Source organism: Balaenoptera physalus, assembly GCF_965194825.1.
Source record: "Balaenoptera physalus genome assembly, chromosome: 7".
Taxonomy (NCBI): domain Eukaryota; kingdom Metazoa; phylum Chordata; class Mammalia; order Artiodactyla; family Balaenopteridae; genus Balaenoptera; species Balaenoptera physalus.
Window position 1 is genome coordinate 46682198 of NC_138886.1, and position 72089 is coordinate 46754286.

Below are 72089 nucleotides of genomic sequence, written 5' to 3' on the forward strand. Positions count from 1 at the left end.
AGGAAAATAGTGTTGGTTTCAAAGGAAATAAAAAATGTGAGGAGAGAGGAGGAAATTATTTGAGAACGACTTTTTTGTTTTTTAATGTTTCTGCCTGGGTAAATACATTAACTGGAGGATCAAATGACAAAATAAAAACTCAAGTAAATATCATTATTATGTAAGAAATCAATTCTTGTGATATGGGGATCAGAAGGGTGGAAATCTGTAGATTTTAATAGCCTGTTACCTGCATGTGTACACTGCAACAGAAGAATTGTGTTTGGGCTTTCATAATGTGAATCAAGAGACACCCTCATGGCTGAGTTATCTAATGAAATAGAGAAGTTATCGTTGGCAACATTAGGGTAACAAGGAGGTGACAGACATGAAACTAGACAAGAGTTCATTCCGTTCTCTTTAAACCTGCCTTTTTCCAGTTCCTCAAACAAACAAGGTGTGTGCTAGCTTGTGGTTAGAATTCGGATAATTTTTCTTCTTTTATCCTACCTCAACTAGAGCTAAGACCAAAGAAGGCAAATACTTTCACCATTTCCATGTAATGGAAAGCAGCTTTTTCCCTTGAGATTTTGCCCTTTGAAGAATCCCAGCTTAAGCCAGGGGTCCTACCTCCTCCTCAGCTCCGGTCCCAAGCTTCGTTTCCTGTCCCAAGGGCACATCTAGTACTCACTCACCGCCTCTTCATGGCTTTCTTTTCATTTCAGGTCTCTGCTTTCCCACCAAGCTTTTAAAAAGTGATAAATTGTATTGAAATTTTTCAATGTGCTTTACCAAAAAAGATTTTTCTGAATATCAAATCAGCTATCTTGACCCCGTTTTCTATTAAATACATTTGAGTCAATTTTTTGCCCACATCACTACACCAAAACTAATGTTAAAAGATAATTTTCAGAAAAAGGTAAAAATCATGATTTTAATATAGATGAAAAATGAACGTGTGTTAAAGAAATTCTTTTATTCTTATGAATAGAACCAGGCCCATGCTATAACCGGTTCAAAGGAAAACTCAAAAGAGTACAAATTCATATGGACTGAAGGAATATTGAAATGAATTGCAAATGGAGACAAAACTGTGGTTTTTCCAAGCCAATCCAGTCACCACCAAACTGGATAGAAAATGTTCATTAAATACTATCAGGCAAGTCAGAATTTACTATCAGTTACCCACATTTACAAAGAGTTGCAAAATAGCTCAAAGGCAATGAACTGGGCTGCAATCTGATAACCCAGAAGGGCTGTCAAACAAAGCACAGTTTCTATTGAAACACAAAATTTTTATCTACACTGATCTTGTCAAGGTCATTAATGACCTCTACGCTGAAAAATTTAACGTCATTTCTCAGTAATCATTTTGCTCTAGCTCTTAACAGCTTTTGACATAACTAATGACTCCTTCCTTTTTGAAAAAACTGTTTTTGCTGTCCCCTTTGTCTGTTCCTCTGGGTTATTTTCATAAACTCTTCTCCATCTGTACTCCTTGCCTAGGTGATTTCATCCAGTTCTGGGGGTTTAAATACCAACTATATACTTAAAATTCCTAATATTATATCTTCAATCTTAACTTCTTCTGGGAAGTCCGGACACACTTTTTAAAAATTCACATTTACTGTCACGTTGCCATCTTAAAACTGTGTTATACAAAATTCTACTTCCATTTCTTTCAATCTGTCTTTTTTTTAACACATACACACACACACACACACACACACATGCACACACACACACACTGATCCTCACGCAGTTCTAGTTACTCAAGCCAAGTGCATAGAGTCATCCTGGATATCTTCCATTTGTCTCTCCAGGTTCATTCTCCACCCTTCCACACCCTGATTCATGACACTGAAAGCTGACCTGTAGGAGCTAAATCAAGGTTCTCCCTTGTCCTTTGTTTTGCAATTGGTTTTAGTCAATGGGAACCTTTGCTCCTGTGGAGGGAGGGAAGGAAGTGAGGTCAAAGTACTGATTCCTTCATCTATATCCTCATAGGGCAGTTTTGAGTTGGGTGTTTTCCTTAAGGCAAGTCTGTTAAAATTCCACTTAACACAGGTTTTTATATTCATTCTTCAGGGCATTGCACTATTCCTTGTGTTCTTCTATACCCTGTTCACATCTTTCTAAATAATTCCTTTATTAAACACATCGCTAGTTATCTTAATTAAATGTGCCATATCTTTTCTGATAGAACATTGATACAAGCCCTCTGTTTCACATCCAGCAAATTCTCTTCATCTATTTTCAAAATGTATCAAGTTTGACCATGTCTCACTTAGCGTTCCCTGTCCAAGCACCGTCATCTCTCTTCTGTGTTACTGTAATAGCCGCTTCACTGAAAGCCCAGAAGAGGGTGCTATAGAAAACGTGTAACTTTTCTATGTAAGAAAAGTTATAAGAAAATGTATAATTTTGAAACATAAAATTTATTTTTTCTACACTAATCTTGTCAAGGTCATTAATGACCTCCACAGTGAAAAATTTAATGTCATTTCTTAGCAACCATCTTGCAGGTGTGTAGTAGCTCTTTACACTTGCCCTTCTACAGTCTATTCTCATACACAAACAGAGCAATCTTCTAGAACAAATATCATATCCCTTATGATCAAGCCCCCCTCCACGTGTTTTCTGTATCTCCTGGATCCTCATTCTACTCCAGCCATTTAGGTGTTCTTGCTACTTTTTAAATATGCTTAGCATACTCGTGTCTCAGAGTCTCTTAACTTGTCCGAAATGTGCTTGGCTTAGATATCCATTTAGTACTTATTCACTACAACTCTCTGCATAAAGGTCACCTTATCAAAGGGAACTTTCTACACTATCATATGAAAGGGCATCCTCACCCCTCTCCACCTGCATTCTCTGTCCTTACTCTACTTCACATTAGTTCACAGTACTTACCACCACTTGACATAATTTATATTTTGCTCATAGGTTTATTTGCTCTGTCCTTTTTGGAATCTAAGTTCCATGAGAGCAAGATCTTTGTTTTCCGGTGATGTTTATGCTGTGTCTAGAAAAGTGCCTGGATTATAGTCACACCCACTTAAACATATGTGGAGTGAAATGAAAGAATGAATAAGTGAATTATCAACTGATACAAAAATTACGTTTTGAAATCCTGAGTGATAAGTGGTCATTCCAAATCCTATTTGAGCCTCAACTATTTTTCAACAGGAAGCAAAGGAGTTCCCTAAATATAATCTCAGACATGATCAAATATTTGAAAGCTGTTGATTGGCCTCAGTATGACTGTAAAGCTGAAACACAAACAAAATCAGAGTTGTGCAACGGGTTGTAAGGAAGCCAATAATGAAGAAACCAGCTTGCTGGATAAACAGGTGGGCACAAAAGAAACTTCAGAACATCATAGCGGGTTCAAGCTCTATTTTCTTCGAGTAAAAGAACATAATTATGCTACTTACAATTAACGTTTGTTTTTTAATTAATAAAAATGCCTTGAATAAAATAATGATTGTCAAATGAAGTTCTAAACTATCCATTAGAAAGGAAATATTAATGTATCAAATTTATATTGTACAGGCAATAGAAGATAAGTGTCCTTCATCATCCTTTCACACAACTGATTTGCTTTATTTTTACAGTTTTGCGTTTGTAACCCCTCATACTTTTTGTTGTATCAGTATCTCTTAAAACTGGGCTCTAATGAAGCAATCTCAGTTTCATTCTACACATCTTTGCTAACATTTCAACACCTCTCTTAAGTTCAGCTCTACTACCATTAAATTATTTTTTTCCATGACAGTAGTAGAGTGTAACTTGGCAGTTTTCTGAAGATTCCCAGCAACAAAATCATCTGGAAGAGTCAAGTTCAAACGTCTATACATACCTTATTTGATAAGCAAAGAAAAATAAGACCTACTTAAACTTGCTTAAATCAAATTGAAATAGGGGAAGCTTATTGGCTTGAGTAATTGAAAAGGACAGATGATAATGGTTTCAGATACGGCTTGTTCCAGAAATTCAAATAATAGCTCTAGTACCTACTATGTCTCCACCTCTAGATTCTATTTTCCTTCATGTTGAGTTGTTTCCCAGGTTTCTCATGACACGATGTTTTTCATTTTGAGTATCTCCTTCTAGCAGCTCCTGAAAAAGTCCCAGGATTAACTCTGACTGGACACTTTATGAGACTCAATAACTTTTTCTCAGTCCTAACAATAATGTTTGAAACTAAAGTGAAAAATAATATACATGTATAATATGGACAAAACAATAAAATTCTTAGACCTAAGTATAGCAAGAATAGTTTAAGACATAAAAATTAAAATTTGAAATGCAAATGAAGGACATAAAACAACCAGAATAAGAACTGTCATAGAAATGTTGGTACTTCTAAAATTAATACATAAATTTTGCACAACTCAAAATATAATCTCAATGAGCTTTTCTACGGAACTATATAAAATAATTCTGGAATGTGTAATGCAAAAATAAATCTCTAAAAGTAGCCAAGAAATTTATGAATACTGAATAAGAACAATTAAGTCAAAGTGAGAGAATTTCAGTTACTAAGATAACTATAAAGTCACTGTAATCAAAAGCGTATAATATTGGCACATAAATATATAAATATATTAGTCAGATATGGTCGAGCGTCCACAGAAGGATAAGTCTATATGTGGTTTTTATCTAACTTAGTGAGAAAGAGTGGCTAATTTAATAAATGCTGCTGATATGATTGATAACCCAGAAGGAAACAGAACTGGATGCCTACCTTTTTTTGTTTTTTGTTTTTTTAAAATATTTATTTATTTATTTTTGGCTGTGTTGGGTCTTCGTTTCTGTGCGAGGGCTTTCTCTAGTTGCGGCAAGCGGGGGCCACTCTTCATCGCGGTGCGCGGGCCTCTCACTATCGCGGCCTCTCTTGTTGCGGAGCACAGGCTCCAGACGCACAGGCTCAGTAGTTGTGGCTCACGGGCCTAGTTGCTCCGCAGCATGTGGGATCTTCCCAGACCAGGGCTCGAACCCATGTGCCCTGCATTGGCAGGCGGATTCTCAACCACTGCGCCACCAGGGAAGCCCCCTTTTTTTTTTTAAAGAAAAATATTGGAAGGAATGGTAGGAGGCTATTTGTATAAATTTGGGGTGGAGAAGGCTTTCCTAAGTATGATAGGAATTTCAAAAACCATAAAGAAAAAACTAGATATATTTGGCTATTTAAAATCACTTATGTTTTCATGGCAAAAGTTACCATAAACAAAATGAAGAGGAAATTGAAAGTTAGGTCTGTAAATTAAGTATGGAAAAGGTTCTATTTTTCTTAGAAACTAGTTACTGAAGGATCATTGCATATAAAATCCATGTGGAATTCATAAGATCACCTAACTGTACATACAACAGAAAGAAATTTCAAACTTTCTCAAACTATTGACAGAATTTCACAGTCAAAACTTAAGTTTTATTGCCCAGAAATACCTTTCTAATCAAGGGAGACTTCTAGAAAAATATGAAAAATTACTCCAAGTCTTTATTTTAAAATAAGTAAATAATAGGCAGGATGGCATTAGTTGGATAATAGAGTGAAACAGAGCAAAACAAACACAAGGACAATGGAAAACAATACAATCTCAAAATGTTCTCTTAGGGATTTTCTTTTCTTGTCAGAGAGACAAAATTTGGAAGGGTCAACAGACTTACATTTCTGACCAAAAAGGAATTCTAGGAATGTGAGTTGATAGAACGTCCTGTTTTTTTAGTACCGACTCTTTCAGCGAAAAGTAGAATTCTGAAAAATATAAAAGGCATATGCTACAAAATAAACAGATATAAATAACCACTTCTAGATTACCCTGAAATTATAAACTAAACATAGCCATTATAATAACTGAGATACATTTTAAAGGCAGAAATTGTTTTGATTAACAGGGGAAATCCTGTAAAATCTCTTCCCAAAGAAATTGGAAAAAAGTCTTGGCAAAAACTGCTTTCTCAGGAGGCCCTGGTAACCGTGAGCTAAGATCATTTGTGTTTGAGGGAGGGGGGCAGTGGCAGGGGGTTGGATGATCATTCACTTTTGAAGGACTTCAGTGGATGAATGCACTCAATCTGTCCTAGATTCATTTCATTAAGAGAGAATGAACTAGCTAACATTGCCAAAATCAAGTTCACGTAAGGTAACAGGCCAGGGATTTATCTGACCATCTGTCTCTTAAATAAGGGTATGTTTGCCATCACTGTGGCTAAAACAAAAATACAGAAAATAAGACAGAAAATATCAACTGTTGAAAAGGATGTGGAACAACCAGAGAACTTTTTCATCTTGCTGGTGGGAGTATAAATTGGTACAACCATGCTGAAAAATTAGTTGGAATTTCTCAATTAAACAAACAAATGTTTTATGACTCAGCAATTCCAGTCCTATATTTATACGGGCCAACAAAAAAGTTTACATGTATTCACCAAAAACTGTGCACGGGAATGTTCATAGCAGCACTCTTCATAACGACCCATAATAGAAATTACCCAAGTGGCTTCTATCAATAAAATACATTCATAAATTGTGGTATAGTCACCTAATGGAACAATCTATAGCAATGAACAATGAGAATGAATGAAATACAACTACACACAACTTGATTAATCTTTCAAATAGAACATGGATGAATCTTGCAAGTACAATGTGGTACAAAAGAAGTCAAGCACAAAAGGGCACATTTGTTTCATTCCCTTAATGTACAGGTCAAAAACAGACAAACCGAACTAGGGCATTGGAAGTCAGGATAAGGGTTATCCTTGAGGCACAGAGATTGGAGGCTAAGGAGGAATGAAAGGCTGGGGGGCTGTGGAATGCTGGTGGTGTTCAGTTTGTAAAAATCCACCAAGCTTTAAACTTACATTTTGTGCACTTTTCTGTATGGATATCTTAATTAAAATTTCCTCATCAAACTTGCATTTGTTGTATAGAGCAAGAAGCAGTGGGGAGGAGAAGTGAGTAACGTAACTTTCTTTAAATGGGGGAAATTGTGTTTAAAAATCTTAACTAAAAAGCAAACAGCAGCTTTCCATATAGAGAGTAATTGCGTTCGAATCTATCTTGCCCAATAGTCTGGGGAAAACACCACCTTTGATTCTTATTTCAAAACCCAAAGCTATTATTGCTCCTGCTCCAAAGAACAGTTTTCACATACTTGGCTTCATTTCCCAATTTTCTGAAATATGTAGAGTAAGAATATTGTTAACCAAAGAGATACCATCTTGTAAATCACTTCACTGCCCATAGCAATTTTAACTTTGGAAAGCCTTTTCACACAATACTACTCCCTGGCCCACAGAGGCCCAATGAGGTGCATTGTCAATAAATACTTGAATGGGAGTGATTCCTCTGAATACATGTTGAAGGCCTTTATGTTCCAGACACTAAGCTAAGCAAGCACTGCTAAGATAGTAGGTGAAGTTCTGCCCTCCAGCTGTGTTAAACTCTCTTCCCAAGGTGCTGAATTTCTAAACTGCTCTGTTCTCACCTACTGTGTGATGGTAAAACCTGTTGGCAATTCTAAATAGAGAGATGAAAGTCAAAATGCCAGGCAGAATAGTGAGAGGCATGGTGAAACCCAGTGAGGACCAGTGAGTATGGAATGCTAGGAAATAGTATAAAATAGGCCAAGCTGGCACAAAGGAATCAAAGAATGAAGACTCCTTAGAAGAGTGACCAGCTGTGCAAAGAGGTAAGTTGGCAGAACCATACGAAGCTCCTTGATCAAAAAAGGGCATTCACCCTGTCAAGGACTCTTCACAAAAAGAGAAAGTTGCAAAGAAATTTTCAAACACACATCCCCATTGAATGCATGAAGAGGGAACGAGAAAGCTTGAATTTTTATGACCAGTCTTAGAAAGAACAATTAAAATATGTATATTTAACTATATCATTGTATATATATATATATATATATATAATATATATATATATACACACCTATATGCTATCTATGCACATACACACACACACACACACACTTATCATCATTCACTTCTATCTTAAAGAGCTTCTGAAGTTAGAGATCATATTTTAGTCATCTTTTATTATGCCTGGCATCTAAAGAGCCTGGCTTAAAGTAGGCACCTAAAAACACACACATTAAAAACTAAATAAAGTTAGTTTATTTAGTTATGTAGGTGTGTAGAGCTTCTTAATTGATCAATGAATGATCCCAGACTTTTGAGGTTTTATACTAACTGTGTGTCTCTTTCTTTATTCTCAGTTGCCAGCTTTTATTTTAATTTAATTAATGCAAAACTTCTATAACCTGGTGTTTTAATTCACAGTTCATGCATCTAGTCTGAAGATTCATCCCCCTCTCTAGACCAAACCCATGAATTTTGTGATAGGTACTTGCTACCCTGAAACCTTTCTTCACCCTTATGTGAATTCACAGAAGTAGAGGAAATTTATAATCTCAAATAAATGCAATACTATATTTAGAGCATAAGCTAAAATAGAAAAAAAATCATATTTTTGTTGGCATTCTATTTACATGTCACATCTTACACTTTCCGTGTGTATATATACACAAAATAATTAATAGTTACATGCAATATTTCACATTAGCTTTTTTAAATATATCATCTCTCCATGCCAATAAATAAAATTCCACAATAATTCAGTAGCTAGAAATATTAACTGTTTGCATGCATGTTTCACACATTATTTAGTTTTAAATTTTAGTTTGGAATCAGAAATGAACAGGTCCAGGAGGCAGAAAATCAGTAAAGACAGTTGAACTTAATTCCACCATCAATCAACTAAATAGTAAGGGACATCTTGTAGACTTCTTCATCCCACAACAGCAGAATGCACATTCTTCTCAAGCTTATATGGAATATTCACAAAGATAGACCACATTCTGGGTCGTATTAGAGGAAAATTTAGAACACTGAATGCATATATTAGAAAAGAAAAAAGGATCTAAAATCAATAAACTAAGTTTCCACCTTAGAAAACTAGAAAAATAGGAGCAAAGTAAATCCAAAGTAAGCCAAAGAAAAGAAATGTAAATTAGAGGAGAAATTAATGGAATTGAATACAAGAAATTACTAGAGAGAAAATAAATGACACCAAAAGTTGGTTCTTTGAAAAGATCAATAAAATTGATAAACCTCTAGCTAAGCTAACTAAAAAGAGAAAGAAAGAGAGAGAGAGAAAGAAAGCACAAAATACAAAGCCTATGGTAATCTGGGGGCTGGGAAGGTAGCAGATCAGGGAATTGCTCTTGTCCACAGGGAGCAAAGAGAGCAGGGAACTGGTGCAGGATGAGGTGCTAGGAACAATCTAGTCTTAGGCTTAAGCAGTAGGGCACAGGACATAATTTTGTGTGTATGTTTATGTCATTCCTTCCAATAGTCCCAAACCTCAAGTAAGCTTTCTTTAGAATTACTCCTGACTCTCAGTTACGCCATTGAAAAATAAGTAAACTCCAACACCCATCTTTGGGTGTAAACATTTCAGGGAGAAAGCAGTGACCCCTTCTCTCCATCAGAGTGTGCAGGAGAAGTGACAGATGCCATTAGACAACAAATGTGTCTGGTGAAGTTAGTGAATGGTCAGCTGCCTATCTATATGCATGTGTGTTGACAAGATGAAGATGTCGGAGCTGGAGAAACACTGACTTTCTGGAGCACATTTGAGATGTTACTTTTGGAAAGTTTCCTAAGTGCTAGGACACACTTTGACAGTGGTCCTGTGGGGATGGGGGGAGGCTAGTAATATCCAGCTGGGATCTGATGTCATAAAAATGTGAGTTAAAAAAAAAAAAAAAGAACTAAGGGTGTATTTGATGAGATCTGGACCTTATAGCTTAAACAGGTGTGAGAGCACTGAACAGATTTTTAGACTGAGGCAGCAGGTAGAAATTAAAATAGGAGCAGAGATGCCAGAAATACTATCCATACTAGAAAATCTCGGATACTTCCTTTTGCTCCTCTGTTAGATTCATTCATTTAATCATTAATTCATTCCCGCATTCACTGAACAACTATTTATCGATTGTCTGCTATGTGCCTGAAACAGTGCTGGATACTGGAGGTACAATGGAAGCCAAGCAGACTTGGCCCTGCATTTGTGGAGCTTGCAGGGAGTTGGGAAGATCAGTATGAAGGTAATGAATGAAGTCAGGTATTGAGGCAGGGATGGAGGATTGATCAGGAGTGCATCAAATGACTATAGCCCAGTGCAGTACCCTTAGAAATAAATGTCAATATAAAGTCTGGAAAAGATAAAACTATATTTAGTAAATGCATTTTAAGACATCAGAAAGACTTTAATTAAGATCCATTCAAATGAGCATTTTGGAACTTGGTTATCACACTTAGCTGGAAAATTCATTCATGCAACATGCTTCCATCCACAGGGGTAGAGATAAAGGCAACAGTATTGCCTGTATGTGTGTAGTTTATGGTTGATGGGGCTTGATAGTGATGTTGAATTAAGGTAAACTATTCTCTGTAAATAACTTGAAGGATAGAAAAGACCTATAAACTTTTATAATTTTTATTTATTTTGGCTCTCCTACTGCTAAAAATGTGTATCATAGGGAATCAGTTGCCTGCATCCTGCTTTTTATTCTTATCTGAAGGGGAAGCCAACGGTTCATTCCTCACAGGGCATTTGTTTTTTATAGCCTTGTAAGCTGTAAAACACCTCCCTTTAGCTATTTCTGATTTAAGGTGTACATAGTACGGTGACTTTTTTGTTGTTTAAAGTATGAATCTTGGATTTTGTGGGGACGTCCTGTGTGAATCTGAAACATCAAATCATGTATCCACACACTTGGAAGCCTGGAAGGATCTGTAGATTTTACAGCCTAATTAATAATTATTTGGAGAGTAAAATCCCCAAAGACCCCTTCTACCTCTCAAAAATGGTTCTGATTTCTTACCCTGTCATGTGGGTTGATAGCACATCTGAATTATAGGTTTAACTGGGAAGGAATTAGAGAATTTCAATGTGGGAATATATAAATGTCTTAATAAATTTTGGTGCAAGTTTTCTTCTTTGAAAAACACTTGGGACCAGACACATTCTGTGCTCACTTGCATCATGCAGGGGATAGTTTCTAGTCTGACCTTCATCTTCATGGTGTCACCAAAAGCCCCAAGGGGCTGTAGCTACAAGGAGGGCACAGTGTGGTAAGCATCTATATGTACCTTTGTATAGCAGGCTATCTAACATCTATTACGCTATCTTTTTACTTCATGTATAATGGCTTTAAGGACCTCACTCGTCTTGGATTACCACTGATGCATATATCCATATATTATCAATTGCTGTATCGTCATAATGAATTCTGTGTGTAGTCTCCAGATGATTATTTGGAGTGTTTATGTTAATATAAGTTATTTCAATGTAAAATGTTGGTACAGTGTTGCTTCTAATTATATTTCATAAAATAAATTATTTCCAGATAAGTAAATACATATAATTAAAAATAGCTTTTCTATTTTGCTTTTAAATGTTCTTTTCCCTGTCTTATTCTTATCCATGTTTCTAAAATTACATAAACTGCAAACTTATGAATTATACAAAAAGCCCAACAGTACACTAATTATGCCTTAGGAGCAGAGTTAAAGTGAAAATTAGCATTTTACAATACAATGTGTTAAAATAAATGTATAGAATCTTATTTGCTTACTGTTTTAAAAAAAAAAAAACAAGAGATTTAGAAAAACACAATTCCTTAAAGAAAATACCAGATAAACAGATAACAAGATTCCTATAGTGTTCCTGTCATCCCCATTATTAGTACATATACAGAAGATTTGATAGTTTTTTACAGAAAAAAATGTAAGGATAGTTTCAGTTTGACACACTGTCATGTGGATAATGCAAATAATTTCAAAAGCTTTTACAAAAAAGGACAGGCAATCCAATTTGTTTATTCCCAAGGATAATGCTGAATTTATTTGTACTTGGAAAGAAAGACGAAGTCCTGACTTTAATCCTCAATGTCTGCCAGTTGTTTAACTTCTTGGCTTCCATTGCAACATCCTGGTCAAGATGGTCATCATCCAGATGGTCTTAGGTCATTAGCCCTAAGTGCTCTCTCCATCTGAATTAGACTCCAGACATGCTCTCAACTCCCGCCTGGATTTCAAACCCTTTATAATGCAACTCCCCTTAAAGCTTCAATCTGAAATTCTTAGTTTTTCACTGTCCATTTTATGTCCCTTATATGCCTTAGCTCATTAACAAGTCCAATTAAAGAAGCACATACTTAGTGCTGGGTACGATACTGAAAAAATTTTTTAATTGCTGTCTTTTTTTTTCTCATAACATGTTATTATGGGCTGAATTGTATCTCCCCCACTCTAAACTCATATGTTGAAATCCCAAACCCCAGTACCTCAGAATGTAACTGTATTTGGAGATAAGGTCTTTAAAGAGGTATTGGGTTGGCCAAAAAGTTCATTTGGGTTTTCTAGTAACATCTTATGGAAAAACCCAAACGAACTTTTTGGCCAACCCAATAGTTAAGCTAAAATGAGGCTGTTAGGATGAGGCTTTAATCGAATATAACTGTTGTCCTTACAACAAAAAGGAGAGACACAGGGATGGGTGGCCATTGAGAAAAGGCCATGTGAGGACAGCCCACCTACAAACCCAGGAAAGAGCCTTCAGGAGGAACCAACCCTGCTGACACCTTGATCTTAGACTTCCAGCCTCCAGAACCATGAGAAAACAAATTTCTGTTGTTAAAGCCACTCAGGCTGTGGTATTTTGTTATGGCAGCCCTTGCAAACTAATACACATGTATATCTAGTAGGTATCAAAAGGAATTGGTAACATTGTAAAAAACACCAATTTGCTCTGAAGTTAAATTCATAATCCAGAAAACATAAGAGCAGATATAAAAATGGATTTTGAAGGAAACCACCCCCCCCTTCAAGTCCCTTTCCCTGCCTCTCTAAATCTAACTCAGTCCACCGAAGGAAACCACCCCCCCCTTCAAGTCCCTTTCCCTGCCTCTCTAAATCTAACTCAGTCCACCTATTATCACCATGAACGTTCTCTGCTGTTCTGGGTGACTCTAGCTCCCTCCTCTGGACCTCTTGAATACCTAGTTTCTAGTCCAGTGGAAAGAAATATATTTAAAATCAGAACCTTGTTCTTATTCTGAACCCAATATTTAAAACAAATATCAGTACACCTGTCTATTGTAGCTGGCGTTAAGGGAAGGAAGATAGCACTCCTTTGCCTGCTCACTCCATCCAGCAGTCCTCGTTCCCTTCTTCCATATTCACAGTGACACAGTGACACCTGGGACACCATCACATGAGACATGGGTTTAAAACCCCATACACTCAAAAATCAGCTCCTACATTAGGATGGCATACAATGAACTGAACAGCACAGCATAGGGATATGAATTTTAAATTTCTTGCTAAATGAATTTGAAGCCCATAATTTTTCTGAATTAAACAAGAAACCCTCCACCCAGTCTGCAAATCTATGAACAGGAGCTACCTGTGGAGCGGGGTTCTACTTGAAGTTGGTATGGTTTTGGCTTCATGACTAACCCATACGTGGGTGTCAGGTCAAGCTCGGCTCCTGGGCACTTCTCCAGCTTGAGCTGCTGCAGAACTGTGGTGATGAAAATGAATATCTCATTTCGTGCAACATCTTCTCCGAGACACTTTCGGATTCCCATTCCAAAAGTCAACACTTTCTCAACAAACTTCTATTCCGTTCCATGTTTTCACTTAGAAATCTCTCAGGTCTGAATAAATTGGGATTATCCCAAATAGTTCTGTATAAAATAGACAAAAATAAAAAATTTTAAAGGAATCATTTTATCACCTTTACCTTTGTTGCCAACTTCTCCATAACAATTTTGTTTTGCATAAAGTGTTTTGTTCAAGTTCAGAACATCCTTTATAAATTATATATATATGTATATAGTTATGGAGCTATGTAATTATATAATTATTACAGATATATATGTCATTCTTTCCTTTAATATGTTGACAGGTTTAGTTATCATAAAAATTTAATACAGTTATTTTTCACTAAAATGACTTCTGGTTCATTAAATAGTGAATAAAATACATGAAATGTATTTAATTTTTTTATTATCTTAAATGAATAATTCCACAAAATTCTCCTTAGAATATTCCAAAATTGTGGTATAAATAAAAGGTAATAAATATTCAGTCTCCTTTGCTTTAAGTAAAATAAGCAGGAATGATGACACTGAGACACACCTCTCACTCAGGTGCTCTCTCACTATGTTTAGGAAATAGCCTTCACACATCATCACAAGGAGGAGCCAGGTCTCCTGAAAGCAGCCCTGATTGGGGGGGTTGCCCACAGTTCCCAAACTGCTGTGCATTTGGTTCTCTCTTCTCCCTCCACCTTTTTTTTGTTACAGGCACCACATCTGGCTCGTCTATGACAACTAATGTTTGTGAGTTGTCTACATCTTAAGCCATACATCAGGGACTCACTTGACTTCATAAAGAACTGGGTCTCTTTGCCTATAGATGTCACCCTCTGTCTAGGAGAAAAATTTGTTTTCTCTCTGCACCAGAGGTCACGGACCTGGGGACTTACAAGTCATACTCAGTCCTCCAAGAAACTTCGTTTTGCTCTCATAATCTTTTAAAAATAGTTAATTGTTGCTAACATTTAAAAATCAGAAGATTCCACATGAAAATCTACATTTTCACTTTCTTTTTTTTATAACTGAAAGAGCTGATAACAGTGGGACAATGCCCTGCTCACCAACAGTTTACTGGGTTGAATTAGATGCAGCGGATGACCTCTTGCCACTGCTTCAACAAAGTACAATTCTTTCATTTTTGGTATTTTCCACTGCTCAGTGGGTGCTTGAGTTTGTGACCTTTCAGATTCAACATGAATAATTTTCCCATAATATCAAGTCTTGAATTACATACTCATTTACTTAAACAAGTGCCTCCATGCAAATAGTATTTCTTTACTAGCACCTGTGTTAACTCAGTTTGTTTGATCATTACTCAATATTCAATATAATCACAAGTTCTTAGGATACTAGAACACTTGGGATACTTGGGGTTGTACCAACTGAAAATAAATGCCATTCAATTTACACTGACTGTATTTCTTCTTATAATGGGTTTAAAAATGCTTAGGTTTATCCAATATGATCACTGGGTGGAGAATGGATCTATCAATCTCTCTGACAATAAGTGTTCCAGTGGGACGGTCTATGCAGTGTATTCTACCATTTTGCTAGTTACAGAGATTGTGAAGGTGCTGTTAGGTACACAGGATAATCACCTCCCTCCCTAAGAGCCTGGAGCCTAAGCCATCGGTCAGATGAGATGTTGGGTGAAGACGGAGAAGCTGTACAGAGTACTGTACGTACAACCGGCTGAGCGTATAAGAATGCCATCTTGGGAATTCCTTGGTGGTCCAGTGGTTAGGACTTGGCGCTTTCACTGCTGAGGCCCAGGTTTGATCCCTGGTTGGGAACTAAGATCCCGCAAGCCGCGCGGTAGCCAAAGCGGGGGAAAAGAAAAGATTGCAATCTTTACCAGTTTACTGGCGACATCAAGCCCTCACCACATGGAGCATATAATTTCCATTAAACAAGATTTACATATTAAACAGGATTTACACTGGATGTGAGTCCTGCTTCTCTTACCTGCTGAATATGTGATCTTAAGTAATTTGTTCAATCTGGCTGAAAGTTTCTTCATCAGTAAAATTGGGGTCATGCTAGCACCACTATATAGGATTACTGTTGAGGTCAGAGGAGATACATCTGAGCTTTTTGTGCCCAGCACGCAGTGGGAGTCTATAAAGATTAACTGTTCTCATCATTATGCCCACCAGTGCCATCACCACTCATCACCCTCACTTTTCACTGCCTGAGGTACCTTAGGTTCAGACTGCCCTTCTGTAGTTGATATGGGCAAGCCTCTAGTTGCATTTTATTCACAAATATTTACTGAGTGCCTACTATGTGCCAGGCACTGATCTAGGTACTGGGGTTGAGGAAAAAGCAAACAAACAAAAAGGGAGAGAAGAAAAATATCCCTGCTTGGTGGCTTACACTCCAGTGGGGGGTTTCAGGCTGCTTTTCAAGTATCGGCTGGTCATACACATGCAGAGGGTGAGCCCACGAAGTCCTTGGCTCACACCTCCCCCAGTGAGCCCACTTTTGAAATTCGATTTACCTTGAATGAATCTGTATTAAGATTTCCTCCTTCCTATTATCTGTGAGGAAAGAAAACTGAATTTCTTTCCAACTTCTTTCAAGAGAAACAGAGGGAATGAAGTTTGGTTAAGAAGAATGTAAATTTTTCCCAGATTAATAAATAGCAAACAAACAACCAAGCAAATGTTATCTCAGGAAATAATTTTGGTGGCTTACTCATCATGATTTACTTGATACATGTTAATAAAGGTGCAGTTTTTCCTGGGAATGAAATAACCATTCAGAGTAGTATCTGATGTAGTACCGTAGGAAAGAGAAAGGCAGCATTACAACGCATCCTGTAAATTCAAATAACCCATCCTTAAGCTGCCTCTCATGATGCATGGACTATTTTTTGTTAATGTTATTTTTTACTGCAATAATGATGTGACATCTTTATAAATCTCCCTTTGTTCATTAATTGATATATCTTCTACCTATTGTCAAATCACTAATTTATTCTTTTTCTTGTATTTGTTAAACATATTGAGCACCTAATATATTGAAGGCATTGCTATGAGCTAAAATCTCTAGAAAATTATCTCAATATTTCTATGACAGAGTTGGTCATAAGTAGACACATCCGATTATAACCGGAAACTATTAAGGACATTATAAAGCATTTTCTTTGTACCCCATGTGTTTTTGGCTTCTATTAGTAGATTAGAAAAACAAAACATAACATCATTTAGTACTTGATGGGAGGAACTAGGAATTGGAATGGAATTGGAACTAGGAAATCTGAACTCTAGATACTGTTCTCAGTGAGATGTTGGGCAAATCTCATATCTACTCTATGGTTTCATTTCCCAGCTGTGAAATGATATTGGTTGTATTGGATGGTCCCTAAGTTGCCTCTAGAACAAGTATTCTATTTTTCTAGTCCCATACTCAGACTTCATTATGTATACTGTACATCTTTCCCCTTTATACCTCTGTAATTATGCACAGTTTAGATGAAGTCATGTTATGTTTCCATATGGCACTCCCTAACCTCTGAGATGGCCCTCACACTCACTTCTCCCCAGAGAAGCAGTGACATTTCAATGTGATGAGTTTGAGAACAGTCACTGGACACGTTTGTCGTAGCCACTTCTGGGTTCTCTCTTCTGATTAGCCAACCTATAGAGAAGCTAATACATCTCAGCTATAGTTATTAATGGGCTGAGCTGAGGAGCAGGTGTCGTACTGCCAGAGGAGACTCTGCTGTTGTCCAACTTTGCCAGAGTCCGAGTGGAGAAGTATGTCTAATTCAGGTAAAAAGTATGCGTAAGCCTCCTTGGTCTAGCTCTAAGCCAAACTGTGCAAACTAGCTCTGAGCATTAAAAAAGTTAATATTTGAAACTCTCTCTGACCTACTTTCATCTTGCAGCTGGTACTGAACTTCGGCAAATAATATGGGTATTATTCATCGGGTGCCCTCAAAACCCAACAAAGGAGAAGGTCAAAAAAGGGATGGAGCCATTTGTTGGAAGGATTACCGGCTCCTAGGTATAGCCACTTGGCTTTCTCAGTACATTCCTGCCCACACTCCCTCTGTGGATTCAGCTGCTCAAATTCTACTCTGCATAAAAACCACATGATCCCACTCTATGGAAACCTAGCATGTAAAATTTGATTTCACTAATATTAAACTATGAGTGACTATATATTCTAAAGAAGGACTCAATATATAAATTCATTCATTGTAGGGTCTCTCTCTCTCTAAATATATACTTCTGAAACTGCATATATAAAAATGCCTTACCACGTAACTTTTAAAGAGCATACACGCGATAAATATTTATTAGGGTACTGTTTGGTCTTTTGTGTATGTGTGTACATACGTTATATATAATAGCAAAACTTTTGCCCCTTTTGCCTAAGATTCTTCCATTTATCTTTTAAAAATTCATTTCATTTTAACCCATTTTCTGCTCTTTAAGCCCTTGTCCTTTTAAAAGGAAAATGGTAAACATCCAAGTGGAGAACAGATTAATCCCAAACAACATATTAATATATAAGATGCCTTTTATGTTTGTGCCAAAATTCTTGGTTTATATCACACTACTCTCATTGGCCGATGCCTCTGATCTTTTTAGTTGATATATTAGTTTATTTCTTCACTTCTAATAATATAATGAATACCTATTTCCTAAAATATATTTCTCCCTATTAGTGAGGCTCTCAGATGTATTTTCAGGATCCCAAAGATTATGATCACTTTCATTTCATCCCAAATCATGCCTGTAACTTCGCAGGTCTCTCTGTTCCTGATTTCTTAGTAAAGCTTGTAGGTCGTACTCTTTTATGAAGCACTCAGTCACCCTACGGAAGCCTTTGGGACAGAAGAGCTGCATATTTAAATGTAGGATGCTTTTTATAAACTTAAGTTAAAGATGAAGTCTACTTCAACCAGAAAGGGGATCTGAAGGAAAGGGATCACAGTGAATAGATAGCATCATGTGTGAATATGGAGAGCAAACGAGAGAGGCAAAATACAGGGTACTGAGTGGCTCACTGTCTGGGCTTGACACTGCTCAGCTAGTGGTCTGGCCCTTGGAGATACCTGGGCTGAGGCACTGCATTCTGCTCTGCCGATTACCACATGGCGTGAGAGACATTCCCCCTCCTTCACTATATAAAGATGGGAAGAGAAAAAGCATGGATAATTTAATTTTTTATTTTAATTGTGTGGAATGGAAACAGTTCAAACTACCTGAACTTTGGTTGTTCACAAACATATTTAATAAAGCCTATCTACTTAGTCTGTACTTGCATGCATTTGGGATCTGGAGAGTCTGACATAAGGTTCAGTAAACTTTCAAATATCTATAAATGTAGACTCTGTTTAATCTGTTTGTGGCAACTAGCTTCCTCGGTCTACTGTTCAGCAAAATTCTTAGCTACTGAAAATGAAGCCATATCACATTAGCAGGCGGCTAACGCTACTCGTAAGGGGAAGTTAAGTGAGTTTGTACAACGCTTAATAGCCAAACATATATTATGGTTGGACTATCAATTGTTCCAAATTTCCATATCCTTCTCTCCCCTTAATTTTTAAATATAAGATGAAAGTTAATGGCATCATAGTTTAGTTATAAAAAATATTCACAAAATTTGCCTTGCTCTATGTTAAAATTTCATTAAAGGTTTCAAAAGAAAATAAAAGGATTTAAAATAATATTAAAATAACATTAACATACTATAGATTTTAAAGCACTTGAAGTATTCAGTCTAATGCCTGAGGTTCCTCACTCCTCCCCACACCACCTGCGGGATAGTTGTTGTCCCAAAGGAGCAGCATATCCTTACCAAAGAAGAATAGTAAAAGGAAGAAAGGAGGCACGTCTGAATATTTCATTTATGAAAGCTTCTGTGTAGGGTAAAATTTTTCCTGTCTTCAAACCTGGTTGATTTCATCCCAATGTTTCCATCTGGGTAAAAAAAGGTTTTTTAAAAAATTTAATTTAAAAATGAAAATATATTCTTATAAGAATTATACTTTTCATCTGAAAGCGTGTTACCAATTTCTTCTTGAATTTTGGCTTGAATTTCTGGAGAGCGTATCAAATAAAGAAAGCTCCAATATAGACATGTTGATATTGTTTCAAACTCTGAAAGAAAAAAGAGAGAAAAAGTGTCTTGGAAAAAAGTATTAGCAAAATTGGATCCTCAGTTTACTTTGTATTTGAATACTAAGAATCCAGGGAAAATAATCGAAATATGACTACCAATTAATAATACAATTATTATACATTAAGGTTTATTTCAAAGTATAGGCTTAACCTCTTACTCATTAGAGCAGCCACTACCAATAAGCAGAAAACAGCAAATGTTGATGAGAAGGTGGAAAAATTGGAACTCTAATGCATTGCTGGTAGAAATGTAAAATGGTGCAGTCACTATGGAAAACAATATAAAGGGTCCTCAAAATACTTAAAAAATAATTACCAAGTGATCCATTAATTCAAAAGAGCTGAAAGCATGGATTTAAAAAATATATGTACCACCATGTTCATGGTAGCATTATTCACAATAGCCAAGAGTTGGAAACAACCCACATGTACATCGATGGATGAATGGATAAACAAAATGTGGTGTATGCGTGCAATGGAATATTATGCAGCCTTAAAAAGAAGGAGATCCTGTCACTTCCTACAATATGGATGAACCTCAAGGACATTATGCTATATGAAACAAACCAGTCACAAAAGGGAAAATACTGTCTGATTTCATTCATATAAGGTATCTAAAGTAGTCAAAATCGTAAAAACATAAATTAGAAAGGTAGTTGTCTAGGGCTGGGAGTACAGAGGTGGGCAAATTGGGGTTCAATGGGCATAGAGTTATAGTTTTGCAAGATGAAAAAGTTCTAAAGATCTGTTATACAACAATGTGAATATACACAACACTACTGAATTGTACATGTGAAAATGTTTAATGTAGTAAATTTAATGTTATGTGTTTGCAACCACAAGAAAAAATAAAATAAAAAAGTTTTAAATATATAGGTATTATCTATAAGGCAAATGAAAACACTGGATATATTTCACTACAAAATAAACCATTGTTATAATAATAATGGCTATGATCTATGTATAATAATAATTAATATCATAAATCATACATAGCTATTGAATGCTTTTTCTGTTCTATGCTCATTTTATTGAAGAGAAAACTGTGTGTGCCTCAAGGACATTATGGACCTTGCTCAAGGTGACAACTCAGAAGAGACAGAGTCAGGACTTAAACGTGGACTTATCTGGCTTCAAGGCCATAAGTTTGTATAAGTGCATAATGGAAGGTTGAGTACATTCAATTTTTTTAAATACTGATTTTTAGTGTACTTGCTTTGTTTTAAAATTCATCCTTTAAACAAGGTATCTTCATTTTTGATATTATCTATACCTTGGTAAGATGTTTTTCATTATTGAAAATAAAAGCCAGAAACTCTATGTAAAACTTCATCTTTTTCTCAAGGATGACTTTACATCAAAGGATGTGATCAGTTCTTGAAAACCTAACACTCAGAAATACCACATTAAACAGATTTTTTAGGCTGTTTTAATTATAAATTCAACTCAGTGATGACCTAATGCCAAAATTAATAACGTTATTTGTGTTTTCTACTAAATCTTATAATCTAGTAGCAAAAATTAGTGTTTAAATCAATATATCTTATTTCTAGGTTTTCAAGATGATGATGAAAATGTCAACAATGATGACTACTCCAAATATTGATCACTTGATTGCATGGTTATTTGAAATGGGGGCTGTAATTAGTCTCGCTTTAGAGATGAGAAACATGCAGCACAGAGATGGTTAAATATTTTACCAGGACCACACAAGAGACAAAGCTAGTACCCTAATTCAAGTCTGTGGTTCCACAGCATTGGGACTTAAGGATTTGTTTGTTCTCTAAACAACTTGCATCACAACATGTGCAAGAAATGCACCCAAATGTAGCTTCAGAACAAAGTAAAATCCTTCCCAATCATCCCTTCTCAAGACTTGGTTTTACATTTTTTGAATAGGGCAATCTCTTACAGTGAGCCGGTAAATTCAACAGTTCTCATGCCACAAAATTTCTAACATGACTTCACAGTGCAAGGAATTATCCTAAAAGTGAGTTGTCCAAATGCAGTTGCCAACAATGGTGTTTGTAGTAATGTGCAGTACGGTGTGAGAATATGGACTTCTATTCAGAATATATTGACTCTATTCACTATCAAAAGAGAAACAAAACAAGCCATGAATGCTGCACGAAAGACACTGATTTTGCACATTGTAGAGCCATGGACAATATATCCAAGACCTAGGACTTTTATTAGGTGACCCAGAAATTCTGCTTCTTAACATAAGACTATAATGAAAAAGGAGGAAAAACTGATGCACAAAGATGGTAATTAGCATTGGCGAGATGTTCAATATCTGCATTACTGAGACAGCAGACTGGTAAAATGTAGGGGGTACTGGCCATGGAGTACTATGCAACCATTAGAAGCAGTAAATTAGGAATACACCTGACAACCGTGATTGAACCTTAAAAGTATAGGGCTTCATGAAAAAAGTTAGAAATAAGTTGAGATGTAAATAACAATGGTAATTTACATATATTAAAATTCATGATAATATTAGAATACATGCTAATACATGAAAATATAAAGCCCATTTTATAAGAATACATGAAACAAAAAAACAGCACTTAAACAGATTAAGAGTAAATGTCAATGGGTTGGGAAAGGGACTGAGAGAGGGATGTAGGGATCAAAGTCGTAAATGGCCGATATCAAAAGAGGGAAAGACTCTACAATGTAAACAGTAGAAAACAGAAAATTGCAATTAATCTTGATTCACCTTAAATATTGATAAATACTTTCATATACCAGCTCCAAAGAGGTCATTCACAGTGCTTATGATTTCATCGTCATTTAAGGTGGCTGTTTTGGTAGCAGCATATTTGTTGTGGCATGTATTAATCAGAGCATCAGTGATATCTTGGCTTTAGTCCTGAGGATATAAACCTTAACATGATTAGTCATCCCTACCTACATTCTACAGCATATATGACTCTCATGCAAGAAAAGCCATATTACCATGTACTTGAAATGAACCCAATTAACTTAGGAATATAAAGAATATAGGTAGATCATTTTAAACCTTGCAACCAGTTTTGCTTGTTAATGCTCAATCTTAAGGCAATGCTCAATCTTAAAAGAATGTAGACTAGAAAACCAAGGTACCAAACTCAAATTTCTTCTTGAAAGTTTTTTTTCAATCAATAAAGAGTATACCTATGTCTGGAAGCACACTTAGAAAAATCAGAGGTTAACTTATTACAGAGAAATTGCTAAGCAATAAATACAATAAGAGGTTTTCAAACCTACTGTAAGGATTTTACTATAATCACCATGAAGAGGAAGTGGGGCTAGAGTAGGTTAGGGAATAGGAAGATAAATTTATGAATTTCACAAACTCTTTTACTTATTGTATCTGATCTAGAATTCCCTGCTGGTACCCTGAAACACATTGTTTTCTGCCTCTTCCTTCTAATCGGAGGGGACTTAAGTCCTCACATCTCTTCATTTGCTCAATTACTCACATTTTCATGTTTTGTTTTTTTCCCCGATGCCCTCCTCTCAGCAAATTGGTCCCCAAGAACTAGGATTCTTTCTAGTACATACATACTTCAAGAGAGAAATTTACTCTTTTGTGGACCATCAAATTGGGCCAAAAACATATCAATGGCCTCATAAGAAGGTTCGCTTCTGTCACGTGGATAACATTTCTACATGTGTTATGATCTCAAAGTTCATTTCTTCATAGGAAAGAAACTCAAGTAGGATATGAGTGTAAATTGGAAGGTTCCTATAGAATATTCTTTATAATTATTCAAAACACTTTCTGAAAAAAATATGCTGATAATTTTAAGACCCGATAGTTTCAGATGAAAAATTAGAGAAGCAAAATTATTGGGTCATTTCTTCAGGAAGCTCACCTACATGTTAATCATCATTTATCAGCCAATTACAGATTCATAATTCAAGTATGTGCCTTATCAGCACACTAGGGAAATTTCTGAGGTCTCAAAAAATTCAAAGCTCTTCTTATGGTCCCTACATGAGAACTAAGTAATACTGCCCTATAATCGCTCTGATTGGACCTCACATTTACCAATAGTTTGGGTAAGGTTCATTATGGAAAAATTACAGTGAAAGAACCAAGGTAGTACATAAAGTTGTCTGAGTTCTTAATGCATCTCACCCTCTTTTTTTTTTTTTTTTCACTTCTCACCAAATCCTCAGTCCTGGCATGAATTTAAACCCTTACCTTATCATATGTTGTAAGATGATCTTGTACATGTAGAGCAATAAACTGATTCAGGGCCTGATAAAACTCCCGGGGAGAATTTATAATTCGCAGTGGAAGGTAGCAGAAACACAGTATGAAATTGGCAGGATTAGCAGCGCTGGAGGCCTTGAGTAAGTCATCATTCTCTTTAACTATTCTAAGAAACTCCTCATCACTGTGGTCACATCTCTTGCCAAAACAAAGGGCACAGACAATGTTGGCCACCGCACACGAAATAGCACCTCTGGGGTCAAAGCTGCCATTCTTGGAAGTCAACTCTGCAGAGACTTTTACCAGCTCAGAAACTTCCTCAGTGACATGTTTCTCAAGTAAGCAAGAGCAGGTGGAGGAGTTTGTTTCTGCTTTAGAAAATGTTGTAAAGCATTGGAAGCAGTTTTCTTATGAAGCTTCCAGCTCTCTCCATAATTGACCGAAAACGTAAGACTCTTTCCTTCTGCCAGGAAAGAAAATGTATGCATGTTAGGTCGGCCTGCAAAATGCTCTCCATCTTTGAGTAGTACTTGTTTCACCATTTCCATCCCATTCACCACAAGGACAGGCACCATGCCAAGTCTGATGAGAAAGACATTTCCGTATTTCTTCCTCATCTCCACGAATGTAAGGTAAGGATGGTCTCCAAGCTGAAGAAGATTTCCTATGATGGGGAAGGACCATGGGCCAGGAGGAGACACCCGCTTTCTCCCTTTGCTCCTTAGCGCTCTTACAAAAACAAAAACCATCCCCCAAATTATGAGAGAAGTGGTCACCTCTCCAGGGGTGATTGCCATGCCGAATATCATTTTCAGGAATAAAACACCTAAAATAGAAATATGTAACCCTTATTTCTGCCATTCTAAGCATAGACTAAGAGTAGTCTTTCTCCATGTAAACATTTAGAAGAAAAGTACAGACCCTTTGTATTTAGTTAACAGCTATTATTAAACAATGCACCAAGAGGGTAAAATTAAATTCTTGTAAAATGCACTGTACCTTTATCTCAATTCTATTATTTTCATGATTCTAACCACCAGACCAAATGCTTTCATGTCAGTTGTTGACACCATAGACAGAAGAAGAGGACAACTCAACGTAGAAAGCAGCCTGGGGGGTGGGAAAGGGATTGAGGCTATGGAAGCTGAGTTCACACTCATTAGCTGGGGGGTTCATCCTGTCACTTAATCTAAGTGCATGCCAGCTGTCTCATCTAAGTGTCCTACCTAACAGAATTAATCATACACTCTTTCAGCAAATATTTATTGAACACCCCAATGTTAGGCACTAAAAATACAAAACAAAATTTCATAGACTAATCAGGAAACTAGATAAACAAAAATAAGATTACAAAGTGAAAAGTGTATAGAGAACTGTGAATAGAGTGGTCTGTCATTGTTTGAGGATGAAATGAAATCATTATTAAAAAGTACTTGGTGAATTACAAGCCATTTAGTGGATATCTAGTTGGCTGACTGCCTAGTCTGTTCTTGAACTTCTCGGCCTGCTTGTAAAAGTGACTTTCTGAAGCAGTTCTACTGTTTTGAAACCTGCCCACATAGTCATGGATGATTGGTCCAAGGATAAGCCCTTGACCCAAGATGAACCTTCCTTAGGAATATGGAATTAGGGCTGTGAAAGTCCATCTTCTCATTGGGCAGCTAAATCTATAAGATATAAATCTGAAAATATGATTCGGGGACCTTTCACCTACCAGGAGGACCTAAGAAACTGTGAAAGCACGTCTGAAAAATAAATAAAGTAGAAAGGAAAAGAAACAGACAGAGAGAGACCTCATGACCTTGCATTCACTGTTTCTAGTACTTTCATGAGATCTTGTCCTCGGATTGAATTCTTTCCTGCCTAAACTAGCTAAAATTGGTTTCTGTTACTTGAAACCAAGAGAGTCCTACCCACCCCTGCAAAATAATGTTTAATACACATGAAGAATATTTTTGTTAGCTATTACATTTTATAGTAACTATAGAGAGAATACAAAACTTTTTCTCCCTTGAAAGAATACAACTAAATTTCACACTTCTTTAATTACTTCCTGAGACAAGTTAACATTGGTGGGCAGGATACTCATTTGCCAGTGTAAATATCCAGTTCTTTTTGAGTTTTTGAGTAGGCCAACACTTGATTTCATATATATATATATATACACATACATACTGGGAAGCATTCTTACAAGAAGCAATGAATTAATTTGTTTTCCAGTTCAGAAGAAAATGATAGGGTGGTAAAAAGCACTACACTTATGTTCTACTTTTAAAAAGCACCAAGGATCAAAGAAATGTGTATCTTATTGCCCCTACTCTGAATATGCAAGAAAACCCTTGTCACCTATTTTAGTTGATTGTTTCACCTTTCCAAGTTCACAGATAAAATGTGGCTAATTACACCAACTTGGTTGGCACTGTTTTCTAAGGAATTAACTTTGGAGTTAAAAGTGAAAGATCAACTTGTTTTTATAGGGGGAAAATTGTGCATTTAAACTAAAAAGAAAAACTGAGTCCCTAATCAATGCAACAGCTACAATTTTCAAAACTTCCCTTTTCTCTCACTTCAGGAAGAAAACAGTGAGAAAGTCATTGCACTGCGGCTTTGCATCATATTGATTTTGCGAAACCTCTCTTGCTTCTATGACAATTTATTGCTCTCTTACCAGGTGCCAGATCCAGAACTAAGCACTAAACCCACACTTTCAAAGCTCATACCTCTATGAGGTAATGTACCATCCTGTTACGGGGAGGCTTTGTGAGATAAAGTCATTTTCCTCATTTATTTCCCATGGTTTTTGAGCTTAATAATGAATCACCAATTACTTCTAGCACTTGCCTTTTCATAAAATTCCATTTCTCTTGGGCATTCACCAAACTTCCAATTTGACAAATGCACATTGACAATTATCAGAGGCGTTTCCAAAGCAGACAACTAAATAGATGAGGAGTGGGTGTGGCTAGAAGTAGGTGTGGTTTGACTCCCACAAAGATGACTGGGTTTCCCCGCCTACCTCTTTCCCTATTTAGTTGTGGGAACTCTATTAAATTATAGTGTCTTTTGGCCTCAGTTTTCTCATCTGTAAAATGGTCCCTCCAGACTAGTAGACTTTGAAGGCCAGCTCCAGCCTTCAGTAATCAAAGTTAGAAGGAAAAAGTGGGCAGAAGCCTGAGTGTGATGTCCAGGGTTAATTGCCTGGCTATATTGTGTTGCCAGAGTTTCCAGAGCAGTTAGCAGTTCCACAAATGTAAGTAACTGTGTGATCACCCTGGATTCTTTTTCAACTTGGACCCTTCTAGTCTGTAATTAAATTCTCTTTGGCAGTTTACCAGACCCAGGCACATTGCCAACTTTCCCAGCAACTTTCTTGGAAAGCTCTGAAGGCAAATTCTGTTCCTGTTGTTTTGGAGTGAACTAGGGCTGAAACAGGGCATACAGCTCCCTAAGGTGGGCTGCTGCGTCATCAGAAATTCAAGGTGAACCCTTAAGAGAAGAACCAGGTGAAAAAAGCACAAGTAGATTGAAGGCTTTTGTTTTGGTTCTCAAACCTAGACACACACATCAGACCTCCCTTGGAAGCTGTGAAACCATTGCAATACCCACGTCCCAAACGGACCAGTTATCCAAATCTCTAGGGGTGGATGCATGTTAAAAAGCTCCTCAATATGACTAAGGGCCATTCCAAGTTGAGGACCTTTTTGGGGAGAAAACAACCTGCTATGAGATCAACAAATCCATTCAGCCAAATTACAATGAAGCTTGGAAGGCTCACCCGTGCCCAGAAATCTTGCAGTCAGTGCGAGGAATCTGGCGGAGGGATCTAACGGCAGAGAAGGTTTTCTAGAAAGTTGCGTGCATCCTAGGAAACAGGAACAGTGTGGTCACAGCAGCAGCAGGCCTGGGGAAAGGCTGGGAGAGAACATTCTGGGAATAGAGAATGAGGGGTGGAATTTGGACCTGTGTGGGGAGGAGTTTGGAGCTGGATTAGGGTATTTGAGAGCTAGAAAGAGGAATGGAGAGGCCTCTGCAGCCAGAATTGGGCCCTGGAAGCTGGGAAATTCCAGCGTGAGTGGAGCGAGAGGGACCACATCTGGAGCTAGGCGTGCGAAGAAGACTGTAGGATGGAAATTGATCTTGGAAAAAAGCAGGGCAGGAAAGGGAGGATGCAAAGATTAATCCTTTTAAAATTGCTGGTGACAAGCAGAATTAGGGTCGAAAGATATGTAGCAAGGAAGCAAAGAGCAAGAAGGAAAAAGCCGATGGTGCAGAGAGTTATTGCTTTGCTGCGAATTTCAGGAAACCAGGGACATGCGCGCAGCCCTCTGGGCAGCCAAGCACAGCGGCGGGAAGATGGACGAAATAAAAAATCCAGGAAACTCAGGTTACCTTTGTCAGGGGGCTTTGGTAGCTTCTCGGGAGTCTTCATCAACTGGACAGATTTGTATTTCCACAACTAGAGCAGTTAACTTCTGAGTATGATATTCATAGCTTTGATTTGAGACAATATTCTTACCTGCGTCAAGGCACTTTTGTTTGACCTGTGTAAACACCAATTTTTCTACCTCTACAGCGTGTGAAGTCTAGTTTTCTACCTGTTATTAGGGAAATGACGGGTGGTTTGGTGACATCATCCTTTCAAGATGTCTAAGTTATTACATAATAAACTTTTCTTTAAAGCTTTGGAGTTTTTGGCTCCATAATTATTCTAGGTTTAAAGTCAGCTTTTAATGAGACTGTCCAAGAAGGATCACTGGTAGCTGGTACTTGGGAAGGAAAGGAAGCCCCCAAAGAGAGTGTTAAACCTCATATATTTCCTCAGGAGTAACCTTCAGGCCATGAACTACTGTGCCATATTCACAAAACATCGTGGATTTCTCAATATCAAAACTCTTGAAATCATATGGCAAAAAAAATCTGACTCCAAACCATAGGGAATTTCTGACCCAGGGGCAGAATTTTCCTAACCAGCATTTAGATATACCATACTTGGCTACCGAAAAAAAATTTTTTTTTTATTACTAATGTTTTTCTTTAAGTATTACCTTCTTAATACAACTAACTCCACATTGGATTAATGTATAGACATTACATAGCCATATCAAGTTCCTCGTGCATGTACCCGTGTTATAGACAATTGATGATAATTGCTTGGCAATGTGTTATTTAAAAGCTTTGTTAGGAGAAGATAATGAGAATTGCCTTGCATTCCCATTGGTTAAGAGGAAAATCCGTTCCAAAATATTAATTGTGACAGCTAATGTTTATCGTGTGCTTACAAGGAATAAGCATTTGAAAGTACTTTACATATTATTTCAGTTATTTCTTATATCCAACTTCTAAAAGAACTGCTATTTTTTGCCTGTTTATCCCTGATAAATTTTGAGGCACCGAGAAATTAGAAAAATTGCTCAGGCTAACAGAGTGTAAGTGGTGTAAAAAAAGGTTTGAATCCAAGTAATATAACTCTAGTACTGTGCCCATAGCCTCTGATTATAACACCTTCTACTGGAGAATTCTTCAGCTTAAACTTGAAGCTTCTACTGTAACAAGAGCAATCCTTACTGATGTGATTTCATAATACAGGAAATGTATTATGTTGTAAGATGTGGGTTCCACCCAGGTATTAAATGGCTGGGGATGGTATATTAGTTTCCAAGGGATGTTGTAACAAATCATCACAAACTTGGTGGGTTACAAAGGATTAATAGCTAGACGATACAAAGAACTCCTACAACTCAGCAACAGAAATATATTAGCTCACAATCTGGAGGCCAGAAGTCTGAAGTCAAGGTGTTAGGAGGACCCTTCTCTTTCTAAAAGCTGGAGGGGAATTTTACTTTGTCTCTTCCAGCTTCTGGTGGCTCCAGGTGTTCCTGGACTGTAGATGTGTCACTCAATCTCTGTCTCAGTCTTCACATGGCCTCTCCTCTTCTCCCAGTCTCTCCTCTGTGTGACTTTTATTAAGGTGCTGTCATTGGATTTAGGGCTCAATCAAGAGCCCTCTTGGAGACATGTGCCTAGGGTATTAGTCATTCAGATGTCCTCTAAAATGTATTCCAAGTTGGCTGTCTAAGTCTGGGATCAGGAGCTCAGGAGTCCATGAATCATTTCATTGGCCTGCCATCCTGTTGGTGAAATAGGTAATACTTGGTCTGTGGCATATTCTGCACTGTGCTAAATCTTTACACAGTCTCAATTTTTATAAAGCACAAGCATTTTCTTTCAAGTACTGTTTAATGGTTTTCATTCTGATAAATTTCACACATGGAACCTCAACAGACCCTAAATACCAAAAACAATCTTGAAAAATAAGAACAAGGTTGGAGGTCTCAAACTTTCTGATTTCAAAACTTACTATAAAGTTACAGTAATCAAAAGAGTGTGGTACTGGCATAAAGATAGACACATAGATCAATGGAATAGAATAGAGAGCCCAGAAATAAATCCTCACATATATGTGAACTCAAATGTTTTTCTACAAGAGTGCCAAGACCATTAATGGGGAAAGGACAGTCTTTTTAGCAAATTGTGTGAAAACCAGATATCCAAATGCAAAAGAATAAAGTTGGACCCTTAACTTTATACCATATACAAAATTAACTCAAAATAATAAATATATGACAGTAAAAATTAGCTTTACAGATAAAACTATAAAACTTTCAGAAGAAAACTTGGGAAAAAGGTTCATGACATTGGATTTTGCAATAATTTTCTGGATGTGTTACCAAAAGCTTAGGAAAAAACAACAAAATATATCATTTGTACTTCATCAAAATTAAAAACTTGTGCATCAAAAGACACTATCAACATAGTAAATAGTGAAAAGGCAACCTATAGAATGATAGAAAGTATTTGCAAATCATATAGCTGACAAAGGATTAATAGCTAGGCGATACAAAGAACTCCTACAACTCAGCAATAACAATCCAAGAGAAAAACATGGACAAAGGACTTGAATAGACATTTCTTCAAAGAAGATATACAATGGTCAAAAAACACATGAAAATGCTCAACAACACTAATCATCAGGGGAATGAAAATCAAATCCACCATGAGATATCACTTCCCACCCATTAGGATGACTATTATATTTTTAGAAACAAAATGAAATGAAACAAAAATTTCAAGAAGTAACAGGCGTGATCAAGTTTATGGAGAAATTGGAAATTTTGTGCATTCCTGGTGGGAACATAAAATGGTGCTAGCAGTTGTGGAAAACAGTATGGTGGTTCCCCCCCAAATTAACATTTAATTATCACATGATTGGAAAATATTCTATCTTTGATCAAGTTTTAATTAGGCTTCTTGGAGTCCTCTTTTTGACTAGGCCTTATCCTGGACCCTGTAGTCCAGTTGTAGCAAGAACCCTGCTAAGTCAGTTTAGAGGGAATCTCTCACCCTCGATATCTATTCAAGTTCTTCTTCCCCATATGTGATAACTGATCCCGCTGGTCATCCAGCCTTCAGCAACAATACCGTTAGATCAGTTTTGCATGAATGCCCCTACTCTTGATGTTTCCTCTTAGTTATTTTCCATCCACTGGTCCCCTCAATCTGCTCATTGGCTATAAATCCCTAGCTTTCCTTGCTTTATTCAGAGTTGAGCCCAATCTCTCCCCCCTATAGTAATGGTCTTGACAACTATCACAATAGTCCTGAATAAAGTCTCCCTTACTGGCTTAACAAGTGTCAGAATAATTTTTTCATTATCATGATCCAGAAATTCACATCTGGGTATATACCAGAAATAACCAGTGGGAACTCAAATAGATATTTGTACACTCATGTTCATAGCAACATTATTCACTATAACCTAAAGTTGGAAGTGCTCAATTGTCCACTGATGGATAAATGGACAAACCAAATATGGTATATACATACAATGAAACATTATTCAACCTTACAAAGAAAAAAATTCTAACACATGTTACAACATGGATGAACCTTGAAGACATTAGGCAAAGTGAAAGAAAACGGTCACAAAAGGATAAATATCATATGATTCCACTTATACAAGGTGCCAAGAGTAATCAAATTCATAGAGTCAAAAAGTCAGATTGGTGATTGCCAGGGGCTGGGAGAAGGAGGGAGTGGAGGAGGCATTGCTTAATGGGTACACAGTTCCAGTTGGGGAAGATGAAAATGTTCTGGAGAGGACTGGTGGTGATGGTTGCATAACAATGTAAATGTACTTAATACCACTGAACTGTATGTTTACAAATGGTTAAAATTTTATGTTATATATATATTTTTACCACAATTTAAAAAAAGAAAATGACAAATTCTTAAGTGAACAAACTATAATTCTCAATATACTGAGCTTCTTTTTCAGTTCATAGTATTATAATACAATTCCAAATTATGTGTTCCTCATTCAGCTGATGTCATTGTATAACTTAAAGAACATGTGGTCAAACTTTTCTTCCAAGCATCTCCTCCTGTTGCGTTTTAAATTTTAATTAATTAATTTTAATTTAATCAATTTAATTAATGTTTAATCCTTTATTCATGTATCATTACTAAACTTTTCAGAGCTGAGTAAGCTGGGACTCTTTTTTTTACCTTTATTTTAAAATTGTAGTGTTTGAATATTTGAAATTTTCTTAAATAAATATAAAAGCCACTCCTTCTTTATAAAAATAATTGTAAAGAGTACTTGACCCCCAGGAATAATGACTATGATTGCAATAATAGGTTTGACTTTGACTTGAGAGTACAGAGAATCCATTCAGAGGGCTGGAAACACACTCAAGAAGATAACCAGTTCATCAGTTCTAAGGACTCAGCCATTCCAGGAAGATGGCCCTTTATTATTTTATTCACTTTTCTATGGCCCTTATTAGAAAGAGTCTATTCTATTTCTTAATAATACTATTTCAGAATCAAATCATACTTATGCTCTTTATAAAATTCATTCCCTCTTATTCTTCCTACTTAGGAAAAAATAGTCTGTTCCTGTAATGCAAGTCTCTGTAAAAGAAATGTGCTCATATCAGTTAGGAAAACAGTGCTATTTTAAAGAGGAAGTCAGGTTACTTAATTTGTGATTTCCCCAGCATATTAATGTTTTAAACTATGCAGGGGAAGCTATCTCTCAGTTAAAGGGAATCATTATCAATATATGAAGACCTAAGGGGTGGGGGGGGGCTTAAATTCTGAAAAAGCCATCCTCAGTGGCTGCTTTTGTGGCTATGATTTCCACATATTTAGCTATCTGATGAAACTAAGAGTGCAGATGAAGAATCTCCAAAAACAGTTGCTCTGTAATTTAAAAACCAAAACGTGATTGATTGAGAAGTCTATATCCTAAGCAACCTAAATGTCCATCAACAGAGGAATGGATAAAGAAGATGTGGTACATATATACAATGGAATATTACTCAGCCATAGGAACAAAATTGTGCCATTTGCAGAGACGTGGATAGATGTAAAGACTGTCACACAGAGTGAAGTAAGTCAGAAAGAGAAAAACAAATAACGTATAACATTGCTTACATGTGGAATCTAGAAAAATGATACAGATGAACTTATTTGCAAAGCAGAAATAGAGACACAGGCATAGGGAACAAACTTGGTATTACCAAGGAGGGAAATGGGGGTGGGATGAATTGGGAAATTAGGATTGACATATATACACTACTATGTATAAAATAGATAACTAATGAGAACCTACTATATAGCACAGGGAACTCTATTCAGTGCTCTGGTGTGACTTAAATGGGAAGGAAATACAAAAAAGAGTGGATATATGTATACATATAGGTGATTCACTTTGCTGTACAGCACAAACTAACACAACATTGTAAAGCAACTATACTCCAATAAAAACTTTAAAAAAAGAAGTCTATATCCTAGGTCATTTTTTAAAAATTTTGATGAAACTGCTTTCTTTTAAAAATCAAGACCCTCACACCAGAGGGCAGACAGCGGAAGAAAGAAGAACTACAATACTGCACCCTGTGGAATGAAAACCACAATCACAGAAAGATAGACAAAATGAAAAGGCAGAGGACTATGTCCCAGATGAAGGAAAAGATAAAACCAAGAAAAACAACTAAATGAAGGGGAGATAGGCAATCTCCCAGAAAAGGAACTCAGAATAATGAGAGTGAAGATGATCAAGGACCTTGGGGAAAAAAAGGAGGCAAGGATCAAGAAGATGCAGGAAATGTTTAACAAAGACCTAGACGAATTAAAGAACAAACAAACAGAGATGAACAATACAATAACTGAAATGAAAAATACACTAGAAGGAATCAACAGCAGAATAAATGAGGCAGAAGAACAGATAAGTGACCTGGAAGACAGAATGGTGGAAATCACTGCCAAGGAACAGAATAAAGAAAAAAAGAATGAAAGGAAATGAAGACAGCCTAAGAGCCCTCTGGGACAACATTAAATGCACCAACGTTTGCATTATAGGGGTCCCAGAAGGAGAAGAGAGAAAGAAAGGACCCAAGAAAATATTTGAAGAGATTATAGTCGAAAACTTCTCTAACATGGGAAAGGCAATAGCCACCTAAGTCCAGGAAGCGCACAGCATCCCAAGCATGATAAACCCAAGGAGAAACACACCGAGACACATAGTAATCAAATTGACAAAAATTAAAGACAAAGAAAAATTACTAAAAGCAACAAGGGAAAAATGACAAATAACATACAAGGGAACTCCCATAAGGTTAACAGCTGATTTCTCAGCAGAAACTCTGCAAGCCAGAAGGGAGTGGCATGATATATTTAAAGTGATGAAAGGGAAGAACCTACAACCAAGGATACTCTACCCAGCAAGGATCTCATTCAGATTTGACAGAGAAATCAAAAGCTTTACAGACAAGCAAAAGCTAAGAGAATTCAGCACCACCAAATCAGCTCTAAAACAAATGCTAAAAGAACTTCTTTAAGTGGGAAACACAAGAGAAGAAAAGGACCTACAAAAACAAACCCAAAACAATTAAGAAAATGATAATAGGAACGTACATATTGATAATTACCTTAAAGGTGAATGGGTTAAATGCTCCAACCAAAAGACACAGACTGGCTGAATGGATACAAAAATAAGACCCATATATACGCTGTCTACAATGACCCACTTCAGACCTAGGGACACATACAGACTGAAAGTGAGGGGATGGAAAAAGATATTCCATGCAAATGGAAATCAAAAGAAAGCTGGAGTAGCAATACTGATATCAGATAAAATAGACTTTAAAATAAAAATGTTACAAGGGACAAGGGAGGACACTACATAATGTTCAAAGAATCAATCCAAGAAGAAGATATAACAATTATAAATATATATGCACCCAACATAGGAGCATCTCAATATGTAAGGCAAATGCTAACAGCTATAAAAGGGGAAGTCAACAGTAACACAATAATAATGGGGGGACTTTACCACCTCACTTACACAGATCATCCACACAGAAAATTAATAAGGAAACACAAGCTTTAAATGACACAATAGACCAGATAGATTTAATTGATATTTATAGGACATTCCATCTGAAAACAGCAGATTACACTTTCTTCTGAAGTGCACATGGAACATTCCCCAGGACAGATCATATCTTGGGTCACAAACCAAGCCTTGGTAAATTTAAGAAAATTGAAATCACATCAAGCACCTTTTCTGACCACAATGCTATGAGACTAGATATCAATTACAGGAAAAAAACTGTAAAAAATACAAACACATGGAGGTTAACCAATATGCTACTAAATAACCAAGAGATCACTGAAGAAAGCAAAGAGGAAATCAAAAAATACCTAGAGACAAATGACAATGAAAGCACGATGTCCCAAAACCTATGGGATGCAGCAAGAGCAGTTCTAAGAGGGAAGTTTATAGCAATACAATCCTACCTCAAGAAACAAGAAACATCTCAAATAAACAACCTAACCTCACACCTAAAGCAGTTAGAGAAAGAAGAACAAAAAGAACCCCAAAGTTAGCAGAAGGAAAGAAATCATAAAGATCAGATCAGAAATAAATGAAAAAGGACTGAAGGAAACAATAGCAAAGATCAATAAAACTAAAAGCTGGTTCTCTGAGAAGATAAACAAAATTGATAAACCATTAGCCAGACTCATCAAGAAAAAGAGGGAGAGGACTCAAATCAATAAAAGTAGAAATGAAAAAGGAGAAGTTACAACAGACACCGCAGAAATACAAAGTATCCTAAGAGACTACTACAAGCAACTCTATGCCAATAAAATGGACAATCTGGGCGAAATGGACAAATTCTTTGAAAAGCACAACCTTCCGAGACTGAACCAGGAAGAACTAGAAAATATAAACAGACCAATCACAAGCACTGAAATTGGAACTGTGATTAAAAATATTCCAGCAAACAAAAGCCCAGGACCAGATGGCTTCACAGGCAAATTCTATCAAACATTTAGAGAAGAGCTAACACCAATCTTTCACAAACTCTTCCAAAATATAGCAGAGGGAGGAACACTCCCAAACTCATTCTATGAGGACACCATCACGCTGATAGAAAAACCAAAGATGTCACAAAAAAAGAAAACTACAGGTCAATATCACTGATGAATATAGATGCAAAAATCTTCAACAAAATACTAGCAAACAGAATCCAACAGCACATTAAAAGGATCATACAGTATGATCAAGTGGGGTTTATCCCAGGACTGCAAGAATTCTTCAATATACGCAAATCAGTCAATGTGGTACACCATATTAACAAACTGAAGGATAAAAACCATATGATCAACTCAATAGATGCAGAAAAAGGTTTTGACAAAATTCAACATCCATTTGTCATAAAAACTCTTCAGAAAGTAGGCACAGAGGGAAGCTACCTCAACATAATAAAGGCCATATATGACAAACCCATAGCCGACATTGTTCTCAATGGTGAAAAACTGAAAGCATTTCCTCTAAGATCAGGAACAAGACAAGGTTGCCCACTCTAACCACTATTATACAACATAGTTCTGGAAGTTTTAGCCACAGCAATCAGAGAAGAAAAAGAAATAAAAGGAATCCAAATCAGAAAAGAAGAAGTAAAAGTGTCACTGTTTGCAGATGACATGATACTATACATAGAGAATCCTAAACATGTTACCAGAAAACTACTAGAGCTAATCAATGAATTTGGTAAAATAGCAGAATACAAAATTAATGCACAGAAATCTCTTGCATTCCTACACACTAATGATGAAAAATCTGAAAGAGAAATTAAGGAAACACTCCCATTTACCATTGCAAGAAAAAGAAAAAAATACCTAGGAATAAGCCTACCTAAGGAGACAAAAAACCTGTATGCAGAAAACTATAAGACACTGATGAAAGAAATTAAAGATGATACCAACAGATGGAGAGATAAACCATGTTCTTGGATTGGAAGAATCAACATTGTGAAAATGACTATACTACCCGAAGCAATCTACAGATTCAATGCAATGCCTATCAAATTACCAATGGCATTTTTTACGGAACTAGAACAAAAAATCTTAAAATTTGTATGGAGACACAAAAGACCCTGAATAGCCAAAGCAGTCTTGAGGGAAAAAAACAGAGCTGGAGGCATCAGACTCCCTGACTTCAGACTATACTACAAAGCTACAGTAATCGAGACAATATGGTACTGGCACAAAAGCAGAAATATAGATCAATGGAACAGGATGGAAAACCCAGAGATAAACCCACACACATATGGTCACCTTATCTTTGATAAAGTAGGCAGGAATATACAATGGAGAAAAGACAGCCTCTTCAATAAGTGGTGCTGGGAAAACCGGATAGCTACATGTAAAAGAATGAAATTAGAACACTCCCTAACACCATACACAAAAATCAACTCAAAATGGATTAAAGACCTAAATGTAAGGCCAGACACTATCAAACTCTTAGAGGAAAACATACGCAGAACACTCTATGACATAAATCACAGCAAGATCCTTTTTGACCCACCTCCTAGAGTAACGGAAATAAAAACAAAAATAAACAAATGGGACCTAAGGAAACTTAAAAGCTTTTGCATAGCAAGGGAAACTATAAACAAGACGAAAAGACAACCCTCAGAATGGGAGAAAATATTTGCAAATGAATCAACAGACAAAGGAATAATCTCCAAAATATACAAGCAGCTCATGTAGCTCAATATCAAAAAAACAAACAACGCAATCAAAAAATGGGCAGAACACCTAAGTAGACGTTACTCCAAAGAAGATACACAGACTGCCAACAAACACATGAAAGGATGCTCAACATCACTAATCATTAGAGAAATGTAAATCAAAACTACAATGAGGTATCGCCTCACACTGGTTAGAATGGGCATCATCAGAAAATCTACAAACCATAAACGCTGGAGAAGGTGTGGAGAATAGAGAACCCTCTTGCACTGTTGGTGGGAATGTAAATTGATACAGCCACTATGGAGAAGAGTATGGAGGTTCCTTAAGAAACTAAAAATAGAATTACCATAGGACCCAGCAATCCTACTATTTGGCATATACCCAGAGAAAACCATAATTCAAAAAGACACATGCACCCCGATGTTCATTGCAGCACTATTTACAATAACTAGGTCATGGAAGCAACCTAAATGTCCATCGACAGATGAATGGATAAAGAAGAAGTGGTATATATATACAATGGAATATTACTCAGCCATAAAAAGGAACAAAATTAGGTCATTTGTAGAGACACGGATGGTCCTAGAGACTGTCATACAGAGTGAAGTAAGTCAGAAAGAGAAAAACTAATACAGCATGCTCACACTTATATGGGGAATCTAGAAAAATGGTACAGATGAACTGGTTTGCAAGGCAGAAATAGAGACACAGATGTAGAGAACAAATGTATGTACACCAAGCAGGGAAAGCAGGGGGTGGGGGGTGGAATGAATTAGGAGATTGGGGTTGACATATATACACTAATATGTATAAAATAGATAATTAATAAGAACTTGCTGTATAGCACAGGGAACTCCACTTTGCTGCACAGTAGAAACTAACACAATATTGTAAAACAGTTATACCCCAATTTAAAAAACAAAAAAAACATTGATTTATTTATTTGCCTGTTTAGCTTCTAAAAGATATTTAGCAAAAAAAAAAAAAAAAAAAAAAAAAAAATCAAGACCCTCTTCAATTCACCTGCCTGAGGAGAAATCCTGAGCTGAGACTAAAGGCTACAAGGGGTGGAATTGCCAAAGGATATTTAACAGTGTTGAAATTTTATTAGCATTTTAATTATTTTTGTTTGTGCTCTGGTTACAAATAAGAATTTTGAGTGATCCACTTTAAACCCTGTTTTTCCAATAACCCCTGTTGGGGTACCTAAAAGCTTTTGCACAGCAAAGGAAACCATAAACAAGACAAAAAGACAATCCTCGGAATGGGAGAAAATAGTTGCAAACGAAGCAATGACAAAGGATTAATCTCCAAAATATACAAGTAGCTCATGCAGCTCAATATCAGAAAAACAAACAACCCAATCCAAAAATAGGCAGAAGACCTAAATAGACATTTCTCCAAAGAAGATACACAGACTGCCATCAAACACATGAAAGGATGCTCAACATCACTAATCATTAGAGAAATGCAAATCAAAACTACAATGAGGTATCACCTCACGCCAGTCAGAATGGCCATCATCAAAAAATCTACAAACAATAAATGCTGCAGAGGGTGTGGAGAAAAGGGAACCCTCTTGCACTGTTGGCGGGAATGTAAATTGATACAGCCACTATGGAGAAGAGTATGGAGGTTCCTCAAAAAACTAAAAATAGAACTACCGTACGACCCAGCAATCCCGCTACTGGGCATATACCCTGAGAAAACCATAATTCAAAAAGAGTCATGTACCACAATGTTCATTGCAGCTCTATTGATAATAGCCAGGACATGGAAGCAACCTAAGTGTCCATCGACAGATGAATGGATAAAGAAGATGTGGCACATATATACAATGGAATATTAGTCAGCCATTAAAAGAAATGAAATTGAGTTATTTGTAGTGAGGTGGATGGACCTAGAGAATGTCATACAGAGTGAAGTAAGTCAGAAAGAGAAAAACAAATACCGTATGCTAACACATATATATGGAATCTAAAAAAAAAAAAATGGTTCTGAAGAACCTAGGGGCAGGACAGGAATAAAGACGCAGACAAAAAGAATGGACTTGAGGACACAGGGAGGGGGAAGGGTAAGCTAGGATGAAGTGAGAGAGTGGCATGGACATATATACACTACCAAATGTAAAATATATAGCTAGTGGGAAGCAGCTGCATAGCACAGGGAGATCAGCTCGGTGCTTTGTGACCACCTAGAGGGGTGGGATAGGGAGGGTGTGAGGGAGATGCAAGAGGGAGGGGATATGGGGATATATGTATATGCATAGCTGATTCACTTTGTTATACAGCAGAAACTAACACACCATTGTAAAGCAATTATACTCCAATAAACATGTTAAAAAAAAAAAAGAAATCCTGGTATTTCTGGAACAGGTATATTGTGTTGTAGCAAAAACATCGAACACCTATCATTTTTTTGAGGATTATTTGGAGTTTTGCACAAATTGTCTCATTTAATCCTTAATAAGAGCTTTTTGAATTTGGTATAATTACGCCCATTTAACTGTGGTTCAGTGGTATTTTTTTCAAGGATAGTACAAAGAACTCCCATATAGTCTTCAAACAGTCTCCTGAAATAGTAACACTTATTACATTATCTATCATTCTCTTTTTCTCTTCAATAACTACAGTAAGGATAAAACCAGGAAATTAACATTAATACACTAATATTATCATATTCAAATTGCCTGATAATGTTCTTTATAGCAGAAGAAAATATATTGTCTGTAGTTGCCATGTTGTTATAAGCTCCTTCAACATAGAGTCATTCCACAGTTTTCCTTTCTCTTTCACGACTTTAACACTTTAGAAGAGTGCGGTCTAGTCTTTGCTAGAATGTTGTTAAATGTAACTTTGTCTGATGTTTCCTTATGACTATGTTCAAATTATGCATTTGTGCCTGAAAGGTCCAATGGTCACTTGTAGCGCAATTAAAGTTACACAGCTAATTAAATTTGAGGCCAGGATTTGAATTTGAGTGAGAATCCAAAAAAAATCCAAAAGCTACATTCTCAACCTCCATTCATAACATCATGAATAGTTACAGAATTTCTCATACAATCTCTTTAACAAAGGATAATGACCTCTATAAATATCACAAAGATTTACTCTTCCATCTGCCATATTATAAAATGTGAAGGCAGGAAAATCAAATGGTATCATGGTAGAGAACCTATTACAGGAAGTACATGTTTATTACCTACTACTTGGGGAATGCTATTCAAAAATTTGGATTAATATAAAACTTTACTGTATTCTGTATGTCTTGGATTATCAATTTTATGGTTCCTTTCTTTACTTGCTTATTTGGCTTCTGTCTTCTTTTCTTATCCTAAAAAATTGTTACATGATAGAAAATGTCAGTGTAATTCTATAGTACTTCAATATACACTAGTCATTTTCTAAAAAACATAGTATAAACATTATAAATAAACTGCACCACATTCCAGAAATTCAACTTCTAAAAGCTTTGTACACAGGTAATGATTTCTATATAATATCCTGCTCTTTTAATTATTTCAATATCCAACAAGTTAGAAAAGTCGATAAAAAAATAGTAGCATGAGTCAATATTAATAAATAAACTTCCATATTTCCAAAACGCTATACATCTTGGGCTAATTTTTCTAATGTCATTACTATGTTGTAAATTTAAGCAATACTCAATTATCACTAACATTTTGGTCATAAGTATCTTTAAAAGCAAACAAGTTCTACAAATAAAAATTTAAATTTCCTGGCTACCCTTTATTTTAAAATTTCAGTTTGTAGACTCTTTCAAAATCACGATTAACTTGATTTCTACTAGTAAAAGTAAAAAGTCCCTGAAAACAAACATAGTTTCTCAATATAAATTGGTATTACATCTAAAAAAACAAATAATTAAATGGTTTACTTCTATTAACTTAATAGTACTATGTCTCAGATATCACCATACACTTTCAGAACCAAAGTCCTAGAAAATCCATGGCCCATTGAGAAGTAATGACTGATACACAAGGACAAGTGTCTATTTTATTTAACCCAGTGTTTTCAAGGATGTGGGTTTAGCTTATTTGTAGGTCATGATCAGTGTTCTTAAAAAAACAAAATAAAACAATGGAGAATTTCTCAATATGTCATATGGTAAATGTAAATATTAATATGTGAAACTTTTGTTTTAGTATGTGTATATGTGTGCATCTTTTATAGTGTGTGGAAAGGAAAAATAGTTTCTTTACTGTGACACAACCAAAGAAAGCTTGGAAGCCACTGGTTTAATCAGAATTCAAATCAACTCATTTTTCACTGTTATTCCTATAGGTAACAAATGTGATGTATTTCATTCTTTATTAATTTTCTTTTCTCTTGCCTGTACTAGATATTTCTAGGGCCTTTTTCACAGCCCCTACCTACGCTCCCCCAGCAATTCACACAGATAAACACTTCACCTAGAAATGTTCCTCCCCTTCCACTCCAGCTTTCTCATAAAAATTAAAGCAGTTTCAGCCAGCACACCAGGTAGATACATACTGTAGATGTTAAGAGTTCTCTTCTTCCCGTTGGTAATAATCTTTAGTCTCTTAACTGATGAAATTTGCCTCAACAAAATGTCAATTTTTCTAATTTGCTCACCCTTATATACTGAGTTCCTACCCCATGGTATGGGCTCTGTAAGTATTTATTAAATAAATAACTGAATGAGTTATTTCTTAAATAAATAACTGAATGAGTTATTTCTTAAATAAATAACTGAATGAGTTATTTATTTAACTCATACAGACCTATGTGCGAGAGTGATCCTATCTACCAGTACCCAGTGGCCTTTCTAAAACACCCCTCCCTACCAGACTGTTTAATCTGATTCTCACAGGACCAAAGCATCCTCCCCGAGATTGCACAATTTAAGGGGTAAGGGAGATAGAGGACTCTCTTCTTTTTTTTTTGTCTTTATCCTTATTATTTTTCTTAACATCTTTATTGGAGTATAATTGCTTTACAATGGTGTGTTAGTTTCTGCTGTATAACAAAGTGAATCAGCTATACATATATATACATCCTCATATCTCCTGCCTCTTGCGTCTCCCTCCCACCCTCCCTATCCCACCCCTCTAGGTGGACGCAAAGCACAGAGCTGATCTCCCTGTGCTATGCGGCTGCTTCCCACTAGCTATCTATTTTACATTTGGTAGTATATATAAATCCATGCCACTCTCGCACTTCGTCCCAACTTACCCTTCCCCCACCCCGCGTCCTCAAGTCCATTCTCTACGTCTGCGGAGGACTCTCTTCTTGATTGAGATTATAATAGGGCTGGCTGCAGATTAAATCCAGCCAGTTTGGGAGTCTGGGATTAGCAGATGCAAACTATTATATATAGAATGGATAAACGACAAGGTTCTACTGTATAGCACAAGGAACTATATTCAATGTCCTGTGATAAACCATAATGGAAAAGAATATGAAAAAGAATATGTGTAACTGATCACTTTGCTGTACAGCAGAAATTAACATAACATTGTAAATCAACTATACTTTAATAAAATAAATTAAAAAATAAATCCAGTCAGCAAAAATGGTTTATTTGGCCCACACATTTTAATCAATGTCCTATATTTAGATGCTAGAAATTCTCACATAAAAACTCAGCCTGTCTTGAAAGATCATAAGATCTGACGACGCCAGGTCTACAGTCGGCTGGAGCTGGGGTAGCTGATTCATTTTGATGAGTCATGTGTATACATCTTTTCTTCAGGTTTGCCTCCCTTAACAAGACTGTGAGTTGCCCAGAATCCTCCTATCATGTTTTTTTTAGTCAGGGCTCAATATGTAGCATGAAGGCATAAACTAGGAGTGGGTCACAGTGCTTAAGGTCAGTTTTGAAGATGGCTTATATAACTATAAGGTTCAGTTCTCTCCTCTCCTCCTCATAGCATCTAGAGTTCGTCCCACAGAAATCTCATGGTTCAGCTCTCCTTTCTGCCATAAAGCTAAATCTGCAAGCCTGGCCTGCTTCTTGGATTCTAATCAGAAATCACTAACTGTCCCTCTCAGACTGTGTCACAAGCTTACTCTGTTATCCAGCCAAAAGATACTTTCCAACCGATGGCCCTGATTTGTTTTAACGCTACCATCATCCTCGCATGCACATAACCTTGAAGCCTCAGCAATTTTAACTTCTTTTTTCCTCCCTCGCCAGTCACATTCAGCGAGTTATCAAATCTAGTTTACTCAATCTTCAAAATATTGAATCTCTTTTTTTTCTCTTCTCTTTCTTCTGTTCAAGGTCAAGTTTCATCATCTTGATAAACACTTAATTGCTCTCCTTACCTCAAGCCTTTTGCCTTTCAATGTAGATTTATTTATAATATCAATGAATATTTAGCCAGTGTCCACTGCTGTCTGAGGAGTTAGGGATACAGCAGTAAACAAAAGTGACAGAGTTGCGGCTTTCATGGATTTGTAATCAGTGAGGGATACAGCAAACAAACAAACACGTATATAATCATATAATGTCAAATAGTAATACATTACAGGAAAAAATAGCTCATATGAGGATAGGGAATAATGGATTAGAGAGGTACAACTTTAAAAAAATAATTGTAATTCTTTTAATGTTTAAATTCATATGCAATTAAAGAACACTTATTGCATATAGTTTCCCATATTAAACTTCCTGAAACATGTCACATTATGCCACTTCTCTATGCAAATACATTTAACAGTTATTTATCTATAAAACAAGTGGGATATAGTCCAAAGTGGTTAGCTCAGAATTACTTAATCAGGCCCCAAGTATTCTTTCTTGCCTTTAGTGGATAAACACAAAACTTGGTTAACTTCCTGGCTTTATGCTTTGCTACTTGATTGGCTTATTACCATCCTAAGCCTCTCTGAAGCACCCCTACCCTTCAGGTCCCAGTGCAAAAAAGCCCCTCTCCCTTCTCCCTGCTCTAGGTCACCCAGTATGACAGCAATCCACCACTTCGTAATGAGCTGTCTCCTTGTGTTTATACTTTATATTCCCAGGTGGATGGCGTACTTTTGAAAGATGACTGTATTATATTACTTTACACTCTTCTTAGTACTTTACAAAGTGGTTGGCAAACAAACACATGTTTGTTAAGTAAGTGTCGACCAACCAAGTACACGAGTTGACCACAGTCAGCATCTGCGGCTCCAAGTGGGCACAGCCTCACATCATCTGCCCTTGGTGACATGAAGCCTACACCTGAGACAGAACCATCACTTGAAGTTTCCATTTGAATATGCCTTTTATTTTCCCCTTAAAAGCAGTATATCACTGTAATCCAAACAGATCTTACATCATTTTGTGTCTAGAATGAAAGGCCTTGCTTTATCAGGGTGTTAGCTCTCTACACTGGCCACAAGGGGGAGCAGCAGTTCTTTTCCAGGGACCAGAATGACTCCACACTTTTCATTCTTCTACAGTAGCAACCCCAATATTCTGCTTTTGCCCATACTTGGTCCCATACATTTTTCTCTTTTTGCTTTTTCTCCTGAAGGTATTTCTCACAACCGAAAGGAAACTTCTTCTTCACCTTAAGAAATTTTATTTTAGTTGGCTTGATTCCATTTCTCTAGCAATTAAGAGTTTAATCCCCATTTGGATTCTTAATTCCTTACTTTCATAGAACTTCTCAGCACTTCTGGAAAATAGTTACTGTTGGAAACAACAATTCAAGGGCAAATGAGAAATTATCTTTCAATCAATATCTGACATGGATGACAGGTAGCATGTATTTTTGTCCCTCAGCTTACCTAAAGTATCGAGTGCAAATAGGTGTTTAATATTGACAAATAGGAAAAGCTCTTAAAGCGTCTTAAAACTGGATGTTCCAATACTCGACACATACACAATTCTAGAGTTAGCAGGAATATTAGAAATAAACTGGATCCAAATCTCATTACAAATAAGGACTTTAAATCATAGAAAAATCAAATGTTGAGCTGAACTAGTTCAAGGGCTCATTCCATGAAGCTCCGTTGTCTCTCTTTTGATCATAATGTAAAACCTGGTCTATAGTTTAAACATAGAGATGAAATAGTTCTTTTACAAATCTGACAATATCATGCTAAGGATCATTACAAAAATGTTGCTTTGGGTTCTGAGTACTACAAAACACCTTACATCCACACATAGTCTAAGTGTTACCTTGCAGTTGTTAAAGTTACTCAAGTAGATCTGTTGGTACTGGTTTGAGGTTCCAGTTGAGTGAGGAAACCAAGATAAATAATAATAATAACAATAATAATATTATGTGGTGTGATTTCTATTTTTATAAAGAAAACTATATATGTAAATGCATGGATAAAATTCTGTAAGTGTATACAGTCAAAATTGTTAACCCTGATACTTACTCTAGGGAGAGAGAAGGGAGCAGGTAAATGCCTTTCAGGGAGGCTTTCATTTTACACTGCATTTATTTCCATAATATTAGAGTTTTTGCAACAAGCATGCATAACTTCTGAGTTTATGAGCATTTAAAAGGCAAAAATTAAAAATATAAAAGGAAACACTGCATTAACATTATTATGAGAAGAAAATTTTACTTTTATGAAAGGCCATTGAATTTGATTAAAAAACAAAGACATCCTTTATTTTCCCACTGAAAACATAGTCAGTGATTAACCAGCATAATAATAAGAGCTCAAAATTCAGTCCTAATGGCGGCTCCATACTGAGTTACGACTAACAAAGAATGGACTTGTTTTGCAGGACTGATTAAAAAATTCTTAGGAGCTACTTCCTAGTACATCAACTACATTAAATCTCCTATTCACCACAGTGAATGTCTTGAAGGGGTAAAAACATCTAGGCTTTATTAGTGCTCAAAGTTCAGGGTCAGAATTTTTTCACCCTCCACTAATACTTGACCAGTGAGAATGGCCAACCCCTGGAAAGCTACTTCCAGGCAGCCCTCTATAGACGTCTTACTAGTGTCTCCTTATGTCCACTAATCCCCTGTCCGCTTTGTTTACTAAAATACAATTATGTTAATGAGTTTCTTTTATTTAAATTTAGCTCCATAGTTTCTCCTTTCCTAAAATTAGAACATAACAACATAAATTTTGAACCTCTAATATGTCTCTTGTCCTCTATATGATTTTGGAATCTTTTATTAAAAGGAAACGTGTATCCATGCCCCTCCCCGAGTCCTCACATTGCCATAATGGAAATGGTTCTCAGTCTCAACTCTCTGACTTAGAAGAGTATTAGAACAAATACTTCTAGCTCCTCTCTCTATCTGGCCATTTCTCTTTTGGATGAAGAAGTAGCTTATCAGAGTGGTGACTTCAGTTAGAATGTGGCCTTCATCTGTGCCATGTTTCTCTACTGGCTGAGATAATTGGTGTTGAAGGCCTTGTCCATGAATGACCCCACCTCTTGTCTACTGTTCTTTTCCTCTTGTTGTGTTCTGTTCTCAAGTGGCACATACTTTCCTCCTCCAGCTCTTTTGTGTCCGTTTGGTACCTTCCTGTAGGGCATGTCCGCCATTCTCTAGATTGAGGAGATCAAATCCCAGTGAGAGGAAGCCCTACAATGCACTCAAGTTCAATATTTTCAGAATCTGATTCTGGACTTTGATCCCCACTTATCTCCTTGGGTTAGTTCCAAATTGTTTATAAACATAGGGGAAGATTTGTATGCAACTCGTACTCTTCCCTGAGCTCCAGAACTGTATATCCACCTGTCTAATGTGTATCTTCTCTTGGGCATCTCAGAGTGACCTCAAAATTGACACACCTAAACTTAACTCATAATCTTCTCACTTGTGTAAAAATAAATTAACAAAATGCTCGTTCTCTTTTGAGCATCCCCTAGCTCAGCAAATGCCATTATCTTCTCTCTAGTTGTACAAGCCAGAAGCCAGAAGTCTTCCCTGATTTCTCTTCTCCATTTCACATGTTTCACATATCCAATTCATCACATTTCCCTCCATCTCCACCACCTCCTCCCTATTCTTAAACAACCTCATCTCTCACCTGAACTACCACCATTGCCTCATAATTTGTCTACCCACATGTCCTCTGGGCTCTGTTCATTGAACTCACCATGTTACAGCCTGAGGCATTTCTTCCACGCCATTGATGGCATTCTATTTCTCTTCCAATAAAGACAAAACTCCTGGCAAAACCTGTAACAGGGGTCGGCAAACTTTTTCCTCTAAGGGACTATATAATAAATATCTTAGGTTTTCCTGGCCATACAGTCTCTGTTGCAACTTTTCAACACTGTTATTATAATGAAAAATGGCCACAAACAATAAACAAATAGGGGGCTGTGGTCCAATAAAACTTCACATATAATCAAGCAACAGGCTGGGTTTGACACACAGGCTCTAATTTGCCAGTCCTTGTCCTAAAATATTCTGCATATTGCACCCCTAATTACCTCTCTAATCTCTCATACAGAATATCCTACTGTTATTGCCATTCCAGTGCTTATTTCATGCTTTTATACTTAACATATTCTTTCCCACCACAAGGCTTTCACCGATGTCCTTCTCTCTGCCTGGGTTGTTCTCCCATCACCTCTTCACCTGGTTAGCTCTTACTCATTCTTCAGATCTTGGCCCAAAGAAGCCACCTGTGGCCTCCCCGTCGTAAAGTCTCTCAGAGCCTCCTAGATCCTTCCTCCAGAGCACTTGTCATGAGCAATTCTTATTTCTGCAATTACCTGAGTAATGTTTGTTATCTCAATGTCAGATAACTTCCACTCCCTACCACCAACTGTGAGATCCAGAAAGGCAGGGATAGTATTTTCCTCTTGTTTATCATTGCATCCCCAGGCCCCGGTGTCCAGCACATAGTTAGCGCTCAGTAAATTCTTGCTGGTGGACTAAATAAGTGAATGGAGGCATGGATGAATTATTTCCATTCTCACCACCACTAGCCTCCAACATCCCACGGTGACCTGTGTCTATTTTCTCAAGTCCTCTCTTCATAAATTGTCACTAGCAATGTCTCTCTCTCTCCCTCTTTCCATATCAATCTCCCTTTTTTCTGCACACTTGGAAGAATTTCTATTGCTGTTAATTTACCTCTCTGTCCTTTACATATATCTGTCTTTTCTGGTGAGTGTTCTTCTAGCTTTCCTTTGGCCCCCAAATGCTCATGCCACAGATTTGCCAAATTTCTCCAGCCAAAAATCTCCCAGAACACATTTGTAGTATAACAAAGTTGCTTTTATTCACTTGTTATAATGAGGAAGAACATGCCCTTTGAGAAACCTTGGGGGCATCTCAGTGAAAGGGTGTAAGAAACGACTTAGAGATTTGGACATACGTTTGGTGATCTTAGGAAGAGTTCAAGGAAGCAGGCCTTTTGCTCTGGATTGATTGCTGCTATCAAGAATTAAAGATAATTCTTTGGGCATCTTAAAAATTATTTTCTAGGCAGTAGAGAGGAATGGTGTACAGCTAAAACTGTAACTGGTCAAAAGGCAATAGTTACTCATAGTAGCCAGATTAGGGTAACATCTGGTATTTTTTATCACTTGGGTAATGTCCTTGTTTTTGTCTAAGACATAATTACAGGAGGTTCTTGTTTTTGCCTTGATCCAACAAAATCACAGTGTGGCCTTGTCTGGTTTTGGCATTCTCTGAAATTATTTCTATTCAATAAGAGAATACCATGGTTTAGCTGTGAGTGGCAGGCCAGCTCCTAGCAGCACAAGGCCTTCTTGTAGTGCCAGGGAGTTCCTGGCTTTCAGAAGCTGCTGATCTTTCTCGGAGTGAGTCCTCTGATGGAGGAGTGGGTATACATGAAGGGTGTCCACACATACCAGGGCTCTCTATGCCTCATTCTGTGCCTGGTCGTCTGTGCAGGCAGGCTGACCTCGGCTAGCATGGAGTAGAATTTCAAGACTGAATACTTCTGTTTATCATTTTTCATTGTGTCCTAGTTGAAGAGCCACATTAAGTTATGAAGTTAGACAAATAAAATTCCTCACTTAATGAAAAATGCATGGAATCCTTTGGCCTGTGCTCACTATGATAATCACAGATAAGAATTTGAAAGTACAACAGCTCTCAATTATCTCTCTCCAATACACCATTTTAAAAAAATCTCTTGAGTAATTTTGCAAAGATTGTCCATATGATACCAACTGAGAAGACAAACAACTGAATTTTGGAAAAGAGCCAACCCACTAGCATTAATTATTGACTACAGCCATTGGCCCTGGGTATGACATGTGAAAAGGATTTATGAAAAGAAGCCAAGTGTAAGGTGCAGCCTGAGGACTGTGATAAGGAAGGATCTGCATCCTGTATACAGAGTTTGAGGTTTCATATTAATATTAGATGGTTCAGTGAAACAACAGTTGCATAAGCTTGCATTGGCTGATAGGAGTAGAAAACCTGATTCACCCAAATCCCTCTGAGATCAGCGAAGCACAAATTATGAAAGTTTCTGGAAGTCTCTGTTCAGTACGTATTTCTGGGAGAAGAGTTTTGATCGTATCTGAGGTTATGCAAAGGCAGTTATCGAGGCTGAACAGAAGCAAAACACCAAGTCATTGGTTGGACATACAACTTCTTGGCTGGGGGAGGTGGTGTTGAATTTGAAATAACTTTGTAAATTTCAAGAACCACACACATATGATAAATTCATATTAGTATCATATTAATTATCATGCAATTATATTAAATAATCTACAGATATGTAAATATTGGCATGTGTGTGATTACCTGTAAAAGAGAACATTGAAAATGTGGGTCCTGATAGACTGCTTATGATCTATCAGCTAATTTCCTGATAGACCATAAGCAGTCATGTTCTTCAGGGGGGTTAGGCTAGAATAGAATAGAATAATAATATAATACAACATAATGCAATACAACACAGTACAAATCTGCAACACTCTTTTTTTCTTTTAAGCTATTGAACTCAAGGTCTTCACTTTTCAAGTCTTGTATAAATTTTCAAAATGGAAACTCAGTATTACGGTATTAGATTAATTTACACTTTAGTATCCAAGTTACTTTGTAAAAGACATTTGATGTTTAAGGAAACTTTTTAAGAATAAGCTTTTGTCAACACTATTTCTTTGAGGTAGAAAGTTGTATTTTGCCAAGAAAAACCAGAACTCAAATGTTGGCTTTATTCACATGACCTATAAAGCTGCCAAGCTGTGTTCTTCTGTCTTTAGAATTACACTTCTTTCAAGAAAATTTAAGTTAATGACTATGTTGTAACATCCTTTTCTGTCTACTAAAACCTTAATTAGCAAAGCAATTCGCCATAATTAAACACTACAGTATGTTCTATCTTTAGAAGAACTGATAAACCTAAAAATCATGCTCTAATATTTTTTAACCATTTTAAATTGCAAGTCAGGTATTTCATTGGCTTGTTAGATTTGAATGCATAATTTATCTTTATTCTAATACACTTGTGTTCTGTTTTGTGTTTTTAGTTTGGAAACCTTTACGCCATTTAAGAAACCAAAGCATTATTGAGCTCAACAACGAATGACGTTTACACTGAATATTTTGTGGCAGGCACACCTGAGAACATAGGATTCCTGATTTCCAGGCATGGGCAATTTCTACTGCTTTTCTGGCATTCCCCTCTCACTCACTGGCAACCCTGGTTGCTCTGGCCTCCCTCTCCTTGTTAACGTGAATTAGATAATGTGACATCCCAATCATGAATTTAGAAGCATTAATATTTTTAAAGTACAGTTGCCAAAATAAACTCCCCAAACAAGGAATGACTATTTATCAAAAATGATGATGATTCCTCCTCAGATATATAATTTTTTAAACCATATATATTTCTTTTATTTCTTCCAGGGTATTAATTCCATATTTCAGAAGAAAAGAAAATAAGGGTTGATTAACTGCAAATTTCAAGTGCAAAACTTGCAATTTTGCCCATATTCTTGACTACAACTCTATCATGAAATGAAAATAATAATTTCCAAAGAAAAAGAAACAAGTGTTTAAAAGTAATAACCACAATGACAAATTTTGTAGAACCACATATATACATGCAGCACTAAGAGATATCTTTAGATCCCTTTTTTAGATGATTCCATCTATAATGGGACAAAAATACATAATAGCTACAAGAATACATGCTTCATTGTTTAAGACTTATTAAATCATTACAAGCAGATCTATTAATAAGGTATTGGAATCAAATGAGGACATGAATCACTACATCTTTAAATTTAAAATAAGATGAGGTTCTTATCCAAAGAATTAAATATATATATAGTATTTCATATACAGGAGATATATATATTATATATGTATATATATTTGCATAGAAATATACTATATATGTGTGTGCATATATATATACACACACATATATGTACATATCCTACATGGAAATATATAGTTATCATAGAATATAGAACAGAGAGAATATCAAAAATTGTTACTAGAGACTAAGGAAGGACATTTTATCATGACAGAAAGGGTTAAAAAGAGTTAAGAACTGGAAGGAAATCAACCAATAATTTTTGAATGCTAAGAATGCAGAAAGATTTTTTCTTCTTAAGTGTTTCTTGTGTTTCCCTACTTTTTAGAATCAGCTGGGTATTACTTTTAAATCATTAAAAATTCTTCCAGAAAAAGAAACGAATAATTATTTGAGAGGATTAGCAATTTAAAATAGTAAATGTAACTCCTATATGATCTGAAAATTGCAACCCTTGTAATTTCAAGGTTAGTAGTCAGTTTAGCATTAAAATGGCATTAGTCAGTTCAGCATCTTAGTAACATAAATAATAATTTCGTAGAGACTGTAGTGAAACATTTCTATCAAATTAAAAAAATATATCAAATCATGTCTCAAATGACACAGGAACAAATCACTGGAGTATTGTATCATTTCCATAATTTGATGTAACAATAACAAATAGTAACATGTTAATAAAATTTACCTAACCTATGTAAACAATGCACACACCCATATTTATAATAACTAGACAAAATAACATAACTTCTTGACATAAACAATTACAGATATCTTAAGAATAATTAAAATTTGAGGGAGCTATCTTCTGAAAGACTAAAACCCCAAAGTATTTTCCACTTTAAAATTTTTGGTAGGTAACAGAGCTTCACTACTGGGTCTAAATCTAATAGCAAATTTTCAGGCCAAGAGTTAACAGGTTCCATCTTCACTCAAGAACAGCTAGAAAAGGTACATGCATTCTGGAGAAAAAAAAAAAAAGATTATAAATCAATGTCTAGATGTGAATATCATGTCATTACCCATGCTAAGCTTCTCATTCTTGCCTGAGTCTTACGTCAGAGAAGAAGACTTTCTTCTGGGTCATTTATTTCCATCAATCTTCCTTCTTAACCCTATAGGAAATCAAGGCTTAAATTTCATTGACTTTTAAATAAATGTAGGTCTTCATAGATGGGCAAGAAGCCCAACTAACAATTTTAAATCATTTTCTTAAAATTCCCCAAATTTCCATTTGTCCAGACTCATTAAATAGAAAGTGACAAATACTTGTCTTCAACAAACTCCATTTCAAAGCAGGATTTTGGGGGAAACCAACAAACAAACAACTACAGGTGGAAACAATGCTTGGGTGGGCAAAAAAAAAAAAAAAGAGAGATATCTGAATTTAGATGGAACATTTCCAGGAACAAGAATACAGGCATGCTTTTTCATCCTCTTCTTGATCTTCAGTCTGATATAGAGATCCAGATGGGACTTCTATTTCCCAGTTAAGTTGACTCTAGCAATGGGCTTCTGTCCTCTGAATAAGGTTATAGGCTCCTAGTGTCTGTATATTGAGGTGAGCCTCTCATTTCACTGGGAGTAACTTCATGGGATGGAACAGAATACATTTTATCTCCTTGACTATATCTGATTTGGGAACCAGTGAGTTGAGGTACCAGGATTTGCATTGCAGAAGAAAGGCAAAACGGCTTGAAGACAATTTTACCCTCATTGGGGACTTTTTTGGGCTCCCTGAAAACTCCTCCTGAAATAGCTGGGTGCTGACTCACTGGCTTTGGGGACACACTTATTGTAGCCAAAATTTTTATGGCACTTGACCGTGAGATCCTAGATTAGCTACATTGCTTGTTGACACATGAACGCTTTCACTTTGACTTACCTAAATTCAAATTTTAAACTTTCAGAAAGAGCACAGATGGCTTTAAGATTTAGCATTTTATATTTATAAGGAAAAAATATACTCTATTCTAATTTATTCTCCTACCACAAGAAAATCTAAGTTTTGTGCTAAGCAATTCCATTTATATCTACATGAAATGTCCCTGTCATTTCCTTCAGTCTCCACCCCAGCTGTTCTCATCACTACCCACACTCAAAAAATCTCTCTTATATACATTTTTAGTCATATTTTCTGCTCTAGAAAGGAATGTGCAGTAATTCAAATAATGCCTCAGCCTAGCATCATAGCGTAACTGGCAAAAGAGAGTGGGGAGCGGGGTAAGGAAGAAAGAAAGAGAGAGAAAGAAGAAGGAGGAGGAGGGAGAGGGGAGGAGAAGAAGAAGGAAAGAAAGAAAGGAGGAAAGAAGGAAAGAAACAGAGAGGGAGGGAGGAAAGGAGGGAAGGAAAAAGAAAGGGAATTTGCATCTGAATTGCCATTCGAGAAATTGCTTTTCTGATTGTGACAAATTATTTTCAAAGGGACTTACATACACAGTAATTATCACTAAGATTCAAACAATGTAATAAGAACAGAGTGAACATTTCTCCAAAATTTAGCTAACAACAAATGTTTGTAAAGAATCTAAAACAAAGATATTTATTGCAGCATAATTTATTAATACAAATTATTTAACATCCAAAAATGAGGGAATGATTTATGACATATTAGTATATCTATGCAGTACAGAGATATATTAATACCTTATGTGGACAATGACATTGTGATTGTGGATTATTTAATGACAAGTAAAGATGCTAACAGTATATTAGATTATCACGCATAAAAGTGGGTTTAAAAAATTGCCTGTAGAATATGACCCCAGTTTCTGCAAATATAAAGATGTGTGTGTGGACATAGAAAACAAACCTATGGTTACCAAAGGGGAGGAGGGATAAATTATGAATATGGGATCAACAGATACACACTACTATATATAAAATAGATAAACAACAAGGATTACCTGTGTATAGCACAGGTAACTATAGTCAATATCTTGAGAAGAATAGAAAAAAAATATATATGTATAACCAAATCACTCTGCTGTACACATGAAACTAACACAGTATTGTAAATCAACTATACTTCAATTTTAAAAAATGTGTGTGTGTGTGTAATAAGAGCAAAAGATACACCAATTCTTTTTAAATTGTAGGATTACAAGAGATTTTTATTGTTTTACTGTTTTACTCAATAAATATGTACTGCTTTTTAATATGGAAAGTAAGCCAGTTCAAGTTACTTTTATACATGTTGTGCAGTAGACTCAGTTGACGATCAGTTTCGTGCTGTGCTGGTTATTAACCTACTGTATATCATCTCCAAACCCATTCTTCTATGCTCTGCTCTGTCACGCTGAGGTTTCAACTTTGCAAATAATCTATTTTCTAGCAGGTTTCCTGTTAGACTCTCCCAATGGGGGCACTACTGGGAGACTGAGAGAAAAACACACGGAGAAGGGATATGCTCTTCCTATTTGCTTCTTTCTGTGGGTGTCATCCCAGCAATGGCCTGTCACAGCACAATTTGTTTCACTCGCGAGCTTATTTCAGCACTCCCAGAACAGCCCTCACCACACCCCCTTGGTAGTGCTAGCATAAAACGGGCTGTGTCCTCTCCCAACTACTAACCGCCCTTACTGAGTCACTTCTAAAACTAACACGTTTGAGTGGAAGCAAAACAAGAGAAGGCTCCCCTTCCCCATATCAACACCGAGCTCACACGTTTGGCTGTGCCCCGTGCAGTGCAGGCGGTGGGCACCCCCGACGGCGGGGCGGGCGGCAGAGGTATGGGGTGGATGGCACCACTCTCGAGATTCACAGATGTGGCAGGCCCACCGGATTGGCAGGGCAGTAAATCGTCCTGTACAGCTGTTCTCTTTAAAAACAGTTACGATACAGTAGAGTTCAAGTCCAGGAGTTGAAATGCACAGTAATTGAGGACAAAGGTTGGTGGCCTTGCCCAGGGCCTGCTGGGACAGACCCCATTTGAGCTCTGCCTGGATTCTGTCACCTGGGCAGCAGCCAGCTGGGGAGTCACAGGCCGGGGCTAGGAGTTCCACAACTGAGTACATGGGCTTTTTGTGTTGGCCAGGTAGGGAAAAAGCTCATGATGCCCCAGAGGGAATCACTAGTGTCCTATGCAATAGAACTGAAATCAGGGAGTAGTAAGAACGTTCACATTGCTCTGGCTACATTGACTGTGAACTATTCTCTTTTCATAAAGACCGTAACATTGAAGGGAAAGCTCAAGGCTTGTCAGTAATTAGCAAGTCTTGGAAGTTGTACAAGACCTGGCAGCTACTTTTAGACTTCTTGGGACACTTATCAGTGATGATTCAAATGCAGTACAATTAGCCAAGTCTTTAGGCATTGATTCTCAAATATAAAAAGTATGCCTCAGTATTAGAACCAGCTAAAATAAGCAAATGCTGTAGACTTACCCTAAATTTGCTGTAACAGTGGGGTAAGAGGCTGAGATTTTAAATTGACTAGTGTTTTTTTTCTTACATTTTACATGACTGATTACAGATGATGAAAAGAATGCTGTGGATTAAGTAAAATTTCAGATCCTGTAAAGTGCGGGGGAAGGGAAAACAAAGCAGAAATAAAAGTTTTGCACTGATGAACTGTGAAATTTTCCTGTATAATGTGGGTAGGTTTTTAAGAGTTTAGAAATAAATTAAGAATGAGCTGTGACCACCACCAACAACAACAAGAAACAGGGGTGATTGAAAAAAAAAAGCAAGAGAAGGCTCTGCTGCAAGTCCAGTGGTCCTGCCTCACCACTTGTAGACTCACAGTGGCAGATCCTAAGATCCTAAGAGTCTGGGTAAACAGGGGTGCTGCAAGGAGACTCTGGAAAGCCCCAAGAGGAGGACCACCGTGAAGACCTCTAGGGTTCGGGAGCAAATCTATGCTCTCTCCGATACATTCTTTTCTTCTTTTGAGAAATGGTTCTTGGAGTGCTTTTGACCCTTATAGAGACTGAACTCCTGACCATGGGACTGTCGACTGAAAAAAAAAAAATAATGCACAACCTAGAAGTTGAGAGTTATGTTTTATTTGGTGGACAAAACTGAGGACTTCAGTCAGGGACGCAGCCTCTCATATAGCTCTGAGGGATGGCTCGGAAGAGGTCAGGGAGGGGCCGGGATATAGAGGAGTTTTTGCAACAAAGACCAGGTAGTCAGAAATTCAAAAGATTACTGTTAATTAATTAGAAAAACAGACATCTCAAGTTAATGAATTTAGCGTTTTTCTATGTATGGGAAGATGCAAAAGGCTGGGCTCACTTAAATCATTCCTTTGATATGCACCTCAGCTATCTGGGGCCAGTATCCTGTGTTTTCCCATCCTGAGTCTCCTTAGGGTGCACCATCGGGGGTGGCTGCAGCGGCTGAGGGCTTGATGGCTGCAATGTCCTTTGTTCACTGATATGGCAGGTGACATTTTTTCACTCACAGGACACGAAAATGACCATCCAACCTGAACTGCCCCTCATGAACTAGATATTACATGGTCCACCAAACCAGGAGTTTGGGCAAGTAATTAATCATCGAGTGGACACTTGATGCACATGAGAAGGTGGCTTGAGGCCTTCTCTTGTATTTTGATGTACTTCTTTGATACCTACTCCTGCTTTAGTGTCTCTTCTGCTTTGATCCAAGAGATTTCCTTATGATGGAGGAAAACAGCTTGAGCTGTTTCCAGATGGTTAGATCCTGAGGAAGGTGGCTCTAACACAATTTAGACTCTAATGGACACCAGAAGTTTCATTAAACTGGAAGTTAAAACTATTGCCTGGTCACTTCGGGCTCCTTATGGCACTGAACTAACACTCAAAAAAGGAGGTAGCTGCACAGGCTGGGGAAGTTGGTGTCGATTATCAAAGGGACTCGAGTAGCTTCTAAACAGGGAGGGAAGTAGGGAGCACACTGACAGGATCCTCTGAGCACCTATTAATACTTTCATGTCTAATAATAGAAGTTAATGGAAAACTACAGCGACCATAAAAAGGCAGGTTCCTGAGGATTCAGATCCTTCAGAAATAAAAACTGAGATAAGCCCACTCGTAAAGAAACCCAGTCGTTCAAACGGAACGTGAAAAAAGAAAGTTACAAATATTAACCATCAACTCATGATTAGTTTTATAAATAAGGACTACAGAAGGTACGCACGCTTTCTTCCTCGCTTGTTATGTGTATTCATATTTGTATTATTATATACTCATTCATTTATTTTTATCTTTTCTCTTTCTCTTATTATTTTATGTAAGATTTATTGGGTGGTGGTTCTACTACAATTTAGACTGCAGATTAGTCTCCAGGTGAGACTGTTACAGAATTTGAGGAGTAATTAACATCACTCAGCGATGGATACCATGACTCTTTCCAGAGATGAACACCCCTGTTGGGATTTTGTGTCTCGCTTTTTCCAGAAAGAGGGGAGAGCAAAGGACTATCTTTCTAGGCAAAAGCATAGTTTTTGCTTTTTGGAAGTTCAAAAATGAGTATAATACAGAGTAGTCAACGAGTGAACTATGCCAGTTCATTAAGCTATTTCTTTTCACCCCCAGACTCTTCACTGTGTACTCAGCTGAGACTGCAATCTGCATCTCCCCTTAGCCAGATTGTGTCTTTCTAGATGACCAGTAGGAGGCACTAGAGGGAAAATGGAAGGCAGAATGAAGGAGGAAAGACAAGCTCATGCTATTTCCTTACTCTTCTTCAACATCTCCCTACCAATAGCCTTTTTCCCTGGCAGCAGCAGAAAGAGCCCCTTAAGAGCACAAGACAAGCCCAACTCTCTCCCCAGCCGGCTAGATCTCAGCTCTGTAGACCCTCCTCCCAGGGCTTGGATAACCCACACCAACACTTTCCTGTTTTCTCCCAGCCCTACAGGTGTAACTGCTTCCTGCAGTTAATTTCTCTGTTTGCTCAATGTTCCTCTTTTTACCTTTTTTAGTCACTCTCCATTTTCAAGTCTCTTTGTTAAAATAAATAGTGTGGTTTCTGATTTCCTGACTAGACTCTGTTAATGCAAATAATCATCAGGTACTGTGTCTCAGATCCATTGTTTTACCTAGTCTTCACAACAACCCTGTCCAGAATATACTAGAATCCAGGGTACTGGGGCTAAGGAAACTGAAGTTAAGCTTTGTTTCTCTTTCCATGGTCACAAAGGAAATGACTGTCAAAACCTGGATTTTAACCCAGAACAGGCTAACCCAAATGTCCACCAACTGATGAATGGATACATAAAATTTGGTATAACCTACAATGGAATATTATTGAGTAATAAAAAAGGAATGGAGTATTTATGCATGCTATAACATGAATGAACCTTGAAATCATTATGTGAAAGAAGCCAGACCAAAAAGGCAACATACTGTATGATCTTGCTAGCGTGAAATGTCCACAACCGGAAAATCTGTAGAGATAGGAAATAGAATAGTGTTTGCCAGGGCCTGGGGGGAGAAGGAATTAGGAGTGACTGCTAATGAGTATGGGCTTTCTTTTTGGAAGGATGAAAATCTTCTCATATTAGATAGTGGTGATGAATATACCAAAACCCACTGAATCATACACTTGAAAAGGATGGATGGATTTTATGGTATGTAAATTTTATCTCAAGAAAACTGTTTCAAAAATTGTATTTAAAACCAAATAATGAAACACGGGGATAAATAGCTTCATTAGTTTTACTCCAGGAAAATAATTATTTTATCTTTTTGTTAATCAGCCTGAAATGATTTCAGAGAATAGCATTTTGTGTGTAAACCACTATTTTGCATGTGTGTTTGTATGTGTTTTTTCCACGAAAGGCTTTCACACAGAGAGGGCTTTCATTTTTCATGGTGTTGCCATGTTGATCTCTGAGATTTTGCACAGTACTTTTGATCCTGGACTAAAAAAAGAGAGTAGGAGGGCATTTCACAAAAGAGGAAGTATGAATGGCTAATAATATAAAAAAGATGCTCTACTTCACTGAGAGAATGTAAATGAATTTAACAGTAAGCTATCACGTCACACCCTCAGACCGGCAAACACTGGAGTGGTAACAAGTGAGGAAGAGAACTCTCATACATTACTGGTGGAAGTATAAATAGTGACGGCCGTTTAGGAAAGCATTCTGGCACTATATATTAAAATTAATAATCCACATATCCTTTTATTCAGCAATCCCACTCCTTGTATTCTAGCCCATAGAAATAAAAGTACTAGTGCATAAGGAATAGTAACAAAGATATATTTTACAGCTTCAGAAACAATTGAGGACTAATTTAATATGTTGTGATAGTTTCATACAATATTATTTAGCCATTAAAAGGAATGAATTAGATCTATATATATTTCCCTAGAAATAGTTCATGATATACAGCTAAGGGACAAAAACAAAATTCAGAGAAATATATGCACCATTCCATTTATGTAAAACAAAATGGCAAAATGTGTTTTATATGTGCCCTATGTTTTTGCATATATGCATGTATGATTCCATATACATGGGGAAAGGTATAGAAAGGTATAGAAATCATCTACACCAGGTAGGTAATTTTTGACTATATAGTTGGTGAATAGGGGATGAGGTGGGGAGGGGAGAATGGAGTAGAGGGAGAGGAGATGTCAGTTCATAAAAACAACTGACCCAGCATGTATTATATTGTCCCATTTATGCCATTTTATATACAGAATAAATATCTGTGATTGCATGAAGATGAATAAATGAATTTAACCAAAATGCCACAAATGGATACATGAGGGCAGCAGGATTTCAGAGGATATTTTCATTTTTCCCTATAATTTATGGTATTCTTTAAAGTTTTACAAAGGTTATGCACTATTTACATAATCAGAAAAAGTGATAGGACTGTTTTCAATGGGGAAAATAGATAACATAAGCAATATTTTGTTATTGTTATTTTTAAAGGCATTTAACCTGGAATACCTTTGTTAATTTGTAGGTTCAGAAATTAAAATACTTTGGAAAATAGCTGGGATTGAATATTACCTTTGTTAGACTGGAAATAAAAGTTTTCAGCTAATTAATAGTGTAAATCCCATATGAGGAAGAGATGTGTGTAACTCACAGACAGTGGTTTTCAAAATCTCTAACCCTAGTTCTCCTGCTCAAGTCAAGGGTGTGGCATCATGAAAAAGGAACCACTGAGATCCAGTATGCGGGTCTTGCTCTAGCATTCATGTCTTATGTGGTCTCAGGGCCTTCTCATTTCTGGGCCTGGAGTTTCTGATCTGTTAAGTGACCCGGACTAGATTAGATGTTCTCCAATCTGATGGTCAACAGACTCCCACAGCGTGAGGTCCATACAAAGCATAATGAATCAGAATCTCTGGAGCTGGAGGTTAGAAGTCTATATTTTTAAAAATCCCTCAAGTCTGGAAGATTTGAGAACCGCATGGAACACCATGTCACATCCAGCCACGATTGTTTTAAATCTCTGCTGCATTTTTTTGCTGTTACTGCCACACCCTCTTAGTGTGGAAAGCAAGTCACCTCCAATGATCTGTTGCTGCTTCGGTGACTGATGCTCATGACTGACTTGATGCTCCTGATATGTACTAGTTGCAGTGGCTTCTCAAGGTCTGGGGGAGGGAGGAGAGATGGCTTTTCTTTCCGTGTTATGTGCAGCTAAGGTTGTTGAGATTGAGCAGGTACCACCTGGACACAAGTGAATCCTTTACTTGCTGTCGTCTCCTTATCTTTGTGGTGAAAACTATGTCTGTCCTTCAGAAGTGATGAATTGGATTTTCTGGGTATGTGCTGTATTAGTTGATCTAACTATTAATGAGATTTTTAATGTACAAATAAAATGTAGAAAACAAAAGGAGTGAGAAGTTACATTTGTTACATATATTACATTCTGGAACATTATAAGTCAAATTAAACCACTTCTATTAAAAGTCTAAAGGATCTAGAACGTTGTGTGTTTCAAAAAGGAAAAACATGTCCTCTTCTTACTGCTCCATATATTCTAAATACCAAATAAGACAAAAGTGCATTATGTATTTCAAATAGGGTGCTTTCTACTCTTCGATTTAGTGGAGAATGTTCACATAATAAATATCTTCTTTTGTTACTTTCTAATTCTCATAGAGTTGAAAATATAATGTGATCAGTTAAATACTCATTGGAACCCAGTGATGAACCCATTAGAAAATTTATCTTTTCATATATTTTATACTTCTATGACACATTTCAATGTGTGAAAAATGAGAGGTATATTGTATGCTAAAAAATTGCTATTCGCGGAGCAACTAGGCCCGTGAGCCACAACTACTGAGCCTGCGCGTCTGGAGCTTGTGCTCCGCAACAAGAGAGGCCACGATAGTGAGAGGCCCGTGCACCGCAATGAAGAGTAGCCCCCGCTTGCCGCAACTAGAGGAAGTCCTAGCACAGAAACGAAGACCCAACATAGCAATCAATCAATCAATCAATAAATCTTTAAAAAAAAAAAAAAGCAAGTTGAAACATTGCTAAAAAAAAAAAAAATTGCTATTATTTTAAAATTATATTCTTAAAACAGTGTGATATATGTGAGGTCTTAGTTCTTTCATTTTTTACTTATTAAATATCTTTAAGAACCTATTATGCTCCAAGCATTTTGCTAAGTGCTGAAAATTCAAGGATGAACAAAACATAGTTACCATTTCCCTAGATGCTGGACTTGGTTGGTACACTGTCATATAAACAAAGAACTGTGATAAAATGTAATGGAATGGCCACACATAAAGGCATACAAAAACTTTCACCTCATTTATAACTTCCCATTTTTCCCATTTCCCCTCAATATAATAAAGTACAATGATATATTTAAATGCTTTGTAATGTTTGTACACTTCTAGCCACCAAATAAAATGTATTTTAATATCACTGTTGATATTGTTTCCTATTTTAAGGAAAGGTAGCTTATAAAAATGGTATGAGTTGAATGTACTGCCTGCTAATTTTGAAATATTAGTGATTTTAAATGAAGAATAACATGTATAGAATCATATGTACATATTATATTTAATAATATGATCAAGGAATCATATATTATATTTAATAATATATTTAATAATATAATTATAAATGTCAAATTACATTTTTTTCTATTGGAAAGGCTTTTTAAAAAATGCTCTCTGTGGAATTTTCTCCTCTTTCCTCACTCTTCTTTTATTTCCTTCTCTCCTCAGTGTCAGTCATAGTGTTAAAGCAAATGAGGTGTTAAAAGAAATTTTTAAAAAAATAGAAATAATAACAACAATAACAAAAAAGGGAGAGAAAAGAAAGTCAGAAACACAACATTGAGAAAATGCATATTTAACCAAGTCTGGGAGATCAAGCCAGACAGCACTTGGTAAATACTCTTTGAAGACAGTAATGCTCAAAGGTTGTGTTTGCTGTTGTGCTTGAAGTTTGCTTTTCATGGGATCAAAGACACCAGATGACCAGTAATCTCACTTGCCCTTTCTTTTTCTACTCTCTGTGGGCTCTGTACACACCTCCTTTCCCCTGCAACCTTGCTTGCCCCTGGCCATCTCCCAGCTCACTTGTTCTTCTAAAGATGTCTGGGACGGTTAGGATACAGCAGGTCACACCTTAGCCTGTCAGGACCTGGCGCCTCCTATGCCTAGCATTAGTTCATCACTTTATTTCCCCTCCAAAGGGCCCAGTGACAAGTCTGCCTTGTTAGACATAAATCTCAGTGAGCCCAAGGCAGCCAGCAGTCTCCCGTTTGGTTACCTGTCATATCTCCTTATGTTTTGGCAGTTTGAGACACCCGTAGTTCTCAACCTCAGCCAGGGCCATGCCAAGGAGGGCGAATATAGGATAGACAACCCCACTCGAGGGCCTTTAGATTTAATCTGTACAAGGTCACCATTCACAAACTGCATAGCGTTAGACACAAATCCATGGTAAATTTTTTTAAAGCTTTAGTTTAGTTTAATTCAACTCCCCAATCATTTATTAAAGCTATGCAAGCTGAGGGAAACTGCACATGACACTTAAGTTTTAAAAGTTTAACTTATCACTCATTACCAGTTTTGATCTTTACAACAACCTTGCGAGATAGATGGGTAAATATTCTTCCATTGCATTGCATTCCATTCACTTATTCATCCATTCATTCACTTAACAAACTTTTTTTTTTTTTTTAATTTAAAGAATCTACTCTCTTTGGTACTGCTCTTAGATTAGAGCTAAAATAAAAAGACTGATGAAATGTTGTCCTTACTTTCCAGAGACTACCTGTCTTTCAGGAGAGGCACAGAATTAGGCAGATACTACATAGAGTAAATGCAATGACAGTGGTAAGCAAAGGAGAGTATATCCAATGAGGTGAGATAAGAGGGTATATACAAGGGCTGGATGCTCCAAGGAGGTGATGCCTGAGGTGAAGCATGAAGAGAAGTAAGAGTTTGCCAGGAAAACAAAAAACCCTGACATATTTTGCCCTTATTTTGTAATTTCATAAAACCCTTAGAGGTTCTTATTCATATTACTGCCTCTCTTCAGATGTTTCAATCCAGGTTTAATGTAGTTACGGGAACTAGGCAACATCACTTAGCAAATAATTGGCAGAAATGGGACAAATCAAACTCATTCTGATTCGCATTTAGTGCTCTTTTCATGAAGCAATGTTATTTCCTTAGGAGGAGTTAATTCCATTTTGAAGAAAATATTGATAGTGGAGAAGAAGTGAATTATAAGATGAGATCACTTTAATTATAAGCCAGAGAGCCAAAATAAGTTTAAGAATTTAGTCTGAAATACTCCAATTTTCCAACTTCTCTGTACAAAATAAGTGGACAAAAATTTCCATTTATATTTTAAATTAGGTTTATGTGGTAAATATTTTGTAATTTTTGTGAAGCACAGACTACCATTCGAACTTTGCTAAATAAGAACAGAGTTCAATTTACAGTTTAATTCCATATTGAAGAAGTTGGTGTTTTTGTTTTTTCTTTTCAAGAATCATCAGAGAACTTAAAAGCATACTCTTACCCAGCCAGAGAGAATGCTTAAAATCATTTTCCTGAATAATTAGAGAAAGTGAAATCAGGTAAAAGAATATAAATGCATTCCTCTTGTAGACTTTTCTGGAAAAACAGCAGGAGGAACATTACAAAAGATCACTAAGAAAAATTACACAATGGAAAACCACTAGACAAGAAATGCCAGCTCTGCCAAGATTTGCTGTGTGGTTCTGAGTACATCACTTTACCAAGGTGAGCCTTTCTGCTTTCTTTGGTGTAATGAAGACAATGGTCCTATTGTGTTCCAATTTACAAGGTTCCAGTGCATAAATTAAATGATATATGGGGAATAATTTGAAACATAAAACACTATGCATAAAGTACTGAAAAGAAGAATGTATTTATTATTACAAATTAAATATTTTGTGTGTATTAATAAAGAAAAAGGTTTGTATTAGCAGATCTTCAAGGGAAAGAGTTGATATAGACATCTTAGGAAAACCATGAGTCCTCTCCTGAGTAGATTGTAACGACTCTTGTTATGTTGCCTACAATTTATTTTAAACATCTCAGCATAGATAGTGTAATAAAGTGGGTATAATTTAACTATAATCTACATGCTAGAATGGATTATTAATGTTGAAAGTATTCTAGTTAGGATAATTAGATAGCATTTGAAAGACTCTAATCAGTGTTATGTGTCTTCCAATAACAATGACTTCTAATAATGACATCCCCAACTGCAATAGAACAGAAGAGATACTTGAGATACTTTTCCCCCATTGTAAAGGTGATTTGAGAACTTGGTGAGCCAGCGCGCACTATCCTTCAAAGCGTGCCCTAGTCCTAGGACTCCTGTTCTTTCCCAGGGCCCCAAAGCAAAATATAGGACTCACCTAATTTTAACCAGATGACTAGCTGATCCTCAAAACTACTGTCACATGGGCGTCCAAAGAACCTTTCATGAAAGGTCAATGACTGAAGGACAGAGAGCTAAAATTTCACCTAGTTTAAAGAACAGGTTGTTTGAATGTTTTTGTGCCTTCTTGGTAATAAATCTGTTCATGCCACCTGTGTCTGTGACTTGATTTTGTTGTAATGTACCACTTGGCATGTTGCAAACTTGTTAAGGAGATTATTACTTGGAGAGCCACAATGTGAGTTCCTATTTTAAAGACTTCAAAGAATTTTTGAAGAATTAATGTGATTCCATCTTTTAAAATGAGAGACTCATGGAGCCTACTTTATCTCCCTTTTTACTTTGGTTTGCAGAAAACTCTAAGTTAGGTTTGATATTTGATTGTATGTCCTCTGGGATGATCCAAACAGCCTTCATTTTTGTTTTCTTCCTTTACGTGGTTTTGATTTTTTAAATTTTAGGCAAATTGCTCTATATTTTATTATTCTAATGGATATTTATTTCATTTTTTTTGTTACTTAAGTCCTACATGTAAAAAGGATTAGAACTACAAACATACTTACAAATAAATTTATCATATAATATGAATTTATGATATTATAAATCCATAATTTATAACTATGGACTGCTGTAAGAAAATCTTGCAACAGTAAAAAAGATTACCTTTTCTCTACAAGCTTATTTTCACAGTAAAAACTTAGAGAAATTAGTGAACATTAGAAGCATCAGTATAAAAGTAAAATTTTTAATGAGTTGTAAATTATGGAAAAATAGAATGCTGTGCACATTTTAATAAGGAATTTTATTAATGCACATCTATAATAAATGGCTTTCTCAAACAATAAAATTAGAATAAAAGTTCTCATTATACATCTTTTAAAATGTCTTTAATACTATGTTATAATACTTAGTCTTTATAAATTTTCTAAACTTTGAAGAAACTTGCTAAGCAAGTTTTCAAATCAATAAATTATTTTTTAATTGATAAAATATTTTCCTATCCCAACCACTTCCACCCTTCTCAGCCCCAAGCTAATGATAAATGCAGAATCAAGTGCAAGAAGTGCAAGAAAAGACTTAATATCACTTTGAAACTTAGGCTATTCTCCTTTAGGTGCTGAAATTCTTTTTTGTAGAAATTCAGGAACTTGCATCCAAATGGGTTAAAGCCACTAACTGGTTAGCACTAACTTCCAATACCTGTGAAGTAGTTAGTGCCCAATTTGTTCCTTTAACATTTATTTCCTTTGTACCCAAAATCTTTGAGGTTTGAAATTAGGATTAATTTCTTAATCTTCATGTTGTAGTACTTATCATCTCTCTCATTAGTCTAATTTGAGTTAATTAGAATCTGTAGTTACTTCTCAATCTGTGTTATAGTAGAACAATTGAAAAGAGAGGCACAGACACAATTATGTTTTTTTTATTGTCTGGAGGAGACAGAAAGCCAGTGGGGCTTCCCTTATTAGGTTAATATCTACCTGACTTCAAAATGTTCCAATGATACAAATAGCAATGGGAGCCATTGCACTTTCCAAATTCCATCCCTCTTTCCCTTGCCCTACCCCTTACAATCCAATTAATTTAAAGGTGATGGAAGAAGAGAAATGTTCTACATGTCAAAATGACAATGTCCATTACATGATTTACAGAATGAGTAGTACGTGTGATAGTCTGGGGTGAATTCATGTTTTTACTTTTAAAATAAATTCCCTTTTTGTCATGTTTTATTAAATCCCCCTTCAAATCAGTATGGATGAAGCATGTGCCTAAATAATCTCTTTTGATGACAACAGTGGTTTGATAAAAATGAGATTGAAATAAATATAAAACGTTGTCAATCTATTACCTCCAATTCCTTGATAATCTGGCAGTTGTGGTGTGGTTTGATACCCCAAAATGAAACTTTGCTTTTGAGTATAGGTTATGAAGCCAACTTTTATTGTAAAGGTAAGACACTCCATTCTTCAAAATCTATGTGGTTTAGGCCTGGTCTGAACTTCAATGAACAAATGTGCTATTTATAAAAACATCAAAAGAAAGGCATACTATTTGATATAATTAAATATACATGCCAGTTACTGTAATCAAGTGAACTCTAAGGCTCCAATCCAATGACTGGAAATTAGTAACTGTTAAGAATATAATCAATATGAATGAGTCATTAATGTTTAACAAATAGAGGGGTTTTCTTAAAAAACACATAGGGACAAACAATATTCATTGTAAATGTAGAAAGATCTTAAATTTCACTCCTTAAGAAAATTCTAGTTGAAAATCACCAGGAGCCATTAGAACATGAATAAATGTAAAACAAATGAAAAACAGATTTTAAGGTACCAAGATCAGGTGGTAGGAAACAAAATAAATGTCAGCTACTTAAGAAATCTACATTGAATAAGAAACTACTAATACTCTTCCAAAAGGGATATTAAGGAATTATCTTAAAGATATTCTCCTCAGAGCCCTCTAGATTCATAAAAGCACTAGCTAAGTTGTTTTTTCCTTATGTTTAAATAAAATATATAGAGTGAAAACAGAGTTTATTATTAACTAAAAATAGATTTTAATTGACTCTAATGCAAAGTTGTTTCTCAAAGGTAGCTGTTATTTTCAGGAATATTTTCAAGGGAGAACTTTTTTCCATAGGCTCACTTAGATAAGTTGTGAGAACAAAAATTCTAATAAATAAATTAGATTTGGGGAACACTACATAGCCACTACTTTTTTTCACTCTTTTAAAACATATAAATTAAATAACAAAACATGATTAAATATTTTTATTAGAAACCAAAATTTTGATTGAATTTTAGAAGCCCAAAATATGGTTGAATTATTTCCTTTTATTATAATCTGTTTTTAGCCTATAAATGTTACATTAACTTTTAGTTGCAATGTGTATGTCTATGGGGCTGCCTCACAAATTATGAGTTGTAATTTTATTTGCAAAGGGAAAATGTGGTAATTCTGTGTTCTATTCCAATCCAAAGAGGAAATTCAATTCCATTTTCTCAGTTGTAAAATGAGGACAATACCTGCTTCACTTATCTCCTAGTATTACTATGAGAATACTGATAAAATATGTGTGAAAGCTGGGAGAATAATAAAACCTTTGGCAAATGAAAGGTGATACCAGAATTTTTACTGCGTATCATGTAGAAATATCAATGCACTCTATCTGGATGATTGGAGCAGAAAATAATGTTCTGAGAGTGCTTTTTATAATATTGCAATATTACATCTTGATGCAAACATGCAGAGTTGGCTAGCCCACATGCTGTTTTCGTGCCAACTAGGAAAAAAGAACCGCCTCCTCCAGGCAAATGAACGCCCTTGCCAGGACGATGACTTGGTGAGTAGGGTACAGGTTGGGTTTACTTAGGAACCCTTGTGTTGTAAACAACGTTTATAACTGTACACTGTGACTCAGCAAACATGCTTTAATTTAAAAACTCAGATTTTCACTAAAATATCAATCTAATATGGGCTGTGAACATTTACTAACAACTGAAACAGTGTCACAACCAAGGGGAAAGTTATGTCATATGTGGTTAAATTAGCTGTGGCTATACAGAATGAATACGCTCTAAAATACATGTAGTAACAATGGCCACAAATTTCCTAAAGTGCAAAATTTAAGTTTTAACTTCTATTTACAGTGTAGATCAGGGCTGTTCCACTGAAAATATATGCAAGCTATATCTGTCATTTAAAATTGTCTAGTAGCCACATTAAAAAATATTAAAACAAGTATATTTAAAAATTTTCAGTATTATATTTTGTATAACCCAATATATCCAAAATATTATTAATCCAACATGTAAAAAATAGAGAATTCATTACTTTATTTGTGTTTTTCTCCTTTATTTTTCATACTAAGTCTTTATGAATCATCAGATGTGCTTTGGAATTTTTTAAGGGATGGCACCAGAAAATGTAACAATTTTTTAAAAATGATGTTCAAATATAGAAGTAAATTATTAATCAAATTCCAAAAAGTAATATTTTAACAAAATACGTAGGTTTATATAAAAGATCTTGCAGAGTAATAAATGTCTACTTGGTTGAAATATTAATTTCCTATACTTGCTTATTAACTTACTCTGTGGATTGTCATCTTTTTTCATAAAATGACTTGTATATCTGTAATAGTCACATTCATAATTTTCTGTCTAAAAGTTAACTCAAATGTTGCCTCAATTAAAAAAAAAGCATCTCCTCCTATGCATCTTCTAACTTAATTGAACTTTGTACTGTTTACTTTCAAGGAAGGAAGGGGAAAACTCAATTTGTTTCTTACCCTTTCAGTACAGAAGAAGAATTTGGAGACTATGTTTGATGCTTTATATTACTATTTTTTTTAAGTTGCAACTTGGAAAATGAAATTATGAACAAAATTCTCAATATTCACACTCAACTACTCACATTCCTAGTCCCTGGGACAATGCAAGAATTGCAAAGAGCTACCAAGCATTTAAAAAATTAATGTTTATTGCAAAGTTTTATTGCACGATTTTTTTCTACTTTTACATCCTTCTTATATGTTCTGGAGAATGTCCACTTTTCAGAGATAAGTTTTATTATTTTGACGGGGAAAAGGTCCTTAAGGATGTGTTCTATTCTAATTATTTTGTACCACCTTAGTCACCATCAACTAATGAGATGAAACTCTTGAATATATGTTCTCTATAGGAAAGCAAATTTGAATGTAATAATCTTCCCCTCTCCAAGTAAATGGATAAATATCATTGAGATTTTGTATGTGTTTTTGCTTAACTGAGCTTGGAAGTTTTCATTAATTCCATTGTAAAAATATATGTTAAATCTGCACACCTAATAAACGTTTTAGAAATTAAATATTTCCATTTTTTATAATTCTATTTATTGAAAATATCTATACCTCAGTTTTCTAAAAGTATCCTGAAGTAACTTCCTTGTGTTTGACACTTTGATAAGATGAAAAAGACCGAAATTTTATAATAGACGATTGCATAAAATCATTTTCCTCAAAAGCGGTTATGGTGTTTTAAAATTACATACTGAAAAAAAAATCACACAGCAAGACTTCATTGTTCTATATGAATTTACTACCCAAAACCAGTCAGTGAGAAAGTGTCCAAAATACTGGGAGCAATTAACCATTAAAATTTTAAGTCTTCCTTTACTGAATCTTTTCATTTTGCAAAATCTATTCAGTTGTATAAACAGCTTTGTATCTGGACTTGACTTGTGATGAACTTGAATGACTTTTATGGGTACAAGACACAAACTGGTTCTACGTTCACAAATTGTTCTCCCTTCCGCTGAAAATTACACAGAGGGCTCATGTAATTTCCCTGAGAGAAAGCAAATGTCGTGTTATGTTCCTGTTCATGATGTCCTCTGAATAGAGAAGCATTGTAATATTTATTTCAGCAATGTAATTCATGTCACTATAAATATGCTGCACTGTCTAGTAACTCCGTGGAGAGGCAATGAACTGCAGTGATAAAGCAGTGTTCTATGCAGAGAATAATGTGCAAATAAGAAAAGCATGCAGCCTTATCTCTAAAGGAAAACAGCTTTTACAAGACAAATCCCACTGCAGATAGTTTGTTAATACACCTGACAATTTTTATACTAACATTTTATTGTCTGTAATGCTGCTTATAATAAGTAATACAGCAGTTAGGGTATAGAAAAACATACTGTTTCACATATTTTATTTTAACATCAGTAGTTAAATGGACTTTTTGTGTTCCGGCATATAAAAGGAAACTCCATCTTGATATTCTTTGCAAATCTGAGTTAACTAAATCTTTTTCCTATTTTGGTGTGCCTACTGGAAGATGTTTTTCATCAATGTATAATACCGTATTTAGCCATATAAATGTGAATATTTATTCATATGCATCACAAAGAATATGTCTAC

The 72089-nt window shown here is 36.2% G+C and overlaps 1 protein-coding gene across 1 annotated transcript; it reads right to left on the reverse strand.

Annotated features, from left to right (window-relative positions):
• Positions 1–4026: 4026 nt before the first annotated feature.
• Positions 4027–32568, reverse strand: LOC309664976 (cytochrome P450 1A1-like). The gene is given in 12 exon segments (XM_082471149.1): positions 4027–4101; positions 5653–5740; positions 13472–13681; positions 13684–13754; positions 16365–16451; positions 19482–19561; positions 19563–19603; positions 19694–19783; positions 22556–22673; positions 22677–22679; positions 24000–24397; positions 24400–32568. Coding segments are annotated over 12 exon segments (1617 nt in total). The 5' UTR covers positions 24821–32568; the 3' UTR covers positions 4027–4091.
• Between the last annotated feature and the right edge of the window lie 39521 nt (positions 32569–72089).